Source organism: Callorhinus ursinus, unplaced genomic scaffold (genome assembly GCF_003265705.2).
Source record: "Callorhinus ursinus isolate GAN/ISIS: 27379988/994484 unplaced genomic scaffold, GSC_fseal_2.0 scaffold51, whole genome shotgun sequence".
Taxonomy (NCBI): Eukaryota; Metazoa; Chordata; class Mammalia; order Carnivora; family Otariidae; genus Callorhinus; species Callorhinus ursinus.
The window spans coordinates 3,054,161-3,123,480 of NW_027397113.1; the positions used below are offsets into that span (position 1 = coordinate 3,054,161).

General features: G+C 54.7%; 3 protein-coding genes across 4 annotated transcripts; 2 read left to right on the forward strand and 1 right to left on the reverse strand.

Moving 5' to 3' along the window:
- Window positions 1-2,857: 2,857 nt before the first annotated feature.
- On the forward strand, window positions 2,858-3,802 carry MRGPRD (MAS related GPR family member D). Its single transcript, XM_025878670.1, has one exon. The coding sequence runs from the start codon at window positions 2,858-2,860 to the stop codon at window positions 3,800-3,802; it is 945 nt and encodes a 314-aa protein (XP_025734455.1).
- A 15,476-nt stretch (window positions 3,803-19,278) lies between these two features.
- Window positions 19,279-46,335, reverse strand: IGHMBP2 (immunoglobulin mu DNA binding protein 2). The gene is made up of 15 exons (XM_025878671.2): window positions 46,163-46,335; window positions 43,758-43,927; window positions 40,777-40,960; window positions 40,452-40,549; window positions 37,878-38,041; window positions 36,392-36,592; window positions 34,243-34,390; window positions 31,620-31,794; window positions 29,083-29,265; window positions 28,649-28,767; window positions 28,054-28,148; window positions 26,993-27,116; window positions 25,272-26,171; window positions 22,901-23,073; window positions 19,279-20,368 (listed from the first exon to the last, which is right to left on the reverse strand). The coding sequence occupies exons 1-15, from the start codon at window positions 46,246-46,248 to the stop codon at window positions 20,174-20,176; spliced, it is 3,015 nt and encodes a 1,004-aa protein (XP_025734456.1). The 5' UTR covers window positions 46,249-46,335; the 3' UTR covers window positions 19,279-20,173.
- A 3-nt stretch (window positions 46,336-46,338) lies between these two features.
- Window positions 46,339-58,666, forward strand: MRPL21 (mitochondrial ribosomal protein L21). 2 transcript variants are annotated; one of them, XM_025879073.2, is made up of 7 exons: window positions 46,339-46,485; window positions 49,190-49,247; window positions 51,781-51,866; window positions 52,866-53,029; window positions 55,589-55,641; window positions 56,283-56,386; window positions 58,552-58,666. In XM_025879073.2, the coding sequence occupies exons 1-7, from the start codon at window positions 46,386-46,388 to the stop codon at window positions 58,614-58,616; spliced, it is 630 nt and encodes a 209-aa protein (XP_025734858.1). In that variant the 5' UTR covers window positions 46,339-46,385; the 3' UTR covers window positions 58,617-58,666. The 2 variants fall into 2 exon arrangements, with proteins under 2 accessions (XP_025734858.1, XP_073739475.1); XM_073883374.1 differs by lacking the exon at window positions 49,190-49,247 and having other exon boundaries at window positions 46,370-46,485.
- The last annotated feature ends 10,654 nt before the right edge of the window (window positions 58,667-69,320 follow it).

Below are 69,320 nucleotides of genomic sequence, written 5' to 3' on the forward strand. Positions count from 1 at the left end.
TCGTAAATAGACAAAGGGAGGGAAAAAAGAAAGTGGTAAGTAGATGCAGAAGAACAACTGTGATAAATCCCATCATTTATGATAAAAACTCCCAGACAACCCGGAAGGGAACTTTCTCGCCTTGATAAAAGATAATACCACAAACTCAGGGTAACCATCACATCCAAGAGAGAAATTTTAAGATTAGGGAGAAGATAAGCATGCCTGATTCCAACCATTGCTCAGCAGACTACTAGATGTTCTGGTCTCTGCTATAAGACATGAAAAGAAATTAGAGGGGTGAGGAGAGCAGCCTAGAAAATCAAAATAGTCAACAGAAAAACGGATAGGGAAGATAACAGGAGAGGACGAAAAGGGGAGTATGTCAGAGGGGGAGACGAACCATGAGAGATGATGGACTCTGAAAAACAAACTGAGGGTTCTAGAGGGTAGGGGGGTGGGGGGATGGGTTAGCCTGGTGATGGGTATTGAGGAGGGCACGTTCTGCATGGAGCACTGGGTGTTATGAACAAACAATGAATCATGGAACACTGCATCAAAAACTAATGATGTAATATATGGTGATTAACATAACAATAAAAAAATTTGAAAAAAGAAAAACGGATAGGTGTGGTCCACTAAATCAGGACATTTTCCTGGTTAATAAAAACTACAAGAATCAACAGTGTTTCTCCACACGAGCAATGATCAAGAGGAAAATAACAATAGAGGCATTTCTGTCTCTAGCCACAAGGGAGGAACTGCTACTGGACCAGCCCTCTCACTGGCAACAACCAGAAAACCGGAGAAAAGAGAAGACTCAATTGTGTTCAGATACTGGGCAAGAGGCATTCCGGAAGCGTGAACTCTAAGAGAAGGGAAACAGAAGAGGTGAGCCCTGTGATCACCCCGGCTTTCTGCCCGGAGGTGCTCTCTGGATAGTGGCACAGAAGTGGGGAAAGCCAGGCAGAGTTGGGTGGTCTCCATGAAGGATGAAACTTGGTGAAACGGGCACAGAACAAGTACTGAGTGGCTGTCAGCCGCACAATGCCCAGAGCTCACACAAAGCCACATACATATTTTAAACATACACGCACATAAAAACAGTGTGTAGGAACAGGGAAAGCAGAACAGCAAGTTTTAAGAGTCCCATGTGTAAACGGGAACTTGATAAGTCAACAGGGAAAAGACAGGCTGTCTGGGAGACAGTTTTGGGAAAACTGGCTCATAATACGGAGGAAAACTTGAGCTGGATCCTATCTCTTTCCCACATAAAAATAGTTCCAGCTGGACTCAAGACCAAATTCTGGATGGGAAAAAGTGTAAAAGGAACAGAGGAAAATACAAGGGGACATCTTTTTTACACAGGGATGTGGAATGTTCTGAAAGCCATAACATTTTGGGGTGAAAATGTGTAGGAGTTGATTATACCAAAATTGAGCGCATCTGTGCACTCAAGTTCACAACACAGCAAGCTACCATACTGAAGAGAGCTCTCAGAGAACGACACCTGCAGTGTCTAAAACCAGCAAGGATTCAGACGCCTGCAAATTAAGAAGGAGCAGAAAGGAGACCCACATGAAAAGGGGGCAGCCACTTTGAGCAGGTGTTCCAAGAAGGGGAGCCCCGGGGGGGGGGGGGGGTGGGTAAATGAACTGATTCTCAAGCTTGTTGCCGTCAGTGAAACGCAAGTTCAAACATCAGTAAAATCCACTCTGCAACCATCAGGTTGGCAAAAATGAGGAGAGGGCATGACAATAATTATCTGTGAGGGAATGAGGAAGCAGGACCCTTCCTGTCCCAGTATGTTCAAGACATCCAAATGAATGGAACCTTTATAACGGATCTGCAGGAGGTATACCACCAGCGTCTATAGCCTGCTTTAGCTCTCATCTTGTAAGATATAAATCTGTCTTGCCATTGTGACTACTTCAGAGGTCTGAAAAAAAAAAATCTTCTGTGGACTACTGAGAAGTGAGGCCTGACGCAGCCATCCAGGGAGGGAAGCAGATGAGGGTTAGTGGAGCTAAGCATGCACATGTCCTATGACCCAGCAATCCCACTCCTGGAACAGCCCAGAAAAATCCTCAGCCAAGTCCAATGGGGACAGGCATGAGGTATCTGACACAGCATTTCTATGATCCTGGGAATGAAGAAACAGATATGGTACACTGTAAGATTGAAACCAACAAATTACTTTTCCATACAACCACCTGCAAATAGCCTTTTAAAAAAATACCATACTGCTGAGTGAGGAAAAACAGCATAAATTCTAAATCACAACATTTGTGTAAATTAAAAACACTTCTGGGCATCCACCTGTTTGGAGAGACAGCGAGATGCCCAAGGATCTACGTTAGGTTAGACAGATGGCGGCGGGGCTGGGATGGGGATGAAGATGGAAACACACACGTGTGTTTAATCTGGTTTTAAATGACCTGATGTTCATTGTGGGCTGCAAAGTGAGGGGTGGAGTTAAACGTATTTGCACCCACGGTGCCATTTTAAAAAAGTTAATTCACAGGATTTGAGCAGTATCAGGGAAATTGATGCAATGAATAGACTTAGGGAAAGCCTTTGATAAAAGTCAATACTTCTTCATGATTAAAAAAAATAAACTCAAAACACAAGAGAAACTCTTACCTTGACAAAGAGTGTCTAGAGCAACTTCAGGTATGTCACGGTGGTGGTGGCAGAGTCAGCGGAGTGGGAGCCAGGGGAGGGGGGAATGGGTCAAGTCTCCTGGCCATGTTTCTTGCAAACAGAACAACACTGGTGAGAGCCCCGAAGCAGGACAAGTTGGGGTGTGGGGCCCCCAGAAGTCCCTTGGGGCCCCAGTAACACAGAACCTCACGCTGGTCCATCTTCCTTCCACAGGATGAACAAGACTGTGTACCACAGCTGGATGAGTAAAATCTCCGAAGACAACCCCCAGGTAGACACACTGGACACAACTCCAGAGGTGCTGAGCTCCCTGGCCACGTTCATCTGTGCGTGCGGCATGATGGGCAATGGCCTGGTGGTCTGGCTGCTGAGCTGCCGGGGTCCAAGGACCCCCTCCTGCATGTACGTCCTCCACCTGGCCGTGGCTGACTTCCTCTTCCTCCTCTGCACGCCCATCACACTCTATCTAGAAACCCCTGTGCTGGCCTACGAGGTGATTACTAGAGTGAAGTTCTTCGCCTACACCGCCAGCCTGAGCCTGCTGACGGCCATCAGCACGCAGCGCTGCCTGTCTGTCCTCTTTCCCGTCTGGTACAAGTGTCATCAGCCCCAGTACCTGTCAGCCGTGGTGTGTGCCCTGCTCTGGGCTCTGTCCCTCCTGATGAACGTGATGGCCTCACTCTTCTGCAGCGAGTCCTGGTACGGCATGCAAAAGCAGTGTTTCACAGTGGACTCCGCCTTCAGCTTCCTCATTATGGGGATCTTCACCCCAGTGATGACCCTGTCCAGCGTGACGCTCTTCGTGCGGGTGCGCAAGAGCTCACGGCAGTGGCGGTGGCGGGCCACGCGGCTGTACGTGGTCATCCTGGCCTCCGTCCTGGTGTTCCTCGTCTGTGCCCTGCCCCTCAGCATCAGCTGGTTCTTCCTCTACTGGCTGGACGTGCCCCAGGAACAGAAGACTCTATTCTACCACGTGGCGTGCCTCTCCTCAGCCCTGAGCAGTAGTGCCAATCCCGTCATCTACTTCATGGTGGGCAGCCAGGGTCGCCGGGGCCTGTGGGAGCCGCTGGGGGCCGTGCTCCACAGGGCGCTGAAGGAGGAGCCTGAGCGGGAGGGGAGGGAGACACCCTCCACCGGCACCAACGAGCTGTGGGCCTGAGACCTGGGGCGCCCCTCAGATCTGTATGCCCGCCCTGCCCGGTGCCTGTCTGGCCTGCTGTTAACAGCCCCCAAGACTTGCCTCTTGCCCTATCGGGGTGCCTTTCTTCTATGCCAAGCCCCCCATGGCTCAGTGTGTCCTGGCGCTCACAAGGGGACTCATGGGAAGACGAAATGCAATTTGTCTGCTCCCGCCTGTCAGAGGGCTCAGGTTCCCTTTGAGGCCTGGCCTGTGGAAGGCTGATTCTCTTCCCAGCCTCTGCAGGTGAGTAGCCTGCTTCCCTTTGAGTGGGAGAGCACCTTCTCTCCCTCCAAGGACATCTTTGTCCTGGAGGCAGGGTGTGGTTCCTGCGACCTGGTGGCCTGGTGCTGCTCCTTGGGCACGTGCTGGTGGCATCAGCTGACCTCCAGGGGGATGCCCCTGGTCTGCCTTCCACCAGGTGTCCTGCTGACCCCCTCCGGGACCTCAGTCCTCGGCCAGCCAACCATGTCCATCACTGACCAAACTCTCCCTGGCGGTAAGCCAGAAACGGCCTCATCCTCCACGTGGCCCAGGCCAGCACCTGAACCCTGGCCTTTGCCTTCAGGTCGCCGTGCACCACCATGCCTCGCAACCATGGTGGGGCTGTTCGCTTTGCTCGGAGAGGCTGCCCTGGAACCAGGAGAGCCCCTGCCTGGTCTCCCTGGAGATGCACAACGGACCTTGATGGGACTGTGCTCAGGAGATGGGGGCAGCCTGGAGGCAGCTTCGTCCCAGAGACCCGTGTGGCTGCCAGAGCAAGCGTCTGTACCCCCACGGATTGCCCCTTCCTCGACTTGATGGAAACACTTCTCCCCTCTAGGCCTGATGCCCAACGAGGGAAAATTTGGGACACACATCAGAATGCCTTGCTCCCCTCACCTCTCTTTTCTTCCCACAGTCTCCTGGGCCTAGAACAAGGCGCCATTAGTTTGAAAATGAGACCTGAATTTAACCAAAAGTAATTCAAGAGGAAGAGATCACTGTGGAATAGAAGAAATCAAGAGCCTGTTGGATTTCTGATAATCCAGTTAATGAAGAGGGATGCATCCCATAACACACTGGGAAATATTTACATTTTGTGCTGATTTCACATCAGCTTAAAATTGTAAATCACCATGGCAGCAAGGGCAGTGGCAACAAAACAGTTAATGAGCGTCATCAATTCGAAGACTCTTTCAGATTAATCGCTGTACAAGAAAACTGGACTTGGGGGCCCCTGGGTGGCTCAGTCAGTTGAGTGTCTGCCTTCAGCTCAGGTCATGATTCCAGGGTCCTGGGATGGAGCCCCACGTCTAGCTCTCTGCTCAGTGGGGGGCCTGCTTCTTCCTCTCCCTCTGCCGCTTGCTCCCCCTACTTGTGCTCACTTACTCTGTCTTTGTCAATTAAATAAAATCTTTAAAAAAAGAAAAAAAAAAAAAACTGGACATGCCCTGAAACCTTTCTATCCAGGTATGAAAAACTAGATAGAGATCTTCCCAGACTTGATCACAGTCCTAAAAATGTGTATGACGTTACGAACATTACCAAGATTGGGTTGCGAAGGGTGTCTTGGCGGCTCAGTCGGTGATGTGTCTGCCTTCAGCTCAGGTCATGATCCCAGGGTCCTGGGATCGAGTCCAGTGTCAGGCTCCCTGCTCAGCGGGGAGCCTGATTCTCCCTCTGCCTCTGCCCCTCCCCTCTGCTCATGCAAGCTCTCTCTCTTTCTCTCTCGCTCTCTCTTAAATAAATAAAATCTTTAAAAAAAAGAATGTTCTGTGACGCTAAGAAATACCTTTCAACTATTAAGAATACAAATCAATTTTTGTTCAGCCATGCTAAATAAAGATTGCATTATCTCTCGGTTCTCTTTTTGGAAAATATTCAAAACTGTTACATATGCAAAAGCTATCGAAAAGTATACAGCAAGAATGGTAGAGAAAATGTTGCAGATGTTTTTCTGTATTTTGCATTATTTGTGGTATTTGTCGCTCCTAAAAATCTACAATTTGCTGTGATTTCTTGTCCCATTCTAAATAAATATTCATCGTTGTAGTTAACTTTGTATTTATGATTTTGTGTTCTTTTTTTAGAGAGCGTCCCCCTCTTGTTGATACGCTTTGGTCCCCACAGAATCTGTCCTTGGATGGAGGACAGAGGAATTCCCTGTCACCTGATCAGGATGATCGACAGGACCCATGAGTGTGACCACAGAGCTACTGCCATAGACATCCATGAGGAGGAGGAGGGTCCCCAGGACCAGGACAGGGGGCTACTTCCAACAGCCCAGGATACCCTGCATGAACAGAATGACAACTCAGATCTCTAATGTCTTGTTTTGAGATTAGGACTGAAATTCAGGGACGCTCTGTGCCAGTGTGGAAAGAAATCTATGAGTATGAGTGTGTCTTCAGAATACAACCTACATTCTCCACAGCTGGCACCAAACCAGTCATTTCCAACTGTTTCATGAATCTGTGATTTTTTTTTTCTCCCCTCTATAGGGCGAACTCCCTGAGAGGAGGGCCTGACTCTTTTCAGCCTCACCAAGGCTAATGGCAAAGACTGAATTCTGTCAAAAAAAAAAAAAAAAAATATATATATATATATATATATATATGACTTCCAAAATGAAAATACTAGTCCATGCATGAGCTGCTACTTTGCTTTATCTATTTTGAGACTATGTTATTAGGAGCATACAAATTTAGGAGCGTTATATCATCCTGGGAAAGGGGAGCTTTGGTGATAAATTATGAAGTTACTGTCATTGATCATAGTCATGTTACTCCTCACAATCTATTTTGTCTGATATTAACTTGGCTTTCTTTGGTTGGCAGTTGCATCTTCTTGCCTTCTTTGATTTTCAACCTTTCCTTTTCAACCTTTCAGATAAGAAAGGAGTTAGATCTGTTAGATCTATCACTTGTAAATAATTGAGAATTGGGTTGAGTTGAATAATCTCCCTTTCTTAAGATACTTAACTTAATTATATCTGCAAAGTCCCTTTCACCATTAAGGTCACTCACATACACATAGGCCTTGGAGATGAGGACACAAACATCCTTGGGGGACAATTATTCTGTCCAACATACTGCAAAATGGCCTACCCAAGAGATAAGACCTACAGACTGTGTGTAGTGTTTTCTCATAGAAACCAATGGTCCCTTCTCTATAAACTGATAGTGAAACCAGTAATCAACTCACCCTGCCCCCCACCCACGGAGTTTTCCATCAGCTCTTACTACTGCACTCTTAAATAAAAATAGAGTCGAAGATTGCCAGAGAAAGTTTAAACATGAAAGACAAGATGCCAAAACAAAATGGAGAAAGGAACTCCGAGGAAACAGACCCATGCAGGGTACTGAAGGAAGAAGCAAAGTGGCAGAAGATAGTGCCTTCCAATGTCAGGTTGAAAACGATCTTCAAGGGGCGCCTGGGTGGCTCAGTCATTAAGTGTCTGCCTTCGGCTCAGGTCATGATCCCAGGGTCCTGGGATCGAGCCCCGCATCGGGCTCCCTGCTCAGCGGGAAGCCTGCTTCTCCTTCCCCTACTCCCCCTGCTTGTGTTCCTGCTCTATCTCTCTCTCTGTCAAATAAATAAACAAAATATTTTAAAAAATTAAAAAAAAAAAACGATCTTCAACCTAGGCTCCAACCATGTCTGAGACTAGATAAAGAAAAGTTAAAAAAAAAAAAAAAGTCTGCCTTCCCTTCACTCTTTCTCAGAAAGCCACTAATAGCAAAAAACAAGAAAGAGGGGTTTTAGTTTTGTGAGAGTGTTTGAGGCTGTGTATAGAAAGTGCACAGAAAATTAAGCAAATGAGAAAAACAAGGCAATTAGTAACTAGTAAAAACAAAGAGTTGTTCAAGAAAGGAAATGTAATCAGCGTTTATTGTATTGATTTCCTCTACCCTGATTTGTCCTCCTGCATGAGCTCATCCAGCCCCATGGCCTAATAGCATTACAGAGCCAGTGACACCCCTGTCCCCGACGGTATCCCATCACCCACCTACCTACTGAGCTTCCAACTTTCATATCAACCTGGCTTCTTAAAAATCTCTCCCTGGATGTCTAATAGGCTCCACACGCTTAACACATCATCAGCAGAGTCCTTGCGGTCCTGTGCAGATCCCGGCTCCAAAACTCCATTCCTCTCCCAGTCTGCTCTATCTCAGGAATTAGAATCCCAACCACCCAGCTGCCTAAGCCAAAAACTGAGGAGGTATCTTAACCCCTCTCTTCAACCCCTCATCTCCCACATCCTTTCAGCAATCCTGTAAGTTCCAACCTCCAAAATATCCTGCATCCGCGCAATTCTCTCCATCAACCCTGCACTCTCTCTGGCCCTGCAGTCTGTTTTCTACAAGCCTGGGGGTCTGCCAAGGACCCTTATACAGGGTGGCTTTAAGCAAAATCCAAGCTCCCTTCTGTGGCCTCTGAGGTAGCGCCCATCTAGACCCTCCAATCACTCTCTGTCACACTCACACTTACCTCCTACTGACTCTTCAGCAGTGTCCATCGGGTTCCTGTCTCAGAGCATTTGCAGTTCCTCTTTTTCCCCCAGTTTGAGAAATAATTGACATACATCACTATATACATTTTTTAAGGCATACAGCATGATGGTTTGATTTACATGTATCATGAAATGATTACCCCAACCAGTTTGGCTAACATTGCAGTCACTCCTCCCTTGACCCAGAATGTCCTTCTGCACGGCTGTGCATGGCTGCCCCTTCTTAACATTCAGATTTCAGTTCCAACATCACCTCCTGGGTGTGTCACCTCCTTGGAGAGGCCTTCCTGGGGCCCCGTGACCTTCCCCTGGCCACTCTCTGAGACGATCTTAGTTCACTGTCCCTCCCCCCACCCCACCCAACATCACTTCCAGAACATGCCAGTCCCGGGAGCTCAGGAACCCTGAATGCTTTGTTCACTCCATGCCCCACTGTACCCCAGAGTTAGATAGCACCTGCCACTTCACAAAATATTTTGAAGAAATAAAGAACCAAAAAAAAAAAAATTGTAAATAATCTTAATCAGGAGTGAGCAAGCTTTTTTCTGTCGAGGACTAAGAGGAGACATTTTAGTCTTTGAGGACATGGTCCCCACACAGCTACTTGACACGGCCATTTCAGCCAGAAGCGGCCACAGACAGCGGTGAACAAATGGGAGTAGCTGTGTGGCACTAAAACTTTACTAACAAACACTGAAATTTGCATTTAATACCAGTATCGTATGTCTTCTTTTGATTTTTTTTTTTTTCCCAACCATTTAAAAAAGTAAAACCCATTCTTAACTTGTGGACCATACAAAAAAGGTGGTGGGCCAGATCCGGCCCGCGTGTTCTATGTGCCAATTCCTGATATAAATAACAAACACTAGGGGAATAGTTTACTAAATTATGGAGAGCCCCACGATGCAATACTATGAGGCTATTTAAAATGAGAGTTGTGACAAACACAAAAAATATGGGAAATGTTTGTGACTCATTCAGTGAGAAATAGCAGAACACACAAGGGTCTGAACAGTTTGATGGCAACTATGCAAAATCATGCGAGCATATGGAGGGTAATCTGCAAAATATTAAAATAGCTGTGTTGAGTTAGCATATCATGAGGAGTTTTTATCATTATTTCTTCACATTTTTTATTTCAAGAAGAACCAATATAATAAGACCCAGCTCCTGTCACAAAATGAAATTTTGGAGGCTGGGGGAAGCAGTGTAGCCAGTGATTAAAATCCTAACTTTTGGCTATAAAGGGATTTGAACCCAGCTCTGGTCCTTAGTCATCCTGGGGCCTTGACTTGGCTAAGCCTCAGCTCCCTCTTCGGGGACTGCTGCGCGCAGGAAGTGGGCACATGCACCCAGCATCTGGTAGGTCCCCAACGTGGGGGCACTCCTGGTATTGCCCATGCAGAGGGGCCTCTCCCACGGGGAGCCCTCCTCTGCACCCCAACTGCAGTGCATGGCGTCCTCCTCAGTCACGGTCCCTCACAGGCACCTTCCAGACGACGGTTTCCTGTGTCTTAGTGGTCAGCAAGTGCTTGGCACGCACCTCCTCAGCTTGCCAACAGCCCAGCCCAGCCGACACAGGCACTGGCCGCACTCCTCACTCAGAGGGAGGCAGCCTCAGAGCCACGGAGCAGAGGCGGGGAGGCTAGACTGACCAGCGGCAGTCAGCAAGTCTCCTCATTGCCCTGTGCCTCGGTTTCCTCACCTGAAAAATGGAGCTAGTGAACACACCTCCCTCACAGAGGAGAGTAAGGGCCAAAGGACATGAGAGTTATAAAGAGCCTGGCTGATACGGCAGCCTGGAAGTCTTGTATGCTTTTCAAGAAGTCCAGAGGAGGGGCGCCTGGGTGGCGCAGTCGGTCAAGCACCCAACTCTTGGTTTCGGTTCAGGCCCTGATCTCAGGGCTGTGAGACTGAGCCGTTCACTGGGCTCTGTGCCCAGCACAGAGTCTGCTTAAGACTGTCTCTCCCTTTCCCTTTGCCCCTCCCCTCCTCTTTAAAATAAATAAACCGATCTAAAACAAAACAAAACAAAACAAAAAAGGAGTCCAGAGGACCCAGACTGACCACCTAAGAGAAGTGAAAACACATTCACATAAAATGTCCACAGTGGCACTGCTCCCAACAGCCAAAAAGTGGAAAAAATCCAAAGCCTACCAACTGAATGGGTAACAATGAATGGAAAGATGAAATGTGATCTAGCCATACAAATGAAATCATATTCAGCCATAAAGAGGAATGAAGTCCTGACACGTGGATGAACCTTGAAAACATTCTGCTAAGTGAAAGCAGCCAGACACAAAAGGCCCACAGAGTGTAGGAGTCCATATACACGAAATGTCCAGAATAGGCAAATCCATATAGACGGAAAGCAGCTCTGTGGGGTCCAGGGGGAGACAGAGGGGTGACTGCTGACGGATACGGGGCTTCCTTCTAGGGTGGTGAGTGTTCTGGAGCAAGAGGGAATAGTTGTACAACATTATGAATGCCACCAAACTGCTCACCTTACAACGGGTAGTTTTATGTTACGTGAATTTTACCTCCGCAGAAAAAGCGGTGCCCAGAGAGCTGGCCTGGGGGTGGGAAGGCAGCTGCAAAGCGCTGTCAAGAGCAAGGCCAGCCGTCCTAACCAGCGCCTCACACAAATATGTACACGGTTCTTCGATCCAATAAATATGCACCGGCACCCCCCCCCCCATGAGGCAGACCCTGGATCAGCGAGAAGAGCTCAGCACTGTCCAGCCGACTTGGGGACCCTGTCCCCAAAGAGGACAAAGAGCTCCCAGAAAGCTCCATTCCCACCGGGGTGCTGCGGCCTCCCCTGCGTCTGTCCCCGGCCCCATGCTGCCCACGGTGAGGCCCGGAGGGACTCCTGCAGAACAGACTGTTGGCAGATGCCACGCAGCCTGACATGACTGGAAAATCCAGAATTCCTCATACGCATACATTCCTGGGTGCGCAGAACTTCTGGGCAGCAAGTGGGAATTAAAAGTGAAAGAAATACATTATTATAAAGAACACTGGGGCTGCCCTTCCTGAGCCACTCGCCCATCGCCTGGGTCCGAAACGTGAAGATCTTCCCTGTCCTCCACGCCCACGGTGGGTCAGCCGGGGAGCTCTGACGACTGGAAGCTGCGAATGTTCTGCAGTTGGGCCCCACCGCCCGGCCCAGCGCCCCTGCAGACCCTTGCCGCCCTCCTGGCAGGCCTTCCTATGCGACTCCAGCCCACCTGCGGCACCTGCTCCTCATGGCCTCCCCGGAGCAACTTTTCTACAATGCAACGGGGGCCTGTCTCCTCCTTCCCGCCACCCCCCTTCACCTCCTCCCACCCGTGTGAGACCCAGAGCCACAGTCGCTGGATGGAGAAGGTGCGAGAGGACCCCAGACCCAGCAGGACTCCCACCTGCCCTTGCTTGTGACCCGTTCCACTGACTGGCCGCAAAACCAGCCAGAAGGAGTCATTCTGTTCCGATGACAAAACCAGTACTCACCATCTGCAAAAACTAGGGAGGCAGAGAAGTACAAACGAGATACTGAGAATCACACCAAATCCCAAAGGCGACAGACATTTACAGTTTGGCCTTATTATGCCTCTTCATCTTTTTTGTGCATAGACAGGTGTTCCAACTAAGTCGGAGACACTGAACATACAGTTTTATATCCACTCTTATCATTAAACACTCACATTTGTGACTGTATGCTGTGATTATAAGACGATTCTACCGGTTGGCTTTACAAAGTATCTACAAAAAGAGGAATTCTTTAATGTCACAGAGGACCTTCTGGGTACAGATGGCGGACTGAACTCCCGCGTCGACTGAGGTCCGCCAGGGTCCGGGGAGGGGGGGATGGGAGATGGTGTGTCCCGCACAGTTTCTAGATGGTGGTGATGGCTGCATGACAGTGGGAATGCACTCAGTGCCACTGAGCTGTGCCTTCTAAAGTGGTTAAAATGGCAAATTTTATGTTATTTTACCACAATTAAAAAAAAAGCAGCAGCAGCAGCAATCAGATCCTCCAACCCCCTCTGCTCCTCAGGGAAGCCTCCTGCCCAGTCTCAGGGGAGACTGTGTGTGCAGGTCCCCCTGTGCAGCGGGGGTGCAGTGGGGCGCCGGGGGTCCCACACAAACACAAGGGCACTCAGCAGAGGCACGAATAGCAGCTGCAGAGATACTGCCGCACCCCGACTCGGCCCCCAGAGCACCGCGGATCCGACAAGTGGGCAAATGTATGTTTACAACCTAATTAGAGGGGCGCCCGGGTGGCTCAGTCAGTTAAGTGTCGCCTTCGGCTCAGGTCATGATCTCAGGGTCCTGGGATCGAGCCCATCAGCCTCCCTGCTCAATGGGGAATCTGCTTCTCCCTCTGCCCTCTGCCCTCTGCCCCTCCCTCCTCCTCCCTCCCCCCTGCTCATGCTCTCTCTCTCTCTCTCTCTCTCTCAAATAAATAAATAAAATCTAAAAAAAATAAAATAAAATAAGAGGAGAGGAATCAGCACAACAGTTGCAGAAAATGTCCCTGGACAGAAGCACGAAGAGGCACCGCCCTAGCCGCGGAGGGATGGCCCCGAGTCGCGCACTCGGCAAGTGTTGCCTGGAAAGCTCCGTGAGGCGGTCCCAGGAAGAGCCGCAGGGGCACCGCGTGTGACCAGACCCCTGCATGGAGGTCTCACCCCACAGGGCTTCCTTGCACCACGTCTGTTCGCTCTGATCACTCCTGCACACCTTAGTCTAGTCCATTCATTTCACTTTTGGTTACAACCCTGGTCACCACCCATCATGCGGACCTCACGGACCGCCACCGGGAAAAGGAAAACAGCACAAAGCTGGTGGCACAGGCAGACACGTACAGGCGGTTGTCATAGAGTTCTGTGTTCCATCCAGCTAACTCCAGAGACCCCACTTGTCTCCAGTATGACCCCTCTGACTGCCTGGTTGAGAATAAAGGCAGGAGGCTGGAAGACCAGGATATCAGCTGGGATCTGGTCAGGAACAAGGGAAGCCACAGTGGGCATCTCAAACCGCGGGACCTGATCTGGAGCACTGAGGTCACAGAGAAAATAAGCACGGGAAGCAGTCACCACCTTGAGCACGAGGAGGACAGGCGGGGACAGAGAGGGTGTCCAGAACTCAGGAGCGCACGGGGCGGGCCCCACAGAACTCCAGGCGGGGGGGGGGGGTGGGGGGGGGGGGAACCAGGTGGCCTCGGGGGCGGGGCAAGAGGCTGGTTGGGGAAGCTGCCACGGGGGGGGGGGGACACCAGGAGGGACAGGCAAGTACAGGACCCCGGTCCCTCCTCCCAACTCCCTGTCCCCCTCTGGAGCGTCAGCCCAGAGTCAGAGAGCAGAGGAGAAAATGTGGATCTGGAGCAGAAGCGTGTGGTGGTAACACCAGCAGCCCTGGGGTGACGAGCACGCAAACCACAAACCGGGTGGCTAAAAACAACAGAAAATTATTCACTCGTGGTTTCCGGAAATCCAAAATCAAGATGTGGGCGCGCTCCTTCCAAAGGCTCTGTGGTGGGGGGGGCGGGGTCCTTCCTGCCTTTTCCAGCTTCTGGGGGCCCAGGCGCTCCCTGGCCTCTGCCTTTGACTTCACACGGTCATCTCCTCCTCTCGTGTGTTTGTTCTCTGGGTGTCTCTTAGAAGGACACCTGTCACTGGATTTAGGGCCCACCGGCCCCCAGGATGATCTCATTCTTAAGATCCTTAACTACCTCTGCAGACCCTCTATCCAAGTAAGTTCACACTCACAGGTTCTGGGTATTAGGACATGGACATATCTTTTGGGGGTCACCATTCAGTCTGCTACTGAGGGGCAGATTCGGACACGGTGAGTTTGAGATGCCTCTTAAATATATCTAAGTGGAGATGTGAGTAGGCGATCACTCAGAGTTGGGGGAAGACGGCAAAGCAGATCATCAGTGGGGAGCCCTCAGTGAGGACCGGGCATTTATAGCCCCGAGGCTGCACGGAGGGGCTCAGGCCCGGTTTGCGGGATACGAGCCTGGGACCGGACTCCGGGGCGCGGGGTTTACTGGGAGAGGCCACTGCGGAGGACAGGGAAGGGAGCAGGGTGGGCTCAGGGCAAGTTAGGCGAAGACACGGTCTTGGCTGGAGACCACTGTCGTTGGCCTGACCCCACGGCGGCTCTGCTTGTCCCACCTGAGGCAAAGGGCTGGACTCTGAAATCTGCCCTGTCCAAATTCCTGAGCCCCAGAACCCACGAGCATGGTAAATGGTTGTTCATACCACAGTTTCGGGTAAGTGTACCATGCAGCCATGGTAACGGGAACAGCCTTTTCTCCTCTGATGAGTCAGGAAGTCCTGCCCCGGCTTCTAATTCCAAAGTGGTTGGAACCTGGCTCCGATCCCGCTTGAGAATCAGCCCTGTCCGTCCCTGTCACCCACAGGAAAGCACCCTGCAGGCCCACGGTGTCCACACCTCTGACTGCCCTGTTGGGTTTCTGGAAAACAGGGATGTTTATCTTTGGAGTGTGGCTCCATGTTTTTAAAACTTTTTCCATTTTGTGTATCACCGCTGAGTGTCAGGTCAGATGGGGGCAGGGGGAGGGGCAGTGCCTCTCAGCATAAACTTGCCCTGTCACCTTGACCTCCTACAAAACGGGCTGCCCTCCATGCTGGGGGCTGGGGGCTAGGGAGCACACCCCCCCCCCCAACCCGGCCGTGGGACCTGAGCGTCCTGCTGCCTAACCGTTCAGGAATGAAGACCACGAGAGCACGACTGTTGTTCTCAAGCAGGCCGTGGCGATTCCTGTCTGGCCCAGAAGACAGCGGCATGTCGGCTCAGTGGAAGGGAGAGGCAGGGTCATTCCCGGCTCCCAGGGCCCTCCCCACTCAGCGACGCACTGGCCACCCGCACGAATGTGTTTTCCCGTACATTCAGAGAGAGAGCCAGCGCACTGGAGGGGGGTTGCTAGGGCTCGGCCCCATAGAGCTCATGGGGAGGGCACGGAGGTGGACAGGGAGGAGCAAGCCAGGAGCTCTGTCCTCTTGACTCGAGGAACGAGTGTAAGAGACATCAGGACGCTCCTTCATTCGCTACAGAGGACGGAGCAGAAATTCCCTGCACAGGGTAGGCTGCGTGATCTCGCCCCGGTACCCCCACCCCTGCCCACAGCCAGGACCACCAGCAGCCCCCGCAGCATCGCTGCGCAAGCTGGACGCTAGCATCCCTTCCTCTGAGTGGCCACAGCCTGAAGGCATGACTCCACGGAGAACTGCAGTCCCAGCTCGCCCCCAAAGCCCACCCCGCACGGCCTGATGCGGGGGTCTGCTTCGGTCCACCCCCCGAGGGCCACGCTGACGCTGAAGGTGCGCGCGCGGAGTGAGGACTAACACGAGCGCGTTACCACCCAGGATGGCCTGGGCACTCTGTGCTCAGTGGAGAACAAGGGACACGAGAAACCCTTCAGGGGGTCTGTTTCTCCAAGTCCTGAAATCCCGGTCTCATTTCACGAAAAAAAACCCAAGCATGGCTGCCCCACAGAAGGAGAGTCACTTCTGATTTGGAGCAGATCCCGAAAACGATGGTTTCCAAATGCTCCCGACCATATATACCCCTATCAACAACATACACATAAACTAAACACCATGACCAAGTGGGATTTTTCCAGGAGTACCAGGTTGGTTTAACATTCAGAAATCAACTAATGAGAGCCACCTGGGTGGCTCAGTCGGTTAAGCATCTGACTTCAGCTCAGTCATGATCTCAGGATCGTGGGATCGAGTCCCGCGTCGGGCTCCCTGCTCAGTGGGGAGCCTGTTCTCCCTCTCCCTCTGCCCCCCACTCGTGCTGTCTCAAAAAAATTAATTAAAAAAAAAAAAACAAGTAAATAACTCAATGCACAAATAAACTCAGCAAACACAGGAGGGAAGGGAACGTGCCGGCCTGATCACTGCAGCCGGGTACGAGGGAGCCGGGCAGGGCGGTGGCCGGCAGAGCCCTCTGCGTCCCCCGATGCTCACTGAGCTGCACGCCTGCAGCGGTGGACTTTATAACCTGGCGATCACACCTCAGGAAAGCTGCACGACGCAGCCACGCACCGGCCGTCGAGGGCAAGGCAGAGAGCCGAGCGGCCAGGCAGCCAGACACAGAAGGGAGCAAAACAACCCTCACACTGGACACCAAGTCCCGGCATAATGACACATCTGCCTGCCCAGATGAGAGGTCTGCTTACTCGTTCCCCTTTTCCTCCAAGCAAAGAAGTTTCCAGACCAAATAAGGCTGCAGCTTTTGCAATGCTCCTGGCACACACCACAGCTCCTTTTAAGTGCCAGGTTATAACTCGGGCCTAAAACGTCCCAAAGCAGCATGGTGCCCGTCAGCCCACTGGTCCCTCCGGGTAACGATCCAAACCACCCGCGTAAACAGAGCGGGGCTGGTCTGGCGGCTGTCCTTGGCCCACCGGCAGGGGGTGAGGGTGAGCCCTGTTAACCCCCAAGGAAGCCTGGCGTGCCCACGCGAAGCTGTACCAGCAACTCCGGCCGGCAGCTGACCGGCTCCTGGGGCCCCAGGCGCCCTCCCCTCGGACTGGAGCAGGAAAGGCTGTGCGTCAAACCCACACAAAGTGCCCCTCCTAACGTCTGCAGTTTCATGGACATTCCCTGAGCACGGAAGCGCCAGGCACGGTTTCGGGGGCCCTATGACCCTAACCTGCACAGCAACGCTGGGAGACAGGTCCTGTTATTTACCCACTTTACAGATGGGGAAATGGAGGCACGAGCCATGCAGCCCATATGGGCTGAACCCTGAATGAAGCCCCAGGGCTGACACGGCCCAAGCTGGGGCTCTCTCCTGTACTATGTTTTCCCCTCACCCCAAAAGAAGAAAAGACAGGGCTCCCCGCTCAGTGCCCACCCGGAAGGGAATCCTCAGCCCCGGGCAGCTCCCCCAGGAAAGGCTGCGGCCTGCAGGCTGCCAGCAAGACCACCCTCACTGCCTGGGAAGATGTTTGGCTTGGCACATTTTTTTCCCCTTTTTTTGGGCTACCCTGTCCGGGCCAAATGTAGGACATTTTTCAAGCAACCAGTTACAAACACTGTCCTAACAAGGTCTCTCTGGGACGAGAAACGGAAACTTTTTGTGTTGCAACCATCAACTTTGACGCATTTTAACGATGCGTCAAAACCAGCCTGCATGGAGGTCGGCGGGGGAGGGGGAAGGCTCCGTGCAGGGGCAGGTGGGCGCGGCGGCCAGCGCAAAGCCCGTGCCGGGCCCTGCCGCAGAGCCTACTAACCCAGACCCAGGGCTTAGAATACACGCAATGCTGCCCACGGATCATCCTGTGGACCTGTCTGCACAGCTGGGGAGGTGCAGACTGTTCTCAACCCCGTCACCAAGGAGCAGACGAGCTCCGGGAGGCGGGCACTGGCTGAAGCCCCGTTCCATGGAGAGAGCATGCCCACGCAGGGCCTTGTGATTCCGGAGGCCTCCCGCCACCCCAGCCCATTCTGCGTTGCCTTCCTTCCCCTACTTCAAGCTCTTCCTGGCAACATGGCCCATGGGAAGAGCACGTGGATGAAGGTACAAGACATGCTCCTCTAACGAGCAGAGGTGTCCTGATTCGATACTGCCCCCATGCTGGGACTGGGTATGCCCACTGGACCAGTAAAGATCATTCTAGCTGCAAGTGACAGAAACCCAAGGCAGACTTTCTTCAGCTAAAAAAAAGGACACTACTTCAGGACACTGGGAAGAAGAGTGTAGGGGTCAAGTGTGGCTGGATCCAGGTGCTCAAACAATGTGATTGTTATTTCCCTACCCCTAGTTTTGGCTGTTTCTGTATTGGCCTCCTTCCCTCCTACAGACAGGCTTCTTCTCCACCAGCCACTCTCAGGAAAAAAAGCCAACATCTTTATATCAGCATCTGTGTGTGGACCCCAGGCTAGAACCTTGATGGGCCCCGTTTGGACTCTGGCCCATCCCTGAACCAGGCCTCGCTGTGGCCAGAGGCTCAGAGCTTATTACCACAAAGACAAGGAGAAAAAGCAAGCAACCTCAGCACGCAAAACGGCTGCCACTGTGTCCCTCAACAATGGTGAATCACTGCTTTGTGTGCACAGATCTCGCTACCTTGCGATCTTGTTTACCACCAGCCACAGGCTGCTGGGGGCAGTGAGAACTGCAGCTAGCCATCCGGGACGCTGCATGGCTCCTGCAGGCAGCAGCACCCCCTGTGCCAACACGAACCAGTGGACTGCGTGTGGCCCTCAAACACACACTGCCATGGGATCCCCACCGCTTCTGCGGCAGGCAGAGGGGAAGCAGACCCCCCCCGCCCCGGAGCAGGGAACCCGATGCGGGGCTCGATCCCAGGACTCCGGGATCATGACTTGAGCCGAAGGCAGACACCCAACTGACTGAGCCACCCAGGCATCCCCAGGACAACACAGACATCTTGAATGCCTGGTCAGGGAGGCTGCGGTCACAGACACACAAATGGCGTTTAGGGTCAGCAGGTGCAAGGTCTGTGTGAGGGGGTCTGGGTGGGTGCGGGGGCAGAGGACATTACAAGTCGGCCGAGAGCAGGTAGTCAGACCCGGGGCCGTGGACGTGAGGGGGAGGCAGCCCCCAGGGAGGCGCCGTCTGGACCGCCTGCCTCTTTCTTCCTGGGGCAGCAGCCTCTCTCCCACCACCTCTCCACAGAGGCTGGCTGGTTTGTACCAGCTTACAACTCCAGCCTTCCCGATTTCAAACTTTGGTTCTAACTGTTAGAACAGCCAGGGATTTTTCCTCCCCTCTGGCACCTGTGAACGGGGACAAGGCCCCCACAGGGGCCCTGCATGCCCACCTTCTTGCTCCGAGTACTGCCAGCACCTTCCGGATGCCCAGGGCTCGGAGCAAACGTGGGCTCACCCTGAGCCCCGGGCTACTCCAGGAAAGGGACAGGGAGCAGAAAGGGGGAAGCGCATTCACCGTAGACACATAACCACACTACGGGTGGTGTGCAGAGATCTTTATTTTACTCTTAAATAATTTATAGCCCACTTAAACAAACAAAACTCTGAGACTAAAATGTGACATCCGCCTGAGGTTCTCCCCACTACAGCAGCCGGCAGAGATCACTGGGGAACACCTGTCGGAGGGCTCGGCTTCGTGTCGGCCGCGCTGCTGCCCTGGGACAGCTCTTTCCTGCAACCGCCACACACGAAGGGCTCGCTCAGGCCACACGCCTCGGGGACAGCTCCAGACCGAGCCGGGGCAGTCTGAGCCGTGTCCGCCGCCCTGCATGACCAGGACGGGTCACTGCAGCCGGCAGGGAAAAGGGCACAGACGGAAACTGGCCTCAGTGAAGTCGCTGCATGGGGACACACGGGAGAAGGCACCCGGCGTCTCAGACGCATGATCTGACTTTTCAGGTGCTCTCCCTCCTTCTGGTGGCCTGAAAGCTGGCCGGCCCCCAACAGTGGGAATTTCCTTGTACGAAGCTTGAGGGGGCACTGGGCTGGGACAGCAACACCCCACAAGATGCAGATGGTGGGATTTTGGTTGTGACTGGGAAGGAAGAAGAGACCAGGAAATGGTCCAGGGCAGAAGAGGGACGGGACCTGCCCGAACCGACCCACACCAAGCCCAGAGAGAGGGCCACGGGGCAATGACCACATGCCCCAGGCACCCTCCTCCAAGAGCTGGTTAGAAGAGCTCATCTCCAGGGTCCAAAACCACACCCTTCCTCCCACAGACACCGTGCCCACCCGGCTCTGGTACAGGCAGGTGGGCCAGGCTGCACACCGTCACGGGGAGCAGCTACAAGAAAGCAGAAAGCAGCCCTGCTCGCCCTCACAGGTTTTTTTCAAAAACAGAAGCTCTGAAGCTGCGTGTGAAGAGCTCGCCCATCACTTCTTCTCCTTCCGTTTACTCTTCCTCTGGCTGGTCAGCTCATCCAGCTTCTTATCCAGCCTCCTCTGGAGCTGGGCCCTCTTGGCTGGGTCCAGGGCCCTGTCCTTGGTCCCACTGCCGGCGTAGAGGACTCCTTCCCGGCTGATTCTCTGCCGGGCGTGGGCACGAGCCCTCTCCCCACAGCCATGGATCTGGGGGGGACACAGCAGTCAGTGGTGAGCCAAACGGGGACAAAGGCCCTGCAGTGCTGCCCATTGCAGAGCTTGGGGACCATGAAGCCCCAGCACGAGGTCTTGGAGGGGCTCCCTACTCCTGCAGCCGGACCCGGTCCTCACCAGCAGGCTGCTGGGGTGGGGGGCACGAGGGAGCAACAACACCCCTGCCCTCAGCTCAGCCCCAACCGTCCTCTGTGCACATGGTGGCGCAGGGCCGGATCCCCACACCCTCCCTGACGGGGGGTGACGCGCGCGCGCACACACACACACACACACACACACACGGCCGCCGGCAGTGGTGTCTGAACAGAACATCAACACACTGGCAACGTGCCCCTGCAGCCACGCTGCCCTTCGTTGAGCACACAGCCCAAGTACAACCACTGTCCCCTCTGGGCCAAAAGCTGCGCTCTTTAATCCGCCCCCAATGCTAGGCCTGTGGTGGGCGCTCCGAAAGGAGCCCGACCCGATGAAGTGCCCCCATGTTTCCGGAAAACTCTCATGTAACTCCTTCTGTTTTTGAAAGGACAGGAAGAAAGACAGAAGGAAACCCTCCGAGCCTGCCCAGTGCCAGGCACTACAGCCAGTGCGTGTCCCGGGTTCTTTCTAGAAAGCCCATGCTAACCCGCCGCAGAGACCAAGGGTGTTCCCTTGGGAACTGCCAGGTGGGACCCAGTTTGGACCTCACTCATCGGCGCGCCCAGCCCTGTGCGTGGCTCACCGAGACCCCCGCGGCCTGCCACCCTCGCCGTGCTTGTCCCCCCCCACCCATGGGGTGTCCTCACCCTTGCCCCTTCTGAGCGGCCCCAGGCCCACAGGGTGCCTGCCACAGCTCTCCCAGAGACAGCCGGGTGGTGCCAACCTCTCCACGTGGCCCAGGATCCCACACCCAGGTCAGGGGGCGAGGGCGAAGGCACACTGCTCACTGCACGTGTGGGGAGAGTGGCTCGGGCTGAGGCAGAATTCATTTGCCCGTGTCACAAGGAGGGCAGGTGACAGAGCTGGTGCTTGCGGCCCAGTCCCCGCCGCCCAGCCCTGTGCCATTTCTGCAAGAGCCTCATCCCACAGAACATCTCAGAGCAGAGGGACCTGTGGCCCTGCCCGCACCCAGCACATCTTGTCTGACGGGACACGGTGCTGGTGCTCCCCACGACACTTCCGGCCACATGGGGCACATGTGCTCTCAGGGGCCGGGAGCTGCTCCTGCAGCGGGAGCTGCCCAGGGTCTGGCACCTCCCACCGCCCCGCACCACGGACCCACACAGCCTGTGCCAGTAACGCAAGCTGCTCACCCAAACCTCGCACCTGACGATTTCTAAACGTTCTAGATGAACAGCTTTCCAAAACACCACACACTTTGTCAACAGGCACGAATACAAACTGTGCACGCACGGGTGCATGTCAGGAGAGGAAAGCGTGTGCGTGCGTGCAAGTGAAGGGGGAGAAGGGGCGGGGGAGGGAGAGGAGCCCCTGCCCGGGAGGAGGCCCTCTCTAGGTTAAGAGGTGGCAAAGCTCCCTGTTGGCAAGCAGCTACACCCCCTGACCCAGAGCGGGATACCACCAGGACCCCCATGCAGCTCGTCCAGGATGGTGACACCCCAGGCACCACATGCCCTCCCCCACACCTGCCCCACCCACCCGCCTCCGAGAGCCCCACTGCCACGTCCCATCGGCCCAAACCAGAAACCCAAGGGCCCCTCTGGGCCCTCCTTCCCCTTTCCATCATGACCCACAACCCGTCCAGGGCCCAAGCCCACTGCTCCACGCTCTCCACGACCCACCCCAGGACCTCCCAGCCTCGCCCTGAGCCTTCCCTGTGCTGCAGGCAGGGCTCCAGCAACACGGTGGTACTGAACCCTCAGGGCTCCCACAGCCTCCAGAACCGGGGCTCAACTGCTCAGGGCACAGACTTCTCAGCCTCCACTTCATCACCCTGCCTCCTGCTCTGCTCCCAGCTGCACAAAGGCCCTCCCTCACTGGGGCCTTCACACGTGCCCTCCCCAGCCCAGCCCCCACCCCTGCCACCAGCTTGACACTGGGTCCTCCCTCACCATGGTCAGCACGTGGCACCAGACGTGGTCTCATACCCAGGTCCCACAGGTCCTCGCCCCCCCCAGGGCAGAGATGAAGCCTGCTCTGGCCCCCAGCTCCCCATGCCTGGCAAAGGAGATTCCCATCCAAATGGGCTCAAGAAATGAACAAAAATGGGCAGGCAGCCCATTTCAGACCACAGGCCAGAGGCCCCACCCCCCACCTCCCCTAGGCTAATCACTGACGGACCCCAACGACCCTCTCTGCCCAGAATTCCCACCAAATTGGTTGCAACTTGGCAAGTATAACGTTTTACTTCCTCACACCCTGATGCATTCAAAACAAAGCACGGGTCTATGTCCGTCCATCGGAAATGCCCAGTGCTCGCGGCCAGGCACCGCTGGTGTGAGGAGCACATCTGCCCAGAGCCCTGCAGACACCGCCCCCCCACCTGAACCCCGGGAGGGGCCGCCGTACCTCGGGCAGGTGGTGGCTGAGGCAGTAGCGGCGGCCGCAGTGCAGACAGAGCTGGCCCACGGTCACGACGCTGGCCGTGCACTTAGCGAGGCTGCACGCGTTATCAGCCTTGATGGCGGCCGCGACCAGGGCCTCGAAGTCCTCCTCACCGGGCAAATCTACAGCCGTGTGTCCTAGCGGAAGAAAGGGGCCACTCAAACAGGGAAGAACACAGACGTCAGACTCACGGCTGCCCCACCGAGCTGCCGCGCCCAGCTTCCCGATTTCAGTTCACAGTGAACAGGCAAATGACCCTCAGTCATGCTCGGTGTCTGTGCAGCCTAGAGCGGCCCTCCTTCAGCGAGCTAATAACCAGTCCCTGCCGGGAGGTGTGGACCGCGTGCGGACTTCCTAGAAAGGGCTGGCGGTGCGTGGAAAGTGCCCCTGAAAAGTCCATCCTCTTTCATCAACAAAACATCTAAACTCCTTACGATGTTAACCGTACCAGGGAAACGACAGCGTATTCGGATGAACCACAGTGTATTCGCAGATCACAATGTTAGGGGACCTCAGCGCTCCTGACCGGGTATGTAGAAATCTTTTGAAGTTACCAGAAAATGCTTACAAGCGGAAGAAAAACACGAGATCACGTAGAAGTGCAGTTCTGTGAAACACACACCCGTAGCCCAAACACCTGTGCGTGGACACGCGGGAACACGGGGAAGGCATCTGCTAGGCGGCTGTCACCAATGGCCTGGGGCACGGGCACAGACGAGACGTGCCGGTGGCATGCCACAGTGCCAGGCACCCGGGTCAGGACGGTTGGCCGTGGAGGGGACCCAGGGGAAACCGTGAGCTCAGCCCCACTGGCCTGCCGGCGCTTCCGTCCGCCACGGCCACGGCCACGTCAGTCCCTCCAGGCGGGCGCAACTCTGCCACGGTCCCCTGCAAATGGGGAGGTGCCCCTAGCCCACCTCCCCAGACGGGCTGAGAGATGCCAGGCTCTACTGCACTCACACGGGCACCCGAGGCAGGGGAGGGACAGACATGCTGAGGCCCAGGAGCAGTAGCAGGAGGCTTGGACAAGGCCTGCCAAGGTGCTCGCCGCTCGCCGGCGTCTTCAGGAAACAGGGCGCAGGGACCAGGCACGCAGTGTTCAGGCCCCAACCCAGAAATGAGGCCTCACAGAGCCCTGACCACTTACCCCACAAGACCTGTCGTTCCCCCAGCCTTCCTGCGCGGCAGGCAGCCCCTGATGCATTCGGTGGCACCCTTCCCTAAGGGGCCCCCAGCCATGGCCCCGGGGCCTGCTCAGACTGGCCTCTGCTTCTCAGGTGCAGGGACCTCAGCAGAGTCTGGGGACCAACTGGACAGACCACGTTCGGAGCCTGAGGGTGAATTCTGAAGGTAGCTGCTTGAATGAACGCTTCAAAACTGAGTGGTGCTACCATCGCCTAAACAGGGCAAAGTCTCCCCAGGACGCTCTGTCCTCAAGTGAACACACCACACACCCCTAGAAGGCAGGCCAGGTCCTCCCGTCAGTGTCCCAGCACCTGCCCTTCACGGTACTAACCACCCCTCGCTGTGGTTTAGAAAGGCACGTGACATTTCCTCCCTCTGCTACAACGTCGCCCTGGAGAGCAGGGGTGACCTTACTTCCCAGCACAGAGCTGGGCACGTAGGAGCTACGCACTGAATCCCACATAACGAATCAGCTACAGCCTCAGGCCCTGCAGCTGCTTTCTAAGACCAGGAGTCATGCCCGTGCAGCTTTGCTCACGGGAACTCAACGAAAGAAAGAGAATGTGCATGGCTGGGGTGGTCCTGCTCGGAGAGCAACAACAGCTGAAGAGATGACCCAGAGACCTCCAGAAAATCCAGGTCTTCAAGCTCAGTGCCCGTGGATGCTCAATCACAGTGCAGGACAGGGGGCAGAGCAGAGAGCCCCATGGAGCACGCCAGTGCGCAGCCACCGCCGCGCAGGATGGGAGCCGGGACGCGGGCCAGCGGGCCTATAAGCCCGCTCGGGTCCCAGCGGAACAAGGATGAAGCCCAGCACGGAGGTCTGTGATTGCCCGAGGGCTCCTGTCCACTGCCCTCGTCTCCTCGTCTCCTCTTCCAGGCTCTTCCCCTGCACTAAATGCACCCCAAGGGCCTCCTACCTGCCAGGCCCTGCCTGAGGACCTGGGGACGCCAAGGTCACTGTAACCAATCACTGCCCTCAAGGAGCTCACACCAAACCAGTTAAAAACAAGGTGCAAGATGCAGAATCAGGGCAGTAGCACGAAGAAGTCCTGAACCTTTTTGAGGGTGACAAGCGGTCTTCAAGTGGGGCAAACACCCCAGTTAAGGGGATACCAGGCCTGTATTGCCATCAGATGAACCCACTTACCTTTGGCTTCTTTCTTCTTCTTCTTCTCTGGTAACGCGCGCAGCCCGGACCGCAAGGCCTGCTGCCCCTCCTTGGTTGGCCACTCCTTGGCCGGCCCCTCCTTGGCTGGCCGCTCCCGCCTGCTCTTCTCCCTCTGCAGCCTTTCCAGGTGCAGGGCCTTCAGATTCAGGGGGTCCTGACTGCTCTGCTCCCCAAGAGGGGGCTTGGTCTGTGTGGGGCCGGGGGCCGTGGGCCTGACAGGGGCTTGGCTGCCGGCCCCTGCTGGAGGCTGCAGGGCTGGCGGGGCGGGCGGGGCTCTCTTGCTCACAGTGATGAACCTGTTCTCCCCTTCCCCGGCGCTGTCATGCCTCAGCCCGTGCTCTTCGGCTATCTGGTGGACCCACATCCTGTCATGGGAGTTCAGGGAAGCAGGAAACTCCAACTGAGTTTTCTCACTCGTCACAAACTCAGCAATCTTGGCTCTGAAGTGTTCTGCACGGTCTCCGCTCCCGGCTCCCTCTGGGCTGCCTCCGTTGAGCCTGGGCTGAGAAGGGACCTCAGGGCCTGAGCGCTTCCCACCCGGCCTCCTCCGCTCCAGCCCCTCAGCTGCTCTGGCCTCCTGGGCCCCCTCCCGCGGCCGGCCCCCAGGAGGCTTCCTGGCCAACGCCGCAGAGCCGTGGGGCTTCGCGCCAGCTCGGCCGTGGCCCTGGGAACTCTCGTGGGAGTAGTTTTCAGGGATGATGTCGTCAAGATACTCAAAGGCCGTGCGCACTTCCCCGTGCTCCGCGAAGTGATCCACCAGGGTCTTCAAGAAGGTGTGGCTGCTAACGGTGTGAGAATCACACACGACCGCCACGTGGCGCCGCGCGCGGGTGACAGCAACATTGATCCGCCGGTCCTCGGCAAGGAAGCCCACTTCACCTAGGAACGAGCCAGGGCTGAGTGGCAGAGCAGACCCAAGACGAAGGAATGGAAAACAGACTCTTGCACCCGAGCAGTAAGGATCACCAAGGGGATCACCAAACACCCCTCCCTCCACCGGCCACCAGCCCGCCCCCACACCGCCGCCTGCGCGGCATCCTACTGTCCGCCCAGGGCTTCCCAATCTGCCTCCACCACACATGGCCTGGACGTGGCAGCTACCGAACCACCGCTTATCTCCAAGTACGACCTCCTCCCTCAGCCCAGTCCAGGGAGTGACCGCAGCCGGCAGCGGGGAAAGCATGAGGGACGCTCCAGTACCTTGGCTCCCCCCACCCCCTCCCCACTCTCTTATCCGTCCTCAGCCTTCCACTGAAGGTGCCTTACAAAGCCCAGACAAACTGTTCCTGAGTACACCACCAAAAGGAATAACCACAAACCGGAGCAGTATAAAAGCCAGGCCCTGAGGCTAACCTTGAGGCCAAAAACCAAGCTCTGTGCTTCTGGGGCCTCCCCGGCCTGGGCAGGGCATCCAGGCGGTCCCCGAGGGCACACCCGCACGCCCGTGCTGTCCCCTCTGCCGGGAGCACCGGGTCCCACCCCCGCAGCAGCCCAGGGACCACTCCTGCCCCCTGCGGCACTGGGCCTGAGTGGGCTCCGTCAGGGCCCCACTGCCCCCCACTCCCTGCCCACTCTCTCGCCTGCCTCCAGCCCGACGGCGAGCTCAGAGAGGCCGCACTCGCACTGCCCGGCACAGCCCCTAGCAGAACCCCAGTCCGCCGTCTGCGGTGCCCCAGAGGACTCTGCTGAGCCCCACGTACCTTTCCTATTGGATCTGACGAAGGACAGGACCACAGCCTCCTTCTCTCGGCCTTGGAAGCCATCGACGGACTTAATTTCAAGCTCGGGGTGCCTGTGGGCAAGGCTCTGCCTGAGCAGGTCCACCTGGAACACCAAGTAAGGCCGGTCCTCAGCTCAGCTCAGGCCAGGGCAGCCTCGACACTCCACCCGTGGACTCAGCAGAGGGCCTCACACCGCAGAACAGCCATGACCGCCGCCTGACAGCTCAGTGAACACACAAAGCAGCACCTGAACAGGTCAGACGTGGCCCCACACCCCAGCACTGACATCATGTCATTTCTTCTGGCTCAGGTGACAAGCCACCTGCCTCGGACGCCCCTTTGGGTGATGCCTGTGAACCAGGAAGGGGTGGCAGCCGATCCACAGACCTCATGATACTTTGCTACAGCTGCGTTTTCCCACTAAGAAAGACAGGCTTTACCGATAAGCACGTAGGCACCGAGAGAGAAAACACGAGAAACCCCGAAAAGAAAGGAGCAGGTGATGGTTGCTCCCACTGGCCCAGCCTCCACCCCTCCTCCAGGTAACAGGCAGCACCCCGATCTCTTCCTTCAAGAAACTGTCCATCCCACGCTCAGCCCAGGAAGCAGAGCCAGCCCTCCTGCCCAGAGATGGGCAAGGACCCTGCTCTGGCAACAGGAACCAGCTCAGCGATGGGGACCTGAGCCAGACTCATAAGATTCAAAGCTGAGACCCTGTGGGAGATGCCGTGAAGGGACCAGCAGTCCCCGGGGCAGCCCTATAAGGATGGCGCCAGCCCAAAACAGCCTGGGCCACCCGGCAGCTGTCCAGAAAACAAAGCCAACCAGGGAAGCCAGCTGACATCAGGATGGGGCAGGGGTGTGGCAGAGCAAGTCCAAGGGACAGACGGAGACACCTGCTGATGTCATGTGAGCCCCAGATCCAGTCGTGAGGTGGTCTATTCCACCTGGAGTTTACGGTCACAGAGACACTAAATGACCCCCGTCCTTTAGGCACTTGGGGGTGACTGCGCCCCAACACACAAAGTGGCCCCTCACACCTGGAGGTTGTATGGCGTGATGATGGCGATGTCACTCGCTTGGACACCGGCGTCCACCAGGGCCTGGATGTGCAGACTGACGAGGCGCACTTCACCTGGAGGGCAGCAAGCAGGCTGTCAGTCCAGGTCACCCCGCGCTGATCCCCGTCGTTCGTGCTAGCTCCTTCAGCTCTCCGCCCAATTCAACAAGCAGATCTTACACTGTGCCTGGGGTAATGCCCTGAGCCGCAGGGTTGCAGATCTAGCCAACGAAGACGCAGGCCACGCAGCTGAGCCTCAGTTTACCCCCGCAGTGCTGAGTGTGCGACCCAGCAGGCTGGCACCGTGGGTGAGTAAGGATCTCACCCGAGGCTGAGCAGGCAGGGCTGGGCCACCACGCGCTCCCAGGCCTACTCCTCCCCCCGAACCAGTGCTGCCCACTGCGCTCCCGTCCGGCTCGAACCCCCCAGCTCATCGGGGACGGGCTCCCACCTCCCCTCTTCTCTCCCCTCACTCAGCTCGTCCAAGGTGGACAACTGCAGACACTCTGGTTTCTATGAAGAGGAGCTCAGGGTCTGTGTAAGCCAGGAAGCTGGCCCCATCCGAGCAAGCTCACCAGGGTTCCCCTTAGACTGGTCGTTCTCCTCTTCCAGTTCAAACAGCCCACAGCCGGCCGTGTCCACGAGCAGCAGGGGGATGCTGGTCTCCTCCGTGGCAGCCACTCCTGGGAGGTCCCTGCACACAGAGAAAGACTGAACTCGTGAGGCCAGGGCAATAAAGCAGAGCTGAGGTCCTAACCACAGAACTCACATCTCCCGTCACCCCCTTGGGCACGGGCTCTTCCCACGGGAGAACGGGGCTGCTCCACTGGGAACACGAGGGGCGTGAAGAACATCAGACACTGGGTACCCCAAGGGTAAGAGCAAGGCCCCTCTCCCCTCCTGAAAACTAGCCTCAGAGGTGACTTTGACTCTAAATCTCTCCTGAACATGGTTCGGGTGACCCGAGGGACTCAGGGCAGGCCAGGTGGGGCAGAACCAAGTCACTCACCGCAGGAGGTGCCCAGCCACAGAAGGGTGGGCCGTGAGCTGCCCGTGGTACAGGGCGTCCGAGGCCCACTGCATGATGGCCTGGTGCATGCGGTACTGCACCGTCAGTGTCCGCACCACCCGCGCACCGCGCTCCTCCACCAGGCGCTCCATCAGGCTCAGCGACAGCCCCGCCAGGGCAGCCCTGCACCAAGACAGCAACCGGAAAGCAGAGCCTGAGTCTCCGAGTCCGGCCTGAAACCAGGGGCCAGGGAGGAAAGCAGTGCTCAAGCCTCAGAACCCAACGCCCCCACCAAGTTCTGACCTAAAATTAAGGGTGTGGTCACCTCAGAGAAGCCTGTGTCCTCATATCCTGGGACCTGCGAACATGTGACCTGACCTGTGTGTGCGAAGTTGAGGGCCACTGTGGGGCGAAGTGGGGCCAATGCAATCACAGGGGTCCTTCCAAGAGGGAGGCAGGAGGGTCAGGGTCAGGGCGGAAGACATGACGAGAAGGAGAGTTGAAGACGCCGCCTGCTGGCTTTACAGAAGGAGGTGGGGCCCAGGTGAAGGAGGGAGGCGCCTCCAGAAGCTGGCAAAGGCTAAGAAATGAACCCTCCCCTGGAGCTTCCCTGCCAGCACCCTGACTGTAACCCACAGAGACACAGTTTGGACCTCCAGCTTTCAAAACCACACACAATAAATCCATGTTGTTTAAGTTTGTTCCAGTAGCAATAGCAAGCCATTACAGATCAATTATTTAAACTCCAACATACTTCAGCCACAAGTAACCCGTTGCTAATCATAACTGCAACTAACGTTCACTCCGTCTTAACACCTTACCCCCTATTAATTCGCTGTATCCTCACAAAACCTTAGGAGGTTGTGTTGTGCTTCCCACTTCCCCAGGAGGGGGGTGAAACACAGAGAGGGGGAGTGACCAGCCCCAGGCCGCCCAGCCAGTGAGCTGCAGCTGCTGGAGCTGGAGCCTGGAGCTCCTCTTCACCATGAAGGCACACCACCTCCCGCTGAGTCGGTGATACTAAAACGGAAGGAAAGTTCCTAATCGTACTTCAGGGGTCCCGGCTCTATAAGCTTGTAAGACCTCGTGGTCAACCTCTTCCAGTACAGACACCTACTGAAAACAACTCACACCAAAGACACGAGCAAAGCAGCTGCCAATCCCAGTCCCAACTGCTCGCAGAGAGCTAGCCAGCACGCATCCCCCCACAGGGGAGGGGGCGTCCCTGCTCTGAGGGCACAGATCCAAACGCTCTCCACACAAAGGTCTGTGGAGGACAAAGCTCCCTTTCAAGGGCCCCTGGCACTCCGGAACAAGTCGCTGAATAGCGCCCACGGAGCCCCTGTCCGGAGGCTCCACGCTGACTCCCACCCTGGGGGGCAGTTCTCCCACCAGGACAAACTTCCCAAACGTAGCCCCCCCATCTCCACCTGGACCGTGCCCGCTCTGAGGAACCAGATTCTCTGAGGGGTCCTGACCTAATGCACCTCTGCCTGGGGGCCCCACTCCCCTCTGGCGGGGTTCCACCCAACACGCGCTAGCACGGCTCCACTTCTGGCCATCAGAGAACACCAAGGGAGCATTCTGAGGTCCACTGGGACCTGTCCACACTCACGGCCAAGGAGAGGACCGTCTCAGGCGGCAGCGGAACGAGAAGACAGCCACCTGCGCGGGAAGGCCTTCCCTGCCTCGGGGATGGGTGGGCGGCCCCAGGCAAACGGACACAGGGCCAGCCCTGGCCCCGGCTGCATGTGACTCACATCCTAGTTGAGACGGCCAGGGAACGGACAGACCGACACGCACCACTGCGAGCGAAGGGGAGGGATGCGTGCTCAGAAACACTGAGAAGCGCTGAGACAGGGTGGTCACGGGGGGCCAGGAAGGGGGCTCACCTGAGAGAGTACTGAATGGAGGACGGCAAGGCCACCCCATGTCCGGGAAGGAGCCGTCCGGACGGGGACAGCAAGGGCAGAGGAGGCCAGGGTGGCCGGAGCAGTGGATGAGGGGAGCAGCAGGAATGAGGTGAGGCGGGGGCTGGGGGCGGCCGAGCTTGCTCACAACACTAGGGGCCGCTGCTGCATCTACAGCGTGCAGGATCGGAGCCTACGGAGTCGCTCCTTGTGGCCCAGGTGGCAGGATGTGCCTAGAGGTCAGGACTCTAAAGACTCCACGCCAGGCCGGAAGCTGATCGGCCCAGAGGCCAGTCGGCCCACCCACAGAAGCAACTGTCTCTCGGACCGCCCCCCGGCGGGGACGGGCACATCGACCTGCTGGCCTCGCCAGGGAAACTCCATTCAACTGGCCCGGACTGGGCACAGTGCCAGGTGCTGAGACTACAGAGATGTGCGTGGCGGCTACGGCCCCCGAGCTCGGGCCCGCGCGGCCCGACCCACCTGACACCTGAACCAGCGCACGCAATAAAATGGGCAGGAAACGCAGAGGAGGGCACGGCAGGGCTTCTTGGCCGCGACGCCGCAGGTCGGGCTGAAGGGGTGGCGGGTGAAGGCGGAGAAGGGCACCGCGGGCAGGGCTCTTACTTGTGAGAGACCGTGGTGGGGGGCAGCTGCTTGTGATCTCCAGCCAGGATGCACTTCCTGGCCTTCAGCAGGGGGATCCAGCAGCTGGCTTCCAGGGCCTGGGCGCACTCGTCGATGACCACCACGTCGAAGTGGCCATCGGGCAGCAGCTTCAGAGGGCCGTCGGAAGAAGCACCTGGTGAAATTGGAACCGTGAGCCTTCACAGAAGGGGCTAGCTGCGTCCTAGAGGCTGCGACCGCACCGAAAGAGACACCAACAGGCCAGTCAGTTCAGAACCCAGTCCGGCATTAAGACTGTGTAAGAAGTATGCATCTTGGAATAAACACTCAGGAAGAACATTAAAAACCTCTTGTTCCAGGCCACCTGTGTTTCAGTGTAGGGCAGTGTGCTCCTAGGCAAGGGCCACCCCAACATTCCCAATCACCAGAATCAATCACCCCTTGGGGCTGGGACCAAGGCCTTCGAAGGGTGTCTGATTTCTAAGTATTATTTCTGTACCATTTTCTGAATCTAGAGCTTAATTAATTCCCCCGTAAGATGTTCTCTTGGAAACACACAACAATTAACTGGGCACCAATCTGGGGGGGAGGGGAAGAGCCCCCGCGTACTTGACAACACAAAACCACAGCCCCAGCTCCTTCTTGGAACAGCCGTGCCATGGCAAAAGCTCACGTGTGAGCAAGACCCGGGCCCCACGCCAACCCTCATAACCAGCAGTGGGCCCGGGCAGGCCACCCACCCTGAGCCTGTTCCTCATCTACAAACGTGGGCACCACCTGAACCTCACAGGGCCGTTAAGATGACCAAATCCTGATACGCTACATACGTACTAACACAAAGTACGTGAGGTGCCTGCCACAGGAAGGGAGCTTTTAACAAATGACTTTGAGACTCAGACCTGTGTCCTGATGAACCCCCTGAGGGATGGGGTTTGCAAGGGTGGCTGGAGAAGCTGCTGGAGGAGGCAGGACTTGGCAGGTTCGGAGTATGAATGTGACTTCACGGCATAAAGAGAAGCACGTCCAGGAGACCCATTCTAGCTCCCCGTCCAACAGGACAGGAGGACTTAAAAGGCCACAAGCTGACCTTGCTGAGTTGCGGGGGAGGCTGCATTGTGATTTCCAGCAAGCACCACATTTAAAGATTTGATCAGGTGGAGAAGGACCTCTGGAAACCCTCTCCCTCCACGAGAGCAACAAGAACACTGGCAGCATTGTCAGAATCAACTTTCTCAGAACTCCAGTAATTAGCTAAAGGCTTGTAGCAACCCAGGGAGTGTTTGTTTTAAAAGACGTGGCTCTCGGGACGCCTGGGTGGCTGAGTCGATTAAGCGTCTGCCTTCGGCTCAGGTCATGATCTCAGAGTCCTGGGATCGAGCCCCGCATCGGGCTCTCCACTCAGCAAGGGAGTCCGCTTCTCCCTCCCCTTCTGTGCTCTCTCGCTCTCAAGTAAATAAAATCTTATAATAATTAAAAAAAAAAAAAAAAAACGTGGCTCAATCTGGGCCAGAACACAGAGTTCTGCAGTGTTCCTACAGGCAAGGCCCTGCCTGCACCCCCTCCCCGGTTCTGTGGGAGCCCTGAAACCAACAGCCGGCAATCATGGGAAAAACCCGCAGCGAGGAGGCAGAACTCCCTTGAAGCCCCATTCCCAGAGAAATGCCATGACTGGGGCTGTCTGCCGGCTCCCCAGAAGACCCCACTCTCAGGACTGTATTTCCCCTGACTTGGAACTCACCTAATGCAGACAGCCCTTCCCCCAGGCGTTTGCCCAAAACCATCAGAGTCTCTGAGGCAACTCATAACAGCTGGAGTGAACAAGAGGTAACCAGAAAGCTTCCAAGGAAGAGTCGGGGAGCGAGATGTGCATGGGGGCTTAGGAAAGCTCCAGCCTGTCCCCAGGGACCCGGCGGGCCACACACCTCATCAGGCTGTGTGCATGCACATGCAAGACTCGAGGAGGCCGCAAGCACTCACGGATGGCTCACCCCTGGCTCCGCAACAACAGGAAGTGAGGCCTAAGAGTTGTAAAAAGTGCGCCCCAACACACACAGAGCCCCTTTGGCCAAGCCCGGCAGATGTGCTGCTTCCGGAGCAGGAGGGACTCTGTGGGGTCCTTCCTGCCCCCTAAGCTGGCAGGCTTCAGAAGCCACCCGGGGCGACGATACAGGCCTTTCAGAATCAGCTCAGCAAAGTCACTGAACAAACGAAAGAGTAACAGCAAGCTCTGGGGAGGGAGGAAAACCCGATTTCCAAATCCCTAATCCAGGAATGAAACCAGTGTTGTTGTTACAGATGCCACATATAGTTTTTATAGTAGGGGAGGGTATGAACAACTTTGACCTGTGTGTGCAATCAGTTAGATTAAATGAACAAACTCCTTGAAGACAGCCGCTCGCTAAAGAAGAGGAAACCTGAACATCCCTGTATTTGGTATCAGTGCAACAAACGGAGCTTGTCGTTGAAAACCTCCTCACAAGGAAAACTCACTGGTGGATCCTACCCACTGTTTCCAGACAACTCTACACAACCCCCCGCCCCCCCCCCCCAGCAGACTGCGGAAGGGAGAGCACCTCCTGGCCCCTCCGGGGGGCCGCGGCAGGCACGGACCCGCTGCCCTCACCTGCGTTTGTCGCCAGCACCACGGCTGCTGACGTGAGGCTCTCCAGCATCGCAGCTTCTTCCCTCTCCTCCAGCTCCTTCCTCAACAGCTTGATTTCACTCCAAACACTACTCTTCTCTCTCTTATCCTGGGTCTGCCTGTTCTTCGCCTACGAAGGAAAGCCAAGAACACATAAATATGTGCACACGACCCTGCACCGACTTCGCTCTTTTGTGCTCTTGAAGTGCTTCTGGTTATAACCAGCTGGTCCACTTCACGAAGTCTCTCGAGAGCCACTAACACGTCCGAAACCTGTCTTGAAGGAGCAACAGATCCGCACAGGTAAGCGAGCGCCCGGCACCCCTGCGGCCTCCCAGCCGGCCTCACCCGCACAGGGAGAGGCAGAGGGGCAGAGTCAGGCCCTTGACACGCGCGGCGGTTTGAACTGTAACTCAGACGAAACCAGAAATTGGACCCCACCCTCCCCTGCGCAGAGTCACCGCACATGCTCTGGGCAAGAAGGAGCACCTGCCATCCCAGGATTTGGGTTCCAGCTGCTTCCAGGTGAGAGACTACACTTCAGCTGTTAGTCCACGCTTGACAAGAGAGTAACAAATTTTCTTCAACCTATAAAATGCTGACCTAAGGCCTGACTTTCTGTAATACTAAAAAAGACACCCTTCCTAACCTGTGATTTCTCCTTTGGAGGACAAAGGGTGGCAGGGTTGACTGGAAGGGTCTTCCTGCGCCTCCCTTATGGAGAAGAAGACCCTGAAAAGCACTGAGTCAACGGGAACAAGAAATGCAGTCATCCATGTTTGTGGTGGAGGCAACACCATCCGTGTGCACTCCTACACCCCCTCTACCCTCAAATGACATGCCTCACCCTGCCCCCACCTCTGCTGGGCCCACGCGGGCATCTGGAGCGCCATCCCGCTGCTCCACGCCCACAGGAAGGCTGACTCATGGCCCCAGCCCTGTGGGGCCAGGACACGGAGGGGCATCACCGTGAGGCCGTGAGGCCAGCTGACAGCGAGCAAACAGGGAGTGCCAATCAGAGAACCACCGAGCTCCAAAGTACCTAACTGCAAGATAAAACACCTCTCCAAGGCGTCTGCCTTCGGCTCAGGTCATGATCCCATGATCCCAGGGTCCTGGGATCGAGCCCATCGGACTCCAAAAAAAAATACCTCTCCAATCTCCAAGTAACCTGTCACCACTGCCTCTCTCCCACAGGCAGAGTGTAAAACGGACCAAAAATTGGGACGAGTTTTTGAATTTTTATTTTCTTGCCAACATTACCTAGCCAACATGACCAGATCTAGGGGACGCTTAGAGAGATGTCTTCTTTAAGATGATCCCTCACCTACTCTGAAAACAGTTGAGTCCCTATTACATGCTGAGTACAAGTTTCTACCAAAAGTAGACAGTCATTTATTTCTTAATAAAACTGGGAAAGGGCGCCTGGGTGGCTCAGTCGTTAGGCATCTGCCTTCGGCTCGGGTCATGATCCCAGGGTCCTGGGATCGAGCCCTGCATTGGGCTCCCTGCTCGGCAGGAGGCCTGCTTCTCCCTCTCCCACTCCCCCTGCTTGTGTTCCCTCTCTCGCTGTGTCTCTCTTTGTCAAATAAATAAATAAAATCTTTAAAAAACAAAAACAAAAACTGGGAGAGAGCTTTTTTTTAATGGGCAGTCCTGATATCTGACATTCTTTTTTTTTTAAGATTTATTTATTTATTTGAGAAAGCGAGAATGAAAGAGAGAGAGAGAGCACATGAGAGGGGGGAAGGTCAGAGGGAGAAGCAGACTCCCCGCTGAGCAGGGAGCCCGATGTGGGACTCGATCCCCGGACTCCAGGATCATGACCCGAGCCGAAAGCAGTCGCTCAACCGACTGAGCCACCCAGGTGCCCCTGAAATTCTTTTTTTTTTAAAGTAGGCTCCATGCCCAGTGTGGAGCCCAACGTGGGGTTTAAACTCAAGACCCTGAGATCAAAACCTGAGCTGATCAAGAGTCAGAGGCTTAACAGACTGAGCCTCCACGATGCTTGAAATTCTTAAAAGAACTGACAGACACAAAGAAAAGCGAGAGGAACACAGACAGAAGTGACTCCAAGGAAAGACCGCGGGTCGGAAACCACGCAGAGCGGTCGCTGGTAGGAGATACGTACGAAGGCCTGATCGATGTCCTTCCTGATGTCTGCGACAATCTGGGCGTTGTCACTCCGCGCTAACACTGCGTCGAGGGAATGCTGCTGAATGGACTCCAGCAGGCGGGCGGGGTGCCCGAGGCGCAGGATTCTCTGCTTACACTGAGCCAGACGCTCTACCAGATTATCCACGGCGATGTTAGAGGGAGCACAGCACAGAACCTGGGGAAGCAAAGCTCAAATTCGGTGACTTCTTTAGTTAACCACTTCAGTTCACACTAAAACAAAGGAAAAGCCCTGAGAGTAGAGAAAAGAGGACAGAGTGTGCACAAGTGGTCATGACAGAGCGCAAACATATAGCTGGAGCAAGGGTGGGTGCAGCCTAGAGGACAAGCATTACCGCAGACTCTACAGGAGCTTGGGTCTTAAGAACTCCTAGTCACCAAAACACCAAAAATGTTAAATAATTTGCAACTGGGGAAAAAAAGGACTCGAAGATTAAAGCGTGCCCTGAAATATTCAGGACTGGAGCATCCAGCTCATCACCAGTGAAATCACTTTATCATCTGACAAAGTGGAACAACGGAAGATCTTTCTGATGGGCTCAATCTTGCTCCTACAACTATTTTCTGTAGTGATTTCAATCAGGAGAGAAAAATCCGAAGCCCCACCATCAGAAGCAGGTGACAGCTGCAGGGGCAGCACGGCGGAGAGCCCCCCACAAGCCTCAGAAGCAGGCGCCGCGGCCATCCCTCCCCGTGTCCTGAGGGCCTGAGCGGAAACAGGGCTGTGTTCTTTCTTGCCGTTTACGCAAAGAGAAGGCATCTAATCAAACCCCCAGACCTGCTTCCCGCCAGTGAGTCATCACTTACTCAAGTTTTCAAATGCCTACACCAAGTCACTCGTTTGTAGGAAACTACTGGACAGTTTCATGACCAACCGACAGATCTCCCTTCAGCTCGAAGCAGCGATTCTGCCCGCGGAGGAGTGGGAGGCTCGGAGCAAGAGCCCTGGAGAGCGTGTCTGCCTGAGTTCAAACCCTGGCCCTGCCACCCACTGCTCCTGACTGGGGCATGTGCCCTTAGCTCCGTGTCCTCTGGAAATGGGGGGTACCGGCAGCTCCCAGCACCCAGGGTTTCTGTGAGGATTACCTGAGTGATGTATGGAGAGTGCTCAGAAGGATAACTGTTTTGTAAAAAGCACCCAGTAAAATGTTGACCATTATTATTCTAATTCTTACCGTGATCTGACATTCAGAAACAAAGATTTTCTGAAAATTTTCCACATGCTCAGAATCCATGGTGACTCATGTTGACACAGATGAGGATAAAAGACCCTTTCTCAGCCATTAAAAATGTAAGTGAACAGTAACATACAACACTTCCCGTCTCAGAAGATCGGTCACCTGTGCACAGCACACGGGCAGGAGTGTTCCTGACCAGGCTAAGACCCAGCCGAGCACCTGCGAGCCCGGCATGGGGAGCTCATGCGTGTTGACGGGGCCCACCTTTAAGCCCTGCCTCACAGCCTGCAGAATGATTTCAACCACGGTGGTGGTCTTCCCAGTGCCAGGAGGCCCATGGATGATGGCAAGCTCTTTCTGGGACAGCGCAAAGGAGACCGCTTCCTTCTGGGAGGCATCCAGGGAAGTGTTATAGAATGGCAGCGGCTCTGTGGGAGAGGCAACAGTGTTAGGCTCCAGCTCAGCGCCCCCAGTACTTCCTCCTGTCAGGGGGCACTGACCGAAGGAAGTGCCGACCACGGGGCTCCGGGACCTCCCTGGGAGCCAGCCAGCCGACACAGAATCAACCTGCTTGGGCTTCCAATGGTTCCTCCCAGGACAGGAAGAGGCAGAGTATGGACCACAGGCCCAGTGCAGCCGGCTGCCTGTTTTCGTGAGACCAGTTTCCCTGGGACCAGCCATGCCCATTCACTGACGTGCTGCCTCTGGCTGCTACATCAGCCCACAAAGCCAAAAATATTTACAATCCATCCCTTTATTTAAAAAGTTTGCCAATTGGGGCAACTGGGTGGCTCAGATGGTTAAGCGTCTGCCTTCAGCTCAGGTCATGATCCCAGTATCCTGGGATCGAGTCCCGCATCAGGCTCCCTCCTCCTTGGGAGCCTGCTTCTCCCTCTGCTTCTCTCTCTCTCTCCCCCTCTGTCTATCATGAATGAATAAATAAAATCTTTTTAAAAAATTAATTAATTAATAAAATAAAAAGTTTCCCAACTCATGCTCCACAATAACAGACCTTTCTGAAGTAAATGTTTCTTGGAATCTATTCATTTCTACTAGGGGCGCCTAGGTGGCTCAGTCGGTTAAGCATCCGACTCTTGATTTCGGCTCAGGTCATGATCTCAAGGTCATGAGATCGACGAGCCCCGTGTCGGGCTCCACACTCAGCAGGGAGTCTGCTTAGGATTCTCTCTCCCCCTCTGCCCCTCCCCTCCACGTGCACTCATTCTCTCTCACTCTCTCAAAAAATAAATAAAAATTAAGTTATTTATTTCTATCATGTTGCCCCTTTATAAGTGCCCACAAAATGACAAAAACAAATGACAAAAAGGAATTAGGAGCAAATTTCGGAATCCTGTTTGTGAACACTGAATCTTCCATGATGAAGACCAGTTATCTGCCTCCTGTGCTCTGTGCTCCGTGTCCGGCTCTGCAGGGTCCCTGTGCGTGGAGACACCCAACCCGTGAGTGAGCAGAACGCCGGGGCACAGCGCCCTGAGCTGGCCTGGCCAGACTGACACAAAGTTGAAAAGCAGCAGCAGATCACCTGACCCAAAGCCCCAGCGCACCCCACTCTCCACACTGTATCCCTTTTCCTTAGCTATCCACCTAACCACAATTTACCGTGCTCCCTAAAACACAGTAAATAAATTTCTAATTCAGTGTCCGCACAGTAGCCTCTTGATAAATATTTGGCAGAATAAAACACTGAAATGTGAGTGCGTGCAGAACCTGGAGGTACCACCCAGCAGCCCTGTGCTTAAAGCCAACACAACACTGGGTGGTCGGCACAGGCCTGACGTCACATGGGCGCAGGATAAGCCCTGTCACCCCAGGCAGCAGGAGAGACTGAAGGTTCACTGAGGCCATGCTGGGAAAGTGGCAAAGTCAGACTGTGGAGGATTGGCAAATCACGGCAGCTGCTTGTGGAGACAACATGCTCCCCTCAAAATGGGTTCTTCAAGACCATAGAGGGATAAGAGAAAGTGCAAAGACAAGGAAGGGGTGCGTGTGTGCACGTGTGTGCACACGTAATGTCTGTATGTGAAAGACACGGTGTTCTACGTGGAAAAGACTAGAATACACACAAATACTAGGGAGGCTAACTACAGATGGTAGGTTCCCAAGTGCTCTGTTTCCCTTGCTAACGCGCTTCTCTATTTTCAAATATGCTACAATTAACACATATCATATTACTCTTCTCATCTGAAATAAGCGATCTTCAATTTGAAGGATGCCGAGAAACAATCAAATGTGTTTAGAATTAGGACTTGAAAGTTGTTTTTGTTTTTGGGGCTTTTTTTAAGATTTCATTTATTTATTTGACAGAGAGACAGAGAGAGAGAGACAGCGAGAGAGGGAACAGAAGCAGGGGAGTGGGAGAGGGAGAAGCAGGCTTCCCGCTGAGCAGGGAGCCCCATGTGGGACTCGATCCCAGGACCCCAGGATCATGACCTGAGCTGAAGACAGCCGCTTAACCTACTGAGCCACTCAGGCGCCCCAAATTAGGACTTTTCAAACAAACACAAAAACACTATTAAGCACAGACTGTGCTCAGCCATCCTCTTTCCACAAATCACTGAGCTAGAACATCCTTACATCTTAAAAGAACAAAGATACATTCGAGAGAACATTGTAAAGTCAACAGAATGAGCTGCTTCCTTGCACTGAGCACACGAGAGTCCAGTCCACGTGAGTCACTCAAAGAAATTTATAAAAGACATGAAAAGAGATGCCTTCTAACTGCCCGTCCTCGAACTCTCCCTCAAACACCCTAGGCCCTGCTGTTCTCGGTGTGTCCACAGTGACCTCAATCAGAAAAGAAAACACAAAGGTTCTTACGTATCTCACTGGCAGGACTGGGGGCTGATCCACCAAAGAGGACCTCTATGAGTGAGAACGCAGGGCCAGAATGGTACTTCTTTAGGGTGATCAGAGCCCTGCCAAGGGAGAAAACGAGAATTAGGAGTTTGGTGAAAACCAGACATTGACTCCCTGCCCAAACCCCTGCCCAGCGTGGCCACCTGCAGCTGCCGTCTCCCATGAGCGGCCCCCAGTGACTCCACACTCAATGCAACTGCCCCCTTCTGCCCAGCAGGACAAGCGGTCAGGGTGAGTGAGTGGTGCTTGAGGAAAAAGAACATGTGATTCCCAGTCACACCCTTACTTCTTCAGTCGCTTGTAAGTGACATCATTGGCAAGTTTTAACAGTCTGTAGGCCTGCTCCCGGTCCAAGCTCAGCTGGAAGTCATGGGACTCGTCAAAGGCCACCGTGACCGATCTCTGCGTGATCCGGGTCAGGATCCCCGTGGCCAGCTGACTCCCTTCGTCACACAGACCCACTATATCGCCTGTAGAAACAAAGATTCAAGTTACACAAACACTGCGCAGAGTTAAGCCGTGAATTAGTTTATATAATAAATTCCAGCATATTTCAAATAACCTATCTCTATTGCTCTCTTTAGGAATGAAACCAGTAGCGGCAAAAGTTTTTTAACCAACACCTAAATTAAATATGAAAATTGACTTGAGATCAATGAACCGTTTAAGACAAACATGCCAGTCAATAAAACATTTAAAGTGCCTACTCACTCTGTGCCAGGCACTGCTCTAAGCAGTGGTCTGATTAAAAACAAGACACAGACGTCTGCACCAAAGGTTTTAAGGAAAGACAAAGCCCAGGAGGAGATGGAGAGGGACACAGGCATCATTTTAGAAACAGTGTATGGCAAAGGCTCCTCTGAGTGGTGGCAGGTAAGCAAGACGGGCCCTGAACAAAGTGGGGGCCACAGCACATCTAGGGGAGAACATTCCAGGCAGAACGGGAACATGAGTGAAGGAGGGAGAGAGGTCATTTGCTGCCCACTCAGCACAGATCTCCCCCACTTCCCATGGTAATTGTTGGGTGATTCACTCATCTGCTAGGTGACCCTGACACCAGGGAAGGAGCATGCAACCTACGCCTGAACCAGTCGCTGCATCCCACGTCTCCGGCCACAGTGACTGTTCAGGGATGAACACAGGACCAAGTCTGCCCCTGAGACGCAGTGAGACTTTTGCTTGGCACCTGGGAAAAGGCCCTCCGTCTGTCCAGCTTGACCAGAAACCTGAGGGCATGTCGGGGCCAGAACTGCTGTCAGGTGTTGCCTGAGAAGGAAGCCACCCCAGAAGACGGCAACGCCAGGAAATGGAGAGAAGTTAACGCCGAGCGACCCCCCATGAACCCTGAAGCCAATCTTCTAGTACCACCATCAATGTAGTCCTTCTTGCCCAAGCCCATTTGGCTTGCTTTTCTAGAAAAAAATTTTTTTAAGATTTTTATTTATTCGTCAGAGAGAGAGAGTGCACACAAGCAGGGGGAGGGGCAGGCAGAGGGAGAAGCAGGCTCCCCACTGAGCAGGGAGCCCGATGCGGGACTCGATCCCAGGACCCCAAGATCATGACCTGAACCGAAGGCAGATGCTTAACCGACTAAGCCACCCAGGCGTCCCTGGCTTAGCTTTTCATCACCTGGAACAGAAGACAGTTCTGACCAAAACAGACTCCACTCTGAGATAAAGCCAGAGCTACTCATGTATTTACACTCCCTCTATTCCGTGTCAGAAAGTATATGCCACAGTCAACCAGGCACCAGGCACGCTCTTAGCCTGGGCTGTGTTTTCCTCCAGGCGACGAGTTTCATCTGTACCTCGAACCTTTTCTCTGGCTCCTTCCCCAACTTTATAGAGATAAGCAGCAGATGGCAACAATGCTCCTGGGGCAGGGTCTGGTTCTGTGAGGAGGGCCCGCTGTGGGGCTGAGCACAGAGGACCCCATGCCTCCTGGGACCTCCCCACCAGCGCCCTGCATAGAATTGACATTTCTTAGCTGAGCTTTAAAACTGCTCTGCAGAAGAAAAAGTAACAACCTCACCTCAATCTGATCAACAGTTGCAGCGACACATCAGATTTTCCACAGAAATGCTGCTTCCCCTGACTTCCTGTTTATGAACCCCTCATCAATCTCTGGGGTCACACTCCACAATGCCAGCTAACTGAATATACTACGGAATAGATTCTTACTTTTGGTTTTCAGGGTTTAGGACCCCCCCCCCCACGGACCTTCGACCCCAACAGCGAAGCAGAAAGGTGCCGCTCTAACGTCCCCAGCCCCCATCTACAGAGGGCGGGTGGCGATGAGCTCTAGCTCACTTCACAAGAACATGTAGGACCTGATCCCAACCAGCGGCCCTTCATCCTCTCTGTCTCCAAATCCAGCCCAACAACCGTGGGCAAGAGTTTGGGAAATCAGAATAGGAAATCAAAAACCCATCACCACCAAAACAAGGTGGAGACTTTTCTAGAGCAAGTCCAGCACAGCAATGCTGCTGTCTCCAGGTCTGGGGGCTACACCAGACACGCCGGTGTGTGGCTTAGCGGCCTCTTCTCTCCAGCAGGGCTGGCATGAGTGTACCCCGAGTGTGCTGGGCACGAGAACCCGGGGGAAGACAGAACCATGCACACCGCACCACGGCGGTCCAAGGCTAATACGAGGACAGTCACATGTAGTTTTACCCTTTCTAGGAGCCGTGATAAAAAAAAAAATTAATGGGCGCTTGGGTGGCTCAGTCGATTAAGCATCTGCCTTCAGCTCAGATCATGATCCCAGGGTTCTGGGATCGGGCTGTGTTGGGCTCCATGCTCAGCGGGAAGCCTGCTTCTCCCTCTACCCTTCACCCCTGCTCATGGTCTCTGTCAAATAAATAAAATGTTAAAAAAAATTTCTTTTAAACAAACAAGTAAATTGATCTTAATGACAACATTTTTTAACCCAATACATGACAGATACTATTTCAACATGTATCAGATTTCAAAAGAAAAATGACTCTGGAGATAGTCTAAATTTTTTGGTACTCGAGCTTCAAAATCTGGTGTGTCCTGCCCACAGGTCAAGAGCTCCAGAGCCACCTGTGGCTGGTGGCTGCCATTCTGGACACACAGACCTAGACTACCAAAAAGCCACATAAGTGGTGAACTCCTAATTAAGGGTTCTTCGTTGCCACGCTTTATTCTCCAACTAGCCACGTGCAAGCCGGTCTCCACGAGAGTAAAAGTCACAGTTTGGAGACCAGTGGTATGCAACACATGCCTACATCACAAACGCACAGACCCGAAGTAAAGCTGTTGCTGGGAAGCACCGCGGCAGACGCACATCTCCTGGGCTCAAAGGTGACCAGCAGCCGCCCATACAGCCCGGTCCGCTGGCTGGACACCTGCAGCTTCAGCAAACACACGCCTCGGCTCTGCAGTTCTTTCGGAGAGATGTTTTCCTGCCAAGACCTGGAAGACACCCAACACTGAGTGTTCAATATTTACGCTTTACCAACTTTTACTTCCACCCATACAGGACGAAAGTAAAAGGGAGAGAAAAGCAGACAAAGATCTGTGCACGGGCACTAAATAAAACCCAAAAGGGTTCCACATCTGCCCTGGCATCCTGCTCCTCCCCCACCCCTCCTGCAGGTAGAGCTAGTCTCTTTACCTGCTCTACTCACACTCGGCGCCTGGTTCCCCGGGGTCACTAAGTCCGTCGGTGCCCCCACCAACCGCCCGCCATCTGTACCCGCATGAATCCACTCTGCCTCTCGTCCTCACCACCATAACCCTGGTTCAAGCCACACCCCTCATCGTCTGGACCAGACAGAGCTTCCTGCCTCCTAACTGCCTGACCTCGGGGGCTTGCCCTGACCAGTCGCAAGCAGGAGCACCCACAAAATCCACCCTATCCACTCCCCTTCGAAACTTAATAAAGGAAAACCTCACTAAAGTGGAGTGGGAGGCCAGAAGGGGGAGCTGCACCATCCCCTGTCAGTTACAGACCCCGACAGGACAGAATCCTCAATCAAGCAACAGGGAAAGATGCACATTGCATACCCTACAAGAAATCCACCACCCCTCCAACTCATCCAGTGAGCAATGGTCATCACCCTGAACTCCTGCCTTTCTGTAATGGACTTCCATTCAAAACAATCCCTCCCACACCCTCCTTCTCCGTAAAATAAAGGTCCTCTCCGTCATTTGTTGCTCTAACCTAGAGTTTGTGCCACAGCTTCCTTGGCCGGAATTTCAATTCTCTGCCATTATGAATAAACCCATCTTGCTAGTAAAATAACTGGCAGTTTTATTTTTAAGGTTAACACCCACCCCCCCACCCCCCGGCACTTAACTGCTCAGAGAGCCATCCTCCACGCACAGAATACAACACCAGCTCACCCACAAGGCCCTTCTCAATCTGAGCACTGCCTACCTCTCCGTGGGTGCTCACTCTCCTCTGGGTACTGAGTTGAGCGCCTGACAGCAGACCATCTCGTGCTCACCGCAAACCTGTGAGGTGGGAATAATCCTACTTCACAGGCGACGTGGCTAAAGATCAGAAATGTAACGTGCGAAGTCCCACAGCCATACATGGAGCTGGGGTTCTACCCAGGTCGATACAACCGCAAAAGCTCTTAATCTTCAAATCAAAAGCCTCGCACACAAACCCATCCGCGTTTGCAGTGCAGTGAATCAGACTGCCTAGCCTCCAACCCGACTCCACCTGTGTCACCTCGGCCAAGTTACTGAACTGCTCAGTGTCACAGCCTCCTCAGGCACAAAATCAGAAGAACACTGAGGGTTAAAGGAACGAACACACCGAAAGAGCATTTACAGTACTCTGTACGCGTTCGCTGTTACTGTTTCCGCTAAATGAGTATTCACGTCCAGGCAGCAAGCAGGGCTCTCTCTAGTGCCCATCTCCCCACGCCTCATACAGGAAGGCTCCTCCACCCACCTCACTCATTTTTGAGCTTGGTACCACCTGTCCCTGAAGCCCGCCTTAGCCTCGCACCTCCCAGGGGGAGCTGGACTTCCTCCACACTTGCTCGGCCCTTTCTGAGAGCCCGCGCCCGCGCACGCGCGGACACACAGCGTGAGTGCACCCAGCTGGAAGGCACCGCTTACACGGACCCAGGCCCACCCCGTGCCCAGGCCCAGGCCCCTGCCCCGGTCCCCTGCCCAGGCCCTGCCCAAGTCTCTTGCCCAGGCCCACCCCCCTGCCCGGATCCCCTGCCCAGCTCTCTGCCCCCGCCCAGGTCCACTGTTGCCCAGGCCCAGGCCCACCTCTGCCCAGGTCCCTTGCCCAGGCCCACCCCTCTGCCCAGGTCCCCTGCCCAGGCCCAAGCCTTCCCCCACCCCTACCCCCGCCCAGGCCCACCCCCAACCCCGCGCCAGCCCAGGAGGCCGCATCCTCGAGCCCTCCCACCGGCCCCGCACCGAAGAAGGGAAAGGGCTGAGGACGCGCTGAGGGAAGGGGCAGGACCTAGGGCTGAATGTTTGGGAGTGGGGGGGGCCGCAGGCCGAAAAGAAAAGGCTTCTTAAGGACCCCAAACCGGCACGGGCCGCCCGGGAGGCGAGAGAATCCCATCCCCAGCGGCGGCCGAGCCCCCCAGCGCCGCTGGCGGGACTCGGGGGGGCAGGAGGGCAGATCTCTGCCCGAGGCCAGCGGGGCTGGGGAACTGCCGACCGACGCCGTACCTGCGCTCCTCGACCTCCGCGTCTCTCTCGAGCTGCAGCAGGTCCAACTGCCTGGTCACGAAGCTCTCCACAGTCGCCGAGGCCATGGCCAACGCCGGGCCCGGGCCCAGGGCCGCCGAGCTCCGGCTGCCGCGACAGCCGGAGTTCCCGGGCCGGACCCTGTGCGTCGACGCACAAGGCTCGCGCCGAGGCCGTTTCCGCTTCCGGCCGAAGCTGCGGGAAGATGGCGGCGCCCGTGACAACCCGGATCGTGACGGTCGCCTTCGGGGGGCTGGTGTCCGCGTGCAGCCGCAGCTGCCTGAGAGTGTCCGGGCCCGGAGCGGGTGAGACCCGGGTGGCGGGGTGAGAAGAGGGAGCGGGGCGAACGGGGCGTGCGGGTCCGTGTCTGCCTCGGTGCCTTCGGTGTTGACCGCTTTTGTTCGGTGCGGTGAATGTAGTACTCGCTTTGCAGTCGGGGAAACCCGGGTTCGGATCCTGGTCCCTTTAGTGAGCGGCTTCGCTACAGACATCAGCTCCTCAACTCCCTACAGTGCCTGTGTTGTCTGGGGAGCAAACTGAGGCTCGGTTCAGACAACTTAGGTAACTTGCCCAAGGTCACACGGCAGGGAGGTGGGTCGAGAGTGATTCGGACAGCTCGGTACGGCTCCCAAGCCCGTGCTGTACCATTGCTCCCAGGCTTCGAGCCACTCTTTAGAACCTCCGCTGTCCTCCTCTGGAAAGTAGTGGTGAACGTCCTTACCAAATCTTAACCCATTCAGTAAAAGCAGCAGCCGTATTTTTATGAGGTTCAAAAAAGTTATGTTCGCCGGAAACACTGTATTTTTGCTTGAAATGATTGGAGTGTGTTATTTGTGTGTGGGAGTGTCTAGGTATGTTTTAAAATTAGGTCTAATTGTATATTTGGCGGTATTAAAGAATCGTTCCCTCTTTAAGATGGGATAATAGCGCTCCCGTTCTGTGCGTTTTCTAAGAATATTTATTGTTCATAGACGTGTACTGACATCTTTACTGATTAAACAATGTATCTGTGATTTACTTAAAAATAATTGCAAAGTTGGGCCAGAGGCAGTGTGAATCAAGTGAGTTGTTAACTGTTGAGTCCGGGAACAGCTGCTCAAGGGCTCTGGTCTCACGGTTCTGTCCTCTTTACTTTCGTGTGCTTGACGTTTTCCATTAGTAAAACTTGGATTTAAGTACGGAGGGACGTTTTAACAAAAGCACTGAAAATTACTCCGTTCTACCGACATAAAACCACCTCTGGAATGCTGTATTCAATTCCAGTCTCCCACCTTAAGAAACACATAACATGGAACACAGAGAAGGCGACCAAAATGATAAGCGGGTGGGACCTTGAAGAGTGAGAGAGGAAAACAGGATGGTAGACACACCACAGTCCTCAGAGACCTAAAGGATGACCCCATGGGAGAGGAGGGAGTACATTTGTTCTTTCTGGGGTTCAGGGCTAAGTCAAGACCATAGCTGAGAGTTACAAGGAAGCAGATCAGGTGCAGAAACTTTCCAGCTGAGCCTTTAACAATGGGGTGGCTCCCAAGAGAAGTGCTGAGTCCCCCGTCAGGGCGTATTTCAACCAGGGCTTCATGTGCTGACTCAGCAGAGTGGACTTCATTCATTCACCCACCATTTATTGAGCACCTTTTTTGCATCATGAACTGATGGGGGAGGGGTGGAATACATCAATAATAAACATAAATAATCCCTGCTTTTAATGGAGGTAGCATTGTGTGAGATGGGGAGGAGAAGCAGGCATGGGGGGGCGGGATCTGGAACCTCTGTAGGTTTTGAGATGCCTGTTAGATTTGCAATAGCAAATAGACAAGTGGATGATCAAATCCAGGCTGCAGGTGTAAACCTGGGAGTCACCAGTGTAGACGGGTTATTTAAATTCATTCCACTAGATGCAGTGGGCAGAGGAATGATAATAGAGAAAGAAGAGATAAGGCCGAAGGTCTAAACCCCAGGCACAGCGAGGTAGTGGAGGACAAACCAGCCCAAGACAGCAATAATTGGGAACACCTGCTAACAGGTACCTATAAAAGGGTGAATTTTATGGACTGTCAGTTGTAGCTCAATATAAAAAAAAATGCATCAGTAGATGCAAGAAGTAGTTGACAGAATTCAACATCCATTCATAACAAAAACTCTCAAAAAAATAGATACGGAGGAAGCTTTTTTTTTAATTTAGTAGGCTCCACACCCAACGTGGGACTCAAATTCACAACCCCGAGATCAAGGGCCGCATGCTCTACCAACTGAGCCAGCCAGGAGCCCCACAAATGAAACTTCAGGAACAAGACATCTTCGGAGATAAATGAATAAATAAACCCTTGACAGTTACTGAGTTGCTGTCCTCTGCTTTTTGCTCCTAAGCTCTGCGTTTGATTACTGGGCCCTTCGCTTGGTAGACCGTGATTACCTTTGTCCCTTGGTGTATTAGTCATCTACTGCTGCATAACAAGTTACCCCAGAGCTTAGCAGCTTAAGATGACCAGCGTTTGTCATGCACAGCATTTACAGGAGCAGCCTAGCTGGGTGATTCTGGCACTCTTGTCAGCTGGGGCTGGGCTTTCTGTTTCCAAGCTCACCAGGTGGGCCGTGGGCAGAAGCCTCCAGTCTTTTGTAACTTAATCTGAGAAGTGCTGTGCCCTTCCCTCTACCACATGCCATTGGTCACAGAAACCAGCTCTGTTGAGGAGGTGGGCTCCGCGGGCCGTCTCAAAAGCACAGAACAGCATCTGAACCCACTGGGCACTTGGCGGTCCAGGATCGGGTCGGTGGGTGAGCGGTTCTGGTTTTAGGCCCTTTTTGATGGCATGAGAACACATCTCGACACACACGAGCAATAACTGTAAGCGATGTTGTTCTAGCTTTGTTGACCTTGGTTTTCCCGCAGGTGCGTTGTGATCTGGGGCTCTGACTCGGGCACCAGCAGTAGTACTTGTGCATTTCGCTTTCTGAAGAGCGGTGGCATTTCTTACCGGTAACGATCGCTGTTTCTTGTTCCCTCAGCTTCCCTGGGGTCCGCTTCCCGAAGGTTCGGTTCGCAGAGCACTTCAGTTCCACAAGGGTAATATATCAAAACGTGGGTTTGGGTGACTCGTCATTTGTAGGACTGTCTTTATAAAGTCAAACTGGCATGTGCGTGGGATTTCGAGAACATCTAAATTTTCTCTTAACCTTTTGATAGTAGTTTTTTAAAACCCTTGACATAAACATAGATGGAACATCAAGCGTCCAAAGATAAATGTGCTTCTAGGCCTTATGCAGCTGATTTTGTTAAGGAAAGCTTGTGGCTCCTAATTAGAGACTTCTAAGTGGGAAGATGGACTCACAGGAAGGTTGGATCAGAATTTTTAGGAAGAACTTAAATATCATTTGGAAGAAAAAAATAAGTATCACTTGGAAGAGTTTGTTTAGTATTAAAATACACTTACGGCAAAAAAAAAAAGCCTTTTTTTAAAGATTTTATTTATTTATTTAAGGCGGGGACGAGAAAGAGAGGAGAATCTCAAGCCAGACTCCTCACTGCGCGCAGAGTCTGAATGCGGGCCTCACTCACGACATCAAGAGTTAGACACTTAACCGACTGAGCCACCCCAGGGGAAAAAAACCTTTAATGTAAACTACAGAAAGTAAATTGGACAAAATCACACCCGCTGGTAGGAATATCCAGGAGCAATAGAGGGTGACAGTGAAGAATTAGGAAGCTCCTGGGTCCTATCCTGGCCCTGCCCCTTGCAGCCCAGGGTCCCTGAGCTTTGTTTCCTCTTCTGCAAGATGGAAGTGGTGTTAGGATCTCTCTCAGTGGAGTTCTGTGTGCATTCAGTAAATTTCTACATTTAAAGAGCTTAGGACAGCGCCTGGCATACAGGGAGTTGTCAAGAGTATTGGCTGCTCCTGCATCGCAGACTCAGAAGTGGGGAGATTCAGGGGGCTTTTATGTTTCTCAAAAGAGGAGTCGAAAAACAGAATCAGGTTATAGAGAGAGATCCTAAGGGGGAATGTCAGTTACTTTGGTTTATTCTTTCTCTCTTTTTTTTTTTTTTAAGATGTTATTTATTTATTTGACGGAGAGAGACACAATGAGAGAGGGAACACAAGCAGGGGGAGTGGGAGAGGGAGAAACAGGCTCCCCGCTGAGCAGGGAGCCCGACGGCGGGGCTCGATTCCAGGACCCCAGGATCGTGACCTGAGCCGAAGGCCTGTGGAGTGCCGGGTTTGCGGCATCTGTTGTTTCGCGGTCGGCAGCAGAGGACAGCCAGGCCTGGCGAGGAGGCCAGAGCTCCTACGTCAGACCCCGCTCCTCCTTGTCCATCAGAGGCCACTGCCTGGCCACAGAGCGGGAGCGTGTTTCCAGGTGCTCTGAGAGGAGCACAGCGAACGAGTACAGTTTCATTTTCTTGGCCAGTTGACACCGCAGTGCCCCGAACCCCAGTGCGGAGAGCATTTGTTGTACACGCCCGTGTTGAGCACCTGCTGGCTGCCGGTAGCAGCACAGGGGCCTGGGGCCAGCTGCAGAAGCAGCGGCTCTTCCCCGGTGAGCAGCCTTTTTTCCTCTCTGGAGCTCTGCTGCAGAAAGACTGAGGTCAGGAAGGGTTCCCTGTGTGGCGGCAAACAGCAACAAAAGCTTTAAAACGGTTCTGAATAATTGAATTCGATACAGGCTCTCCTGAGCTCTCCCCTCTTTGTAGACTTCAGGAATTCGAGGCCAAATGAGATCAGGAAGTGGGAAAGACCCTGCCATCTCCTGTCGCCCATGGGCTCCCCTCCCTGCACAGTCGGCTCATCTGCTCCAGGCTGAGCAGGGGGCGGGACAGACGCCTGGCTGCAACACAAGACAGGCAGTGACGGCAGTGCCATGGCCGCTGAGTGCGCCCCCACACTGCCCGGTCCTTCTGGGCACACCGTCCCTCCTGACCCTGCGTGACTCTGGAGGCAGGTGCTTTTTTTATTCTCATTTGCTCCATGAAAGAAATGGGAGCGCAGAGTTGTGAGATGCTTGTGCTTGCCAAGGTCATGTTACTCTGGTGACAGAGGTGGGGTTCAGATCCGGGCCTGGCTCCTGTCTGGGCATGAAGGCCGAGCAGGCACCTACCTGGTAGGAGTTAGAGGTCGGGGCAGACCGGCTTGGGGCAGAGCAGGGGAAGTGTTCCTGTCGTGGGAGCCCTGCTCGCAGAGCCCTGGAATGCCAGGGTGAGGCGCGAGAGCCCGGCTGGAGGCAGAGAACTTGCCCTTGGGTGGAGGAGAGAGGGGGGCAGCTCTGTAGCTCATACCTCTGAGAGCCCGTGTGCCCCAAGGACGCTAAGAAGGGCCAGTCTTCTCTGCAGGTAGTTATTCCCAGGAGGGGCTCTTCTGGAATAAAATGGTTGGAATTCCTGTTTTGATTATGGAGTGATTAGTGGGTGTTTCTTGAAATACGCAGCCCACCTGAGAGGCTGCGCAGGAGCCCGTCCTTGGTCCCACCAGGGGGCAGGTCTGTACCCAAGACTCACGCATCGGCAGGGCAGTGACGGCCCCCCAGCCTGAGCACAGCCATTTCCTACAGACTCTGAACTGTCTTCCCACGGGTGTGCCACACACATATAAACTGTGTTTTACAGATACATTCCTAAAACATCGCTGAGTTCACCACCTTGGCCAGAAGCTGTCCTGCCAGACCCCGCTGAGGAGACCAGACACCATGCAGGTAACAGAGGCAGAAACTGGAGGGTGGTCGTCCCTCCTCCCCTCACCGAGGTGGTCCCCTGGCAACAGAACAGGATCTCATGTTTCCACGTGCCCTGAGACCCAGCGCGGTGTGAACACTCAGGCTCATTTTTGCCACTTGATGCAAAAATTTAAACCCTCGTTCGTTTCGCAAATGCTCCCAAGCACCCACCGTGGTCAAGGCAGGCGGTGTAAGCGAGGGAGGGGCCCTTGGTCCATCCCTGTCTCCCTGGTGTTGGTAGGAACGTGGGGGCAGGGGAAGATTTCCCCACAGTCAGAAGAGCCGGGGGTGCCGGTGCTGTCCCGGGAGTCGCAGAAATTGTCGGGGTGTCGGGACACAAGGAGGGACAATGTGGCCGGCCACCGTTGCCATGAGCGAGCGTGGGATCCTATTTCCCTCACAAGGCAGGAGATGCAGGTCAGCATGGGGCATCTTCCAGTTTTAAAGTACTGTTTGAGATGCGGCGCAAGATCAACGGTGTTCTGCCCCTTCTCCAGCCGCGGCTCCAGCCTGACTCTGCTTCCGAGGCAGGATCTGTGTGTTCCTCTCCAAGCCCCCAGCCCCAGGCCAGGCTGGGTGGGTCAGGGCTCGTAGACGCTTAGCAGACAGCGAACGGGGCAGGATAGCGGAGACCATGAGCTGAGGTGAGGCCGTGGGGCATTCCGTGAGGTCTGGGAGGATGCGTGTCTCTAGAAGCCCCCCACGCAGACGAGCCCATGCTCCTAGGAATGGCAGGCCAAGCGCTGGCCGTGGGGAGGGGTGCGGCCTTCAGTGGGTGACCTCACCAGTGGTGCCATCTGTCACATCGCCTGATGTCCCTGCTGCCGCTGGAGCTTCCTGCCCTGCTGAGGGAGAGCAGGGCGCCCATGGCCTCGTATCACTGTCGCTGCGGGCCTGGGCCGTGTGGGGCGGCGCGGCTGCCATGCCCAGTGTGAGCGGCTGACTGGCCCGCTGCCTGTCCTGTTTTCTGCCCCACAGAAGTCGTGGGGAAGGTGAACGAAATGATCGCCAAAGGCCGATACGGCCGGCTCTTCGCTGTGGTGCACTTCGCCAGCCACCAGTGGAAGGTGACCTCTGAGGACCTGATTTTAATTGACAACGAGTTAGACATTGCGTGTGGAGAGAGGGTACGGCTGGAGAAGGTGAGGCCGGCCATGCCTGTGTACCTGGGGGCTCAGTCACCAAACGTGCCTTCCTGCCCCCGGGTTCATCCCTGGGGGGCTTTCTTGGGTCAGTGGGCGAAGGCAGGCAGAGCCGAGGGTCGGGGAGCATGGGCGTCCCCTCCGGGTGTGGCGGCCCCGCTGGCTGCGCCCCTCCCCCAGGAGACTTCCTCGGAGCCGCTTCTGTGTGCTGAGTGTTCTCACATCTCAGGAACGTTCTCCCATAGGAAGGAGTGAACATCCTGGTTACAGACGGAGGGCTTTCCGCATATTTACGGAGAGAAGGTTTCGGCGGGAGTGCTGCTCGGCCTTGGCTTTGCTGGCTGCTTTCAGAGGCTGGTCTTAGAGGCGTCTCCCTGACCGATGTGCTTACCCGCCATTCTGCACTGCTCGGCTACGTATTTGGCCTCGCATGTCTACCCATCACTTACGATTCTGTTGGCTGTTGTGGGCGGCCTTCTTTGTTTTTTTCTTATTCTATTTATAGAAGTGTATAAAATCTAAGTTTTCAGGGACGCCTGGGTGGCACAGTCAGTTGAGCGTCCAACTCTTGGTTTCGGCTCAGGTCATGGTCTCAGGGTCGTGGCATCGAGCCCCGCCTCGGGCTCCACGCTTGACGCAGGGTCTGCTTGGGACTCTCTCTCCCTCTCCCTTCATGCACTCGCTTGAGCGCTCTTTCTCTCTCTCTCTCTCTTTCTCTCAAATAAACAAATCCTAAAATATATGTTTATATACATGTAAGTTTTCTATGATAGTTTTCTATACTCCTTCCTTTGTGCGGCAGAGTTTTTGTGTATTTACACCAAGGGGAGCATGAAACTCTGTTTGGGTTTTTTTGTTTTTTTTAAAGATTATTTATTTGAGAGAGAGCACATGAGAGGGGGGAGGGTTAGAGGGAGAAGCAGGCTCCTCACTGAGCAGGGAGCCCGATGCGGAACTCAATCCCAGGACTCCAGGCTCATGACCTGAGCCGAAGGCAGTCGCTTAACCAACTGAGCCACCCAGGCGCCCCAAACTCTGTTTCTAAGACGTATTCTCACAGCCTCTGGTCTAAGCTCAGAGCTGAACTAATCGACCGTATAGCCATCAACAGCCAGCCGTGCTCGCTTCTTGATGACACGGGGGCTCTGTCGTGAGCCCCTGAGCAAGGGCACGTTTACTCCATAGTGTCTAAGATAAGTAGGAGACTTTAGGAGTCTATCTGAGAAGATTTCTAAAAAGACTTTTTTTTTAAGTTTATTTGCTTTTTTTAGTAATCCTTATACCCAGCTTGGGGCCTGAACTCACGACCCCAAAATCAAGAGTCATGCGTTTGCGTTCTACCAACTGAGCCGGTGGGCGCCCCCTAAAAAGACATTGTTTTGAAACATTTCACGTTAACGAGAACATTATAGAAAGCACAACCTAATGCAGATCGGTTTTCCTCACTTAGGAAATTCAGTAGCAGAGAACGCGTCAACCTGAAAGTAACTGTAAGATAACATTTTGATTATTTGTCATCGTCAAACAGAGTCCATCGGTGTTGTTACAAAATACACTTTGTCTTTAAATATGTAAGTTTTATACAATCGGGTATTTTTCTTTTTTTTTTTAAGATTTATTTATTTGAGAGAGAGAGCATGAGAGGGGGGAGGGTCAGAGGGAGAGGGTGAAGCAGACTCCCCACTGAGCAGGGAGCCTGATGGCGGGGCTCGATCCCAGGACCCTGGGATCACGACCTGAGCCGAAGGCAGACGCTTAACTGACTGAGCCACCCAGGTGGCCCTGATCAGGTATTCTTCTTATCAGTAAAACTTAAGATGGTCTTCAACATCTACGAAAAATACCACTGCCCTCGCAGTGCAAAGATGTCTTCATTTGAGGCCACACTTGGCCACGCCTGGCCACGCTGAGGACGGTTTCTGGAACGTCCACATGGAATTTCCTAGTCTTTAAAAAAAGCACACTTGTGGGCACCTGGGTGGCTCAGTTGGTTAAGTGACTGCCTTCGGCTCAGGTCATGATCCTGGAGTCCCGGGATCGAGTCGCACATCGGGCTCCCTGCTCAGCGAGGAGCCTGCTTCTCCCTCTGACCCTCCCCCGTCTCATATACTCTCTCTCTCATTCTCGCTCTCTCGAATAAATAAATTTTTAAAAAATATATAAAAAAAAAAGCACACTTAAACCTATGTCTTAGCGGGATTAGCAGTTATGAACTGCCTTGAAAGACACTACAATGTGATTTTTCCCTGTATATGTTACGACCTTCAATAAAAAGTTTAAAAAAAAAAGCCACCGTTGTTTGACAGGACGGTTGACACTGTTCTCTGGATGCGCCATCACCACACCAAGTGCTCAGGGACAGTGGTCCTGGCTCTGCCGTTGGGCCCGCACAGGAGGAACCCCAGGAGCTGCGGCACAGTAGCCCGGGGCCGGCCTGCATCCCCACCGGTTCGAACCCCAGGAACGGCTAGGAAGGTGGCCGGTACCTTCCTCATGCTCCAGAGTCTGCGCCGCTGACTGTCCCGTCACTTGTTGGTAACGCGTCTGTTCCATTCGCAGGTCCTGCTGGTTGGAGCTGACGACTTCACGTTACTTGGCAAGCCGCTCCTTGGGTAACGCGCTCGCTCACGCCGGGCTTTGTCTAGGACCCACGCGGGCTGCATGGGAGGCCAGGCAGAGGACACCCGGGCCAAACCAGTGTTCTGTTACTAATTATTACAGTGGAGGCTTGTAAGATTTGTTGACAGACTACCCTGTTCTTTTGTTCTGTTTTTAAGTAAACGCTACCCCCCACGTGGGGCTTGAACTCACAACCCGAAGATCAAGAGTTGTGTGCTCTTCCGACTGAGACAGCCAGGTTCCCCTGTGCTGTTCTTTTTTATTATTATTAAATTACAATTCACATACAATATCGCATCCATTCTCTGTACCTTACCAAGTGCAGACCTCCATAGGCCTAGTTACCCTCTGTCACCTCCCCAAGTGATTACAGTCTTACCGACCGGACTCCCTGTGCAAAGTCACTTCATAATAGAAGTTCACACCCCTTGATCCCCGTCCCCCCAGCCTTCTCCCCTTCCTTCTACACTGTTCTTGATCATGCCTCTTGGCGGTTTTCAAAGCATCTGTAGGGAGGACATACTACTTTTATAATCAGCAAAAAAGAAAGCAAAACTTTGGAAATTCTTACATAAAGCATTAGTAAGATTGAAAAATAAGAAGGTATGTCATTGATTATCTTTTTCCCTTCTAGAAAAGATCTTGTTCGGGTAGAAGCCACAGTCATTGAAAAGACAGAATCGTGGCCAAAAATCAATATGAAATTTCAGAAAAGGAAAAACTACAAGAGGAAAAAAGGTAAGTTAGAGAAAGTGTGGCAGGCGCAGTGTCCCCGCCCTGCTTCGTCTGCTGGTCCTGCGGCTGCTGGGGGCCTGGGGCTGCTGGGGTGCAGGGGCCACAGACACCTGGAAGAGAGCTCTGCTCCGGTGCCCTGGGTCTGATGGGGAGGGGCGGACGGAGGTCACCCTTAACCAGGCCAGAGGTGTGGAGGGAGAGGGCCCTGGGAGCCTCAGGTGCTGCCGCCAGACTGCGGCTCAGCCGGTCGCTGCGGCGAGGCAAACATTCGCCTTCCCTGCAACCCGGCACAGCATGCCCCGTGAGACACGGACGGGGACACCAGAGGCGGCTCTCACGTCCTGCACAAAGACTGGACAAAGAAAGGGACGTGGTGGGGTCCTCTCAGCAGAACGTCGCCCAGCAGCACGCGCTAAGTGAACTGGCCCTCTATACGGGAACGGGAACGAATCTTCGATTCTAGTGGGGCCCGAGCAACACCTGACCTTGTGCCTCTGGGTACATATATCCGTCCACACATATTTACACACGTGTGTGTGTGATGGAACATGGGAAGGGGAAGAGAGGGAGCCCGTCTGCAGAGTTTCCAGGGGAGCAGGGAGGCTGGAGGGGCGGGGGGCTGTTGGTTGATAGAGAAGGCCAAAAATCAATATGAAATGTCAAAGGGGGAGCCGGGGGTGCCTGGGGGCGAGGGTGGGGTGAGGAGCGTGGGCTTCGGCGCACCGGCGATGGGATGCCTCAGACAGGAGGGCCCTCCTTCCAGCTCGGCCGGGGCGAAGGACCGGGCAGCAGTGTGGCTTGGTGATGAAGTGAGCATCCATCTGATGGCCTCACTGCTGGGCAGGAAGTCCAGGGGTCTGCTGGGGACCCAGAGGGGGTCGGTTTGCAGGTGGGAAGGTGTGGAGGTGGGGTCAGGAGTCAGAGCTGAAGAAACAAAGCCTGCCGTGGACGAGAGGAGGAGCTGCATGACGTGGTTCTGGAGGCAAGACAGGCGTGGACCAGGGGCGGCCGGCCGCCTGAGTCGCGTGGGGCGGGGGTGGCCCTGGCGCGGGCCCAGGAGACCCGGAGTGGAGCTGCAGGAGCAGCAGTAGGTCTGAGGGGTCACTTCACAGCAGAGGCCTCAACCGTGGGTGCCCCCGTGGGGGGGGGCTCATGACCCGTGCGTGAGGGAGCAGAGGGGCCCTGGGGTGGGCTCAGCAGCCAGTTAGCAGGAAGAGGAAAAGAAGCTTCATTTGGTGGCATTTTGGTGCCCGCTGCAGGGGTGTCACGGAAGTGTGTGGTGCGAGGGGTCGGGAAGGTGAGGGCATTTCCTGGGTAAGGGCAGGAGCCCCGGGTTTCCCTGACCAGCCTCCTGGGGCAGGGGCAGGCCCCGCACATCCAGGACGGAGGGCCTCGGGGCACATGGGGTCACAGGAGGCCCCCAGCAGCTATCACTGCCCACTTTCTGCTCTTCCACCCTGGGGGGGGCGCCCAGCCCAGGCTTGGCCTGCGCTCTCTCCGCTCTTGTCTCCTACATGTTACCCTTCTTTGTTCCAATCCTCGGCCCCCCACCTCTGCCCAGGTAATCCACGAGCAGGAACAGGACCATCCCTGCAGGAGCCTCCCCTGGAAGTCACCTTGTGGGGGCTCCTCAAGGCTGGGACCCGCAGGCTGAGGCATCCTGTCTTGGGAAACATGCAGCACTCACAGCCCCTGGTCGCCACCGTAACTGCTGGCCTGAACTGCCAATGGCACGGAGTTACTAAAATACTCCGACACAGTAGGCTTCCTTTCCTTCAGGTCAGGTCCACAGGAGCCTCTCTGCCACCCTGGGCCGCCTCCAGGCAGCCTCAGGTTCGACCATTCGGGGCTGTCCACCCCCAAGCAGCCCACGGGTCTCACGGCACACGGGGGGAAGAAGGGCCAGGCCAGGCCGCTCCTCACCTCCAGCCTCCGGGAGTTACAGCTGCTGCTGCTTCCGACGGAGCGCACGGAGCGCGAGGGGGAGGCAGGCGGCGCCCCCCATGAAGCCCTCATGGCACGGGGCCGGCAGGGCCCTCCACCTGGGGAAGGCTGGTGCCGGGCCAACTCCCTGTGGAAAGAGCAGGTGGTCCGGCGACAGGGTCTCACCGTAGCCCACGAACAGCATCAGACGTGGCCAAGCTGTGACTCTGTTCTCTCTCTTCCAGTTATTGTGAACCCACAGACTGTCCTCCGAGTAAACACCATCGAGATTGCTCCACGTTTGTGCTGATTGTGAAGCTCATGTTTACAGAATATAAAAATAAACTCCTGTTTTCTGGAGGCCGTGTTTCTGAGTTCTGATATAAAAAGCTTTGCGTTCCTGTGACAGATTGTTCTAACTTGAGCACCGTGTCTGTGAGCTTAGTTTTGTAAGCAACAGCCTCCCTGAGCCAGAGAAGCCTGGAATTTGGGAAGAATGACAAGCCCGGCCCTCCCAAGCTACCGACTCGAGGCTTGTTTAGGAGACAAGGTTGTGTTCTTGGCTGCCCTCCACCCCACCGAAGGCGGCAGGGCCCAGGGGCATGGTGTGGGGGCTCCCGGGACCCGGGAGCTAGCCGAGGGAGACACAACCTGGGTTCTGCTTCTGGCAGGGTGGACAAAGCCTGAGCGAACCCCACCTCCTGAGTGTACCTGTTGCTAGTGATTTGCTCTTTTAAGGAGCTGGGCTTCAAACCAGTCTGGGCCCAGGGTCCTTACTCTTGTCCTTTGCTCTTGGTCCAGCAGGGAAGGAGGGTCGTGGTGCAGGGGCTGGTGCTGCGTCCACGGGCAGCACAGGCAGGACAGGGAAGGACGGGCGGCGGGGGGCGGAGAGCCGGTGCTGCGTGCCGTTCGGGGAACTGGGTGTGAAGGGGCAGCAGAGGCGTTGTGGAATGGGTCCTGAAAGCAGCCACCTGTCCCGGGAGGCTTTGGGGCTGCCCAGACCTGTGTGGGGTCAGTCAGGCAAGGAGGGACAACAGGTGCTGAGCCCTGAGGTCAGGGAACGGGGGAGCGGGTTGGGGACGAGGGGCTCTCTGGACGGCAAGGCCCTCCGAGCTGTGTCATTCCCAGAGGTAGGGCCTTCCTCCCAGAGAATAGTCAGGGCTTGCGAGCCGCACAGTAAAACCCGTGGAACCGTAGTGCATGCTTTCTTCTGCAGGAGGCCTTGGAGAGTCCCGTTGGGGGGTCGCGGGGTCGGCCCTGCTTTGTGGACATGAAGACCGAAGAGCTGGCGGCCCCTGGAGACGCTCCCCCTGCAGTGCCCTCTGTGGACGGCAGGGGGCACAGTCCCGCAGGAGGAGGACACCCAAGTGGGCTGTGACGCGGGGGCGTGAGGGGTGGTGGGACCCAGCCCCCGAATGTGGAGCACTCTCCCCTAAGGCCACGCCGCGAACTTCTGCGGACATCCCTCATGCTGACAGGAGTCACCTTCCACGTTCTCTGCCTTTGGCAGATCCATATGCTGGAAACATCCAGTAGGTTCTGGAAAGCCTGCTCAGGCCAGCAGTACAGCTCTGGGGCATGAGGTGGTTCTGGAGCCATAGACGTGGGTGTGAACCCCGGACCGGTGCACCCCAGGCCTCGACTGCCTCCCCTGTCAAATGCGGGAGATCCCAGTACCCACTTGCCTAGACCGCCGTGAGGACTCCGGGTGATGGGAAGAGCTGGGGCAGTATTCACCGTGCGTATTTACCCAGAAAGAGGCAGAACCTTGGGGCGCCTGGGTGGCTCAGTCGTTAAGCGTCTGCCTTCAGCTCAGGTCATGATCCCAGGGTCCTGGGATCGAGCCCCGCATCGGGCTCCCTGCTCCGCGGGAAGCCGGCTTCTCCCTCTCCCACTCCCCCGGCTTGTGTTCTGCTCTCACTGTGTCTCTCTCTGTCAAATAAATAAATAAAATCTTAAAAAAAAAAAGAAAAAGAAAGAAAGAGGCAGAACCTCTGCTCTGGGGAACTGGGTGATGTGCCTTCAGGGCATTAATAGGGCTGTTGAGCTCGTGAACATTTACTGCTTTTAATAACTGGACTAGGCTTGGGGCACCTGGGTGGCTCAGTTAGGCATCCAGATTCTTGATTTGGGCTCAGGTCATGATCTCAGGGTCGTGGATTGGAGCCCCATGTTGGGCTCCACGCTCAGAGGGGAGTCTGCTTATTCCTCATCCTCTCTTCCCCCCATTCCTGTGCTCACTCTCTCTCTCTCTCTCTCTCGCATGCACACACTCTCTCAAATAGTCTTTATTTTTTTTTCAAATTCTTTGTTTTATTAAAGATTTTATTTATTCATTTGAGACAGAGATACAGAGAGAGAGCACGAGCAGGGAGAGAGGCAGAGGGAGAGGGAGAAGCAGGCTCCCCACCAAGCCAGGAGCCCGATGCGGGGCTCGATCCCAGGACCCCGGGATCATGACCTGAGCCGAAGGCAGACGCTTAACCATCTGAGCCACCCAGGCGCCCCTCAAATAAGTAAAGTCTTTAAAAAAGAAACCTGGACTAGGCTTTTTCACAGTAGCCAAAATGTAGAAAGAACTCAATGTCAGCAGGTGGATGGAGAAACGTAGGTGGCCCTTCGTTCAGTGGGATGTTGTTCAGCCTCGAATACGATGAAGCCCTGAGCGGCCTCCGCCTGGATGAACCTTGAGCACGCGACCCTGAGTGAAAGAAGTCGGTTACAAAAGGACATGTATTGTGTGAGTGCACTTGTGTGAAATACCTAGAATTTGCAAATCCACAGAGAAAGCAGGAGAAAGGTTCCCAGGGGAGGCAAGCACTGGGGAAGAGGTAGCTATTGCTTAATGTTTGAGGTCATGGAAGAGTCTGCGTGTAGATGGGGGTGATGGTTGCACAACATTGGGAATATCATTAATGCCACTGGGTTGTCACTTAAAAATGGTTAGGATGAGGGGTGCCCGGGTGGCTCAGTCAGTTGAGTGGCCGACTCTTGGTTTCGGCTTAGGTCACGAACTCAGGGTTGTGGGGTCGTGTCCCCTGTCGGGCTTCATGCTCAGCACAGAGTCTGCTTGAGAGTCTCTCTCTCCCTCTCCCCACCTCCTCTCTTTCTCTCTCTCTCTCCCCCCAAAAATGGTTAAGATAGTAAATTCTATGTGAGGTACATTATACCACAATAAAAAAAGGGGGGGGGGGGACCGGGGATTAGGTTAATGACATCACTTGACTTAAAAAAGAGAAATGGCCCACATCTGTATTTTTGCAGAGTATGAACGTCGGCTCCCAGGTTCTTCCCGACACAGCTGTGCCGTTCTGGCAGCAGACGGCGGACGCACGGCCCAGGGTTGGCAGGACGCTCTGGCCTGCACCCCTGCTTTGTCCACATCCCGCTGCCTCCCATCTCACCCAGGCCGGCTTTCTGTTCTCTTTTCCATAGGGACACCTTGCTGCCCCAGGAATAGCGTGGGCTTCACCCACGGCCTCCAAGCACCTGCCTGCCTCACCCCCTGTTAACCCAGCCCCCCTGCACAGCGGCACCCACCTTGGCCTGGCCCTCTCTGAGCACTGCCCCTCGACCTGGCGCCCCCCAGGGTGCTCCCCTGGCCTGCAGAGCTCGCCCACCCTCTCAAGGCCACCTCGAGACCTCCCGGCTGATCCCAGCAGGTCCGAGAGCGCAGGGGGTGGCGTGTTAGGCATTGTAAGGAGAGTATGGAATGGACAGTGGGAGACAGCACAGCCCAGGGGTTAGGCACAGGGCTAGGAGTCCCCTCCATCACTAACCCGCATGCCTGGCTGCTATGGATATGAGTCACCCCCTCGGATGGGGCTGCCGGGCCATCCCATGTCAGGAGGACCCTTCCCCAGGTCACTGGCTGCTCCCTGCCTTCTTCCTGGGGTCAGCACATGCGTATTTATTTATCCCAGGTTTCTGGCTGGCCTCCCTCCCTCGCTGGACGGCCAGCCCCAGGACGAGAATGAAATTCTGTTTGGCTCACTAGCAAGGCTGATGACCTGGGGGTTTTGTGGAAGAGATCGAATCCCGTGTCTACCAGAACCACGGTCAGACAAAGCTCTAGAAGCATTAAATATGTAAATTGTACAGGTGGGACTCAGCGATGGAGGGCTGCTCCCTCCGTTTGCACGTGGCTCCCGGGAGCCCCCAGGAAGTGTGGCTGCCAGGCTGACCTTTCCTCCCGGCACCGCCACACCCCGGGGCCTCCGTCTCCTGGGGCTGAGGGCCACTTCCTCAGAGGCGGGGCACAGCCACATGGCTCTAGGAGATAGCTGCCCCACCTGCCCTTTGACCCACTTCCTGTGCCGTGACACTGCAGGGACTGGAGACGCATTAACCGGGGACGCCTAATGTCCCCTAAAGACGCCCTCTGGGTTTCTTCTCTCTTCGCTCCTGCGGAAGGTGGCCAGGAGACACGGCGCCCCCTGCTCCGCCCGCCCAGGGGTTCGAGGCTCCGTGTGCGGGGACAGAATGGCGAGGTGGGGGTCTTGCCCTGCCCCCCGGGCTCCTAACCAAACTTTGGGGCCGGCAGAGCCTATCTGATTGTCTCCGGGAATGATCTCTGAGGGATCTCTGAGGCACGTCATCAAGGATCATTTTCTTTTGTTTTATTTTTAATTAACATATAATGTATTACTGGTTTCAGAGGTAGAGGTCAGCGATTCATCAGTCTTCTATAACACCCAGCGCTCATGACATCACGTGCCCTCCCTCATGCCCAGCTGCCCCAGCCCCCCACCCCCCGCCCCTCCAACGACCCTCAGTTCGTTTTCTGTGATTAAGAGTCTCTTACGGTTTGTCCCCCTCCCGGTTTCATCTTGTTTTATTTTTTCCTCTTTTCCCCTAGGATCCTCTGTTTTGTTTCTCAAATTCCGCATATGAGATCATATGATAACTGTCTTTTTGAGGGGGGTTCCTGACTCGTTCAAAGCAGAGAGCCTGTCGGCCAGAGAAGTCGGCCTCCGAGCCCCGAGCGAGCCCATGAGGCTCCTCGGTTTCCTGCCTGTGGCAGGGAACAGGCGCGGCGCCCGCCTGGCCTCGCACCAGCACCTGTGCAGGGGGAACATTGTCACTGTCACGGCGGTGGCTAATTGTGGGTGCGCAAGGGGTGCCCAGTGTCTGGCCTTCCAGAAAAGTTCTCCCGGGATCCTACAGTGCACGCAAATGGGAGCTCCTGATGTGCCTGCCCCTTCGAGGGAAGACTCTACGGAACTGTCGAGCCCAGACTTGAGAAGAAACTGGTATTTCCACTGGTAAGGAGTGTTTTCCTTGAGAAAACCTTCTAAGTCTCTGAAGCCACCAAAGGGAACCTGTTCTCTTGAACAGCCTGAGGCTAAACCTGGGAGCCAAGTGTCTTCTGATGGTCCCCCCTTCTGTAAACGCCCCCAAGCCCTTCCTCCATCTGCTGCTGGAACTTTCTGGAGCTCACCTAAGGCGTGCAGAGTTCTCTCTCCCGGAATGTTTGGACTGAGATAAAAAGTCCTAGGGTGGCTCTGTCGGTTAAACGTCCGACTATTGATCTCAGCTCAGGTCATGATCTCAAGGTCATGAGTTCAAGCCCCACACTGAGCTCCACGCTGGGCTGTGGAGCCTACTTAAAAAACAAAACAAAACAAAACAAAAAACCTAGGATGCTCAGCGAAGATTCTAGAAGTGGGGCCATTTCAAGGGGCAGGATTTGAGGCCTGGGCTCAGAGCCCTCTATCACCCCAGAGAATTACCTCCCCCCACTGCACCTTTGCCTCCCCCTGATGCCCACCTGTTCCTGTGCCCCCCCCATTACCGTATGAACGACACATAGCACTGATGAGTTTGCCGTGCTCACGATGCAGGGTCTGGGTGGGGTTCTCTTGGTGGTCTTCCTTCACCACCTCAGGACAGGTGACCCTGTTCAGAGTCCCAGTTCTGACAGGCAAATAATTTCGCCTCCTGAGCCTCAGCTTCCTCCTTGGCCAAATGGGGCCAGAGAGTTATTTGCCTCAGGGAGGCATTTGGCCTGAGCCATCAGTCTCAGTATCCAGAAGGACACAATGCCCCTTCCCTGGTCATTCAGTACAGCTGGCCAGGACCTCAGTGCATGCCCCAGGTGGTCACCTGGCGAACACCTCCTTCTCCTGGCTGGCAGGGAGCTGCATCCTTCTGTTTTTTATTTTATTTTATTTGACATATGGTTTAAAATTTTTATAACTGATTTTGTTATATTAGACATCACACTTTCCGTGTAATAAAATAGGCAACGTGGAATTCTATGGAGCAAAACACATTCTTCTTCAAGGTAGCCTCTTTCTCTTTAGTTGTGGAGTTTGTTCTGTCAGTCTTCAGGTCAATTTCTGGGCTATTCAGGATGATTTGATAGTTATCTAGTTGTGTTCATGGGACAAGACAAGCCTAGGGTTCTCCTACTCCACCACCTTCCTCCCCTCTTCTGCATCCCTCTGTTTCAAAATATAGGGTTTTTTTTTAAGATTTTTTTTTTTTTGAGAGCGCGTATGAGCAGGGGGGCGGGGCAGAGGGAGAGGGAGAAGCAGATTCCCCGCTGAGCAGGGAGCCCGACGTGGGACTCAATCCCAGGACCCTGGGATCATGACCTGAGCCGAAGGCAGATGCTTAACCAACTGAGCCACCCAGGCGCCCTCAATATAGGTTTGATTATCATTCAGGTACAGTGAGGCCAACAGATCACCAGTCGGCGGCTGTTGAAAAGATGGTGTGTTACCCACAGATCCCGAGAGGAGGGGGCACACCGCACCACGGGGGCCACACGGGAAAGCACCAGGGTCAGTCAGGAGGCAGGAGGGAGACGGGAACTGTAGGCAGGAGCCTCCACTGTGGTTTCTGCAGGACAAACAGGCGGGGCAGAATAAACAGGCTGAGGCTTGGTTAGTCTGGATAATTTCAGGGCATGTGGGACCCAGGGGCTGTCCCTGGCTGTCTGGGACCTGCGCTGGGCTGATCAGGTCAGGAGACAGAAGTCCTGAGCATGAGAGCCCAGTAAGACAGGTGGGGGGTGAGGGCTCTAGCTGGGCTTCTTGGCATTTGAAAGTCGCCCTTCAGGCTAGTTATTTGCCGTCTCTAGGAATTGCTAACCCTGGGAGGGGCAGTCCCTCCAGAGTCAGCAAGGCACCCAGTGCCAGAGCTTCAGAAGCACAGAAGATAAAAGATACAGTTGACACACACGCGGGCCAACAGCTCGGAAACTTTGTGAGCCTCTGTTCCCTACACACAAATCAGAGCAAACAACCCCCTCACTGACTTGGACAAATCCGATACAATCACATGCATAATGATGCTCAACACATGGCAAAGCCCTTTCTCCTGGGGCAGACCCATCATGCTCATACACATGCACATGCACGCACATGCACACATAGACAAGCATACACACGTTCACCCACAGCAGCCAGGAGACTCCCCCATCTCTTAAGTCCTCACTGAGACCCGGCATCACGCAGGAGGCCCAGCTGGGGACACTGCAGTCCACTGGGCAACTGGTCAACCCATCAATTCACAAGATAGGAGCAGCTCTTGGCCAGGAGAGGGCCCCTCCCCCAGCTGGAGGGCCAGGCCGGCCTCGGTGAGGAGCAGACATCGATCGTGACGCCACTCAGAGCAAACAAACACCACCAAGTTCCCAATGTCCTAGAGGAGGGAAAGAGCTAGAAAGTTCTGGGAACTGTCTGTCTGGCGGTCACTGCAGAGGAGAGCAAGAGGGTGCAAGAGGCCAAGAGATGCTATTACGAAAAGCTGGACTGGGTAGCATAAATCCCTTTGTCCCCATAAAGAATCCATATGGGTGGGCGCCTGGGTGGCTCAGTCAGTGAAGCGTCTGCCTTCGGCTCAGTTCATGGTCCCAGAGTCCTGGAATCAAGGCCCAGGTCAGGCTCTGCTGGGAGCCCACTTCTCCCTCCGCCTCTACAGCTTTCTTTCCTGCTAGCTCTCTCTCTCTTTCTCTCTCTCTCTCAAATAAATAAGGTCTTTTCTAAAAAAAAAAAAAAAAGAGTAAATACAGGCTTTGATGCAAGCTTTGATGCAAATGCATTTGCATTTGCAACGTGTCTCACGCTATTTCTCTACTTTGGGAAGTATCTGAGCCACATTCTGTGCCCCATGTCAAACTAATTGCCACCTAGGGCCAGCTTCCCACAGCAGAGCCTTGCATGCCGAAGCCTCTAGCTCCTGGCAAAGTTTGCGGCTGGGACACAGTGAATCCTCATAAATACCTGTTGGGTAATCCGTGCCTCGGGCATAAACAGAGATTGAAGAACCTCTGGTCTCTCAGCTGCATGTTGGACAGGAGAGGCTTGGCGGGCGTGTCGGTCTCCCATCAGAGTCTCCGGAGCTCTGCTCACAGCCATACAGAGGAAAGCCACCTACATGCACACGGTTCTGGGACCGCAAGCTCTGCTTCTGCTCCTGAGGGGCCCCGGCATTCTATCGGCACCCAGGAGCCAAGTCCAGGGCCTCTGGTTAACTCAAGGGGAAACCAAAGTCCAAGCTCAAGCAGCTGGGGGGCAGCAAGGCACATCACAGCCCACCCCTGAGCATGCACGCATGTGCCAACATGGAGAAGGGAGGCAGCCCCTTCAGGTGGTAGTGATGGGTTGAATTGTGTCGCCCCAAAATTTGTATGTTGGACTCCTCACCCCCAGCACTGCAGATCATGGCCTTCCTTGGACATAGTGTCATTGCAGATGTGATCCGTTCAGATGAGGTCACACTAGGCTGGCGGGCCGGGTGGGGGGGGGCCTGAACCAATGTGACTGGTGTCCTTAGGAATAGGGGAAATGTGGACATACACATGAGGAGGACACCCCGTGACGTCGGGAGCGACACAACCACAAACCGCGGAGCTCCCAGAAGTCAGGGGAGAGGCCTGGGACAGCCCCTCCCAGCACCTGCAGCAGAGCCCGGCCCTGCCCACCCAGTGATCTCAGACTCCCAGCCTCCAGCATGGTGCAAAACGACAAATGCCTGCTGCGTGAGCCCCCTTCATCCAGCAGCCCCAGGAAACGAAGACAGTGGTGAAGACGGAGGATGGACACATCCTTGAATCGGCCCCGAACTCTGATTCCCACCATCTGATGTCCCACCTGGCTCCCAGCGTGTGGCTCTGTCCAGGTTGAGCCATGGACTTGATCCACAGGCGTTCTTCATTTTCCTTCAAAAGTCAAACCAGCCTCCCAGAGACCTGGTTCTTCCTTACCCTGGTGGCGTGTGCCCCTTCGGGGAAGGCCCAGCGCGAGCTGGCTGGATGGAGTCATGGATGAGCAAACCCATCAGCCCCAAAGGTCCACCCACCAGCCTGTCCGCTCTTCACCTTGATGAGGTGTGGCCCTGACCAGCCCAAGCTGCTGAAACGTAAACTAAATCATCTTATGTCAGACCTCCTAGGGGCAGCTAAAAACAAAGACTCCGGTCCCAACCGCTTTTCCTTCCTTCTGACTCCCATCCTTGCTGATCCCTTAACCCCGAATGCAGCCACAGACCCCAGGGGTGTCCCGAATGGAACCTAGGGGGTGTGTGTTTGAATCCGTTGTAGTACATTCCTTGGTAATGAAAGGTCACCTTCCAAATGTAGGGACATGAGGCCAGTGCCAGGGGATGTGTAAGGAGATGAGGAGCTCTTTCAGAAATCATTGTAGGACCATGGCCCGGGCCCCCAGCCCTGTGTTCTTCCAGTTACCCAGCCAGGACCCGGCACACCCCTCCTCCTCCTTGAACCAACTGGTCATGAGTTCTGCCACTGGACCCTTCACAGCGGTGCTTCGATGATTCCTCCTGGGTCTGTTCCTTTTGGCACCACAGTGGTGAGCTGATGCCTAGGTTACTGCAAGAGCCCCCAGGCCAGTCTCCCTGGCTCTCTGTTTGTCCTCTCCAGAGGCAGCCCACAGCCCACCCAGTCAAGAGTCTTTTTATTTATCACCCAGGGAGGCTGAGCAACCTGCAAACAAAGACAACATAATCAAAGCTTCAGGGTTCTTCGGAAAAGCCTGGCCCTGCACCCCACACTGGTGACAAACTGTCCCTGACCTGGGCTGGTGGAGCCCAGTGCTTCTGCTCTACCTGTGGGGTCAGCATCCCAGCTCTGCCCCTGTAAGCCATGGAAGCTTGGACAAAGTTGCTTAACCTGTCTCTGGCTCACTCTATTTGTCTGCAAATGGGCAAAGTAACTGTGGGTAGAGCACTTAGTTTTTTTTGTTTTTTTTTTTAATTTTTTTAAAGTAACGTCTACACCCAATGTGGGGCTTGAACCCACAACACCGAGATCAGAGTCACATGCTCTTACCCACTGAGCCAGCCAGGTGCCCCAGTGAAGCCCTTAGAATCATATGAAGGATTTACAACAAGATATAATGTTGGGGCACCTGGCTGGCTCAGTCAGTAGAACATGAAACACTTAATCTCAGGGTCCTGAGTTCAAGCCCCACATTGGGTGTGGAGCCTACTTAAAACAAAAAATTAAAAAAATATATAATGTAAAGTCTGTGTAAATAAATGGAAGAATGAATGATTGAATGAATGGATGCATGCATGCTGGTAAAGAGAGTCCTAGCAAGCTGATTTCTCAGACCAGTTATGCTCATGGAAAATATTTGCACACAGATGCAACCAAATTCCTGTGTAGGGTCCCTGCCATGTAATCGTGGTGCCACAGAGAGGTAGGGCTGGGATGGCAGAGAGGCTTCGGCCTGGCACATGCAAGTGATCATGCTGGTTGTTTGTTTTTGTTTTTTTGTTTTAAGATTTTATTTATTTATTTTAGAGAGAGAGAGAGAGCACGTGCAGGCGGGAGGGGGCAGGGAGGGGGGGCAGACGGAGAGGGAGAGAGAGAATCTCAAGCAGACACTGCACTGAGCACAGAGCCCGACACGGGGCTCAATCCCACAACCCTGAGATCATGACCTGAGCCAAAATCAAGAGTCAGACGCTTAACCAACTGAGCCCCCCAGGGGCCCCTCGTGCTGGTTGTTTTTATTGTCCCCGACAGACGTGGGATATTTGG

Excerpts from the sequence above, each read along its gene's own strand:
- MRGPRD (XM_025878670.1), top strand. The coding sequence starts at position 2,858 with ATGAACAAGACTGTGTACCACAGCTGGATGAGTAAAATCTCCGAAGAC.
- IGHMBP2 (XM_025878671.2), bottom strand. The coding sequence starts at position 46,248 with ATGGCCTCGGCGACTGTGGAGAGCTTCGTGACCAGGCAGTTGGACCTG. Across the intron at positions 36,593-37,877 it reads CTGTGAGGCAGGGCTTAAAG|GTTCTGTGCTGTGCTCCCTC; the intron begins GTGGGCCCCGTC and ends TTGCTTCCCCAG. Across the intron at positions 29,266-31,619 it reads CCCACCACGGTCTCTCACAA|GGCTGCCCTGGCGGGGCTGT; the intron begins GTAAGAGCCCTG and ends GTCTTGGTGCAG.
- MRPL21 (XM_025879073.2), top strand. The coding sequence starts at position 46,386 with ATGGCGGCGCCCGTGACAACCCGGATCGTGACGGTCGCCTTCGGGGGG. Across the intron at positions 49,248-51,780 it reads AGCACTTCAGTTCCACAAGG|ATACATTCCTAAAACATCGC; the intron begins GTAATATATCAA and ends TGTGTTTTACAG. Across the intron at positions 53,030-55,588 it reads AGAGGGTACGGCTGGAGAAG|GTCCTGCTGGTTGGAGCTGA; the intron begins GTGAGGCCGGCC and ends TTCCATTCGCAG.